The sequence below is a fragment of the Homo sapiens genome, chromosome 15 (assembly GCF_000001405.40).
Source record: "Homo sapiens chromosome 15, GRCh38.p14 Primary Assembly".
Classification (NCBI taxonomy): domain Eukaryota; kingdom Metazoa; phylum Chordata; class Mammalia; order Primates; family Hominidae; genus Homo; species Homo sapiens.
In genome coordinates this window covers 101,804,650-101,863,269 of record NC_000015.10, presented here as the reverse complement: position 1 = coordinate 101,863,269, position 58,620 = coordinate 101,804,650, and the positions used below count along the sequence as shown (strand labels likewise).

The following is a 58,620-nucleotide window of genomic DNA, read 5'->3' as shown; positions in this document are numbered from 1 at the left end:
CTCTTCTCACAGCTCCACTAGGCAGTACCCTAGTGGGGACTCTGTGTTGGGGGGCTTCAACCCCACATTTCCATTCCCCACCGCCTTAGCAGAGGTTCTCCATGAGGACCTCACCCCTGCAGCAAACTTCTGTCTGGAGATCCAGGCGTTGCCATACATTCTCTGAAATCTAGGTGGAGGTTCCCATACCTCGATTCTGGACTTCTGTAAATCCACAGGCTCAACACCACATGGAAGCTGCCAAAGCTTGAGGCTTGCACGGCTTGCACCCTCTGAAGCCATGGCCTGAGCTGTACCTTGATCCCTTTTAGCTGTGGCTGGAGCAGCTGGGACACAGAGCACCAAGTCCCTAGGCTGTACACAGGCAAACAGCAGGGAGGCCCTGGGCCCAGCCTATGAAACCGTTTTTTCCTCCTAGGCCTCTGGGTGTGTGATGGAAGGGGCTGCCACAAAGATCTCTGACATGGCCTGAAGACTTAGCGATTAACATTTGGCTCCTTGTTACTTATGCAAATTTCTGCAGCCAGCTTGAATTTCTCCTCAGAAAATGGATTTTTCTTTTCTATCACAGTGTCATGCTGCAAATTTTCTGAACGTTTATGCTGTTTTCCTGTTAAAACTGAGTGCTTTTAACACACCCAGGTCACGCTTGAATGCTTTGCTGCTTAGAAATTTCTTCTGCAAGATACCCTAACTCATCTCCCTCAAGTTCAAAGTTCCACAAATCTCTAGGGCGGGGACAAAATCCTGCCAGTCTCTCTCGATAGCAAGAGACACCTTTACTCCAGTTCCCAGTGAGTTCCTCATCTCCATCTGAGACCATCTCAGCATGGATTTCATTGTCTATATCATTATTTGACATTTTAGTCAAAGCCATTCAACAAGTCTCTAGGAAGTTCCAAACTTTCCCACATTTTCCTGTCGTTTTCTGAGCCCTCCAAACTGTTTCAACCCCTGCCTGTTACCCAGTTCCAAAGTCGCTTCCACATTTTTGGGTTATCTTTACAACAGCACCCCACTCTACCAGTACCAATGTACTGTATTAGTCTGTTTTCATGCTGCTGATAAAGACATACCTGAGACTGAGTGATTTATGAAGAAAAAGACACTTAATGGACTCACATTTCCAGGTGGATGGGGAGGCCTCACAATCATGGTGGAAGGCAAAAGGCACATCTCTACATGATGGCAGACAAGACAGAATGAGAGCTGAGTGAAAGGGGAACCCCCTTATAAAATCATCAGCTCTTGTGAGACTTATTCAAGACCACGAGAACAGTATGGGGGAAATACTCCTGTGATTCAGTTATCTCCCGTTGGATCCCTCCCACAAGACACGGAAATTATGGGAGCTACAATTCAAGATGAGATTTGGGTGGGGACACAGCCAAACCATATTGCTGCTGAATAGATCATGTAGACAGGCTCTCAAACTACACGGAGAGCAAGAGAGGCCCACCTTACCACAACATTTCATCCAATCCACTAATAAAACAGGCACATCACTGAAGCCACCTTCAACTCTCCAGACTACCCAGCTGCCAGCTGAATACCACAGATGGCTACAGTTAATACCACACGGAGCAGAATCACGTAGCTAAGCCCTGCTTGCGCTAATACAAGTCCACAATTTTTTTAAGTTTGTTGTTTTAAGCTGCTAAGTTCTGAGGTGGTTTGTGGTACGTGGAATAAGATGTCACTCTAATATAATATAAACTTAAACTATGTGGCATTGGCTTTGGAATCAGACAATGGATAGAAGCTAGAAGGATTTCACAAAGACTGTTAGTGAAAAGTGAACAGACTTCAAGGAAAATGACAGCAAAACCTGTAAAAGCATTCTGGGAACTGACAGTAAACACTGAATGGTCCTTAAGGAGACTGAAAACTTGAAAGAGCTTAAGAAGTCTACTGGAAAGGGCTTTAAGGATAATGAGAAAAAATCATCAGTGGAGGCTGAGGAAAACGCACCAAAGTCGTATTCTGATGGGAGAGTTAGAAAACCCTTGCCTGGAATGATATAAAATATAGGAAAAATACCGAAAACTTTGTGGATCTGGCTGGGGAGATTTTTGGTGTCAACTAAAGAAAAAAATTAAGCTTTTAAGAAATTAAAGTTAGATTTATTTAGGGGTCTGAGAACAAGAGACTGAGGATTACAGCCTAGGAGAAGTCTTTCAGAGAGGTTCTGTCAGACTGCTCTGGTGCAGGTCTTTAGCCCACAGTTTATATACAAGCTGTGAAGATCCAGTAAGTGCAGAATCATATTGGACTTGCTTAGAAGCTACATTAAAGCAGAATCACATCAATGTGTGGGTGTAGATATGTGGGGAAAAGCAAGAGAGATCAGATTGTCACTGTGTCTGTGTAGAAAGAAATAGACATGGGAGACTCCATTTTGTTATGTACTAAGAAAAATTCTTCTGCCTTGGGATGCTGTTGATCTATAACCTTACCCCCAACCCCGTGCTCTCTGAAACATGTGCTGGGTCAACTCAGAGTTAAATGGATTAAGGGCGGTGCAAGATGTGCTTTGTTAAACAGATGCTTGAAGGCAGCATGCTCCTTAAGAGTCATCACCACTCCCTAATCTCAAGTACCCAGGGACACAAAAACTGCGGAAGGCCGCAGGGACCTCTGCCTAGGAAAGCCAGGTATTGTCCAAGGTTTCTCCCCATGTGATAGTCTGAAATATGGCCTCGTGGGAAGGGAAAGACCTGACCGTCCCCCAGCCCGACACCCGTAAAGGGTCTGTGCTGAGGAGGATTAGTAAAAGAGGAAGGAATGCCTCTTGCAGTTGAGACAAGAGGAAGGCATCTGTCTCCTGCCTGTCCCTGGGCAATGGAATGTCTCGGTATAAAACCCGATTGTATGCTCCATCTACTGAGATAGGGAAAAACCGCCTTAGGGCTGGAGGTGGGACCTGCGGGCAGCAATACTGCTTTGTAAAGCATTGAGATGTTTATGTGTATGCATATCTAAAAGCACAGCACTTAATCCTTTACATTGTCTATGATGCAAAGACCTTTGTTCACGTGTTTGTCTGCTGACCCTCTCCCCACAATTGTCTTGTGACCCTGACACATCCCCCTCTTTGAGAAACACCCACGAATGATCAATAAATACTAAGGGAACTCAGAGGCTGGCGGGATCCTCCATATGCTGAACGCTGGTTCCCCGGGTCCCCTTACTTCTTTCTCTATACTTTGTCTCTGTGTCTTTTTCTTTCCTAAGTCTCTCGTTCCACCTTACGAGAAACACCCACAGGTGTGGAGGGGCAACCCACCCCTACATCGATACATCTGCTTACAGATTACACGGGCATAATCACGAACCCTGTCAGACATTATCTTTTGTGTAGAAAAGGGTCAGGATTAGGATCATTTATATTTTAAGGAATATAGAGGCTCAGACAAGAGACATGGGGAACATATATTCTATCCTGTTTTGTCTTCAAAGCGTTTTTTGGAGAGCTGCACTTCATCACGGAGTCAGGGAATGTGTGACATTATGCTGACAAGTATACACAGCAAACACGATTTCTTACATTTGCTGCTCTGTTTCATAAGTTCCCCCTTTTGGTCATAAATCAGTTGACATAAACCAGGTCTGACTGCATTTACAGGACCAACACTGATTGTCCCATGCAGCTAGGAAGACTCTTTCCTGGAAAAGTTGATATAGTCTTTATTTGTAGTTATGAAGACACGAGCATCAAGCTCAGCATGCACACTTGCCTATTTATTGGAAAACATGCTTTGATCACATCTATTTTTTTATTAGTATAATCTAGAATAACCATTGCTATAATAAGTACAGTAGCCATGATTAAAACTTAATCAAAGTTTTTCGTTGACAAGTAAATTTAGTTATTTTTATTACATCCAACATTTTAAGATAATGAGAATTATGACTGATAGTGCCATTTTGAGACCACAAAGCATTTATAAATTTTATATAATCTTTGGAATACTCAAATTAATAAAATATCTATACAAATATAATTTTAGGAAAAAATCAACAATCAAAATTCTAACTGATAACGTATTCAATTTCACATATATTATATTATATATATATACACACTATATATATATACACACTATATATATACACTATATATATACACACTATATATATATACACACTATATACACACTATATATATACACACTATATATACACACTATATATATACACACTATATATATATACACACACTATATATATATATATACACACACATAGATATATATATATATAGAGAGAGAGAGAGAGAGAGAATGTATATATATTAAAGTCTTGCTGTGTCAACCAGGCTGGACTGCAGTGGCATGATGATAGCTTACTGTAAACTCAAACTCCTGGGCTTAAGGGATCCTCTTGCCTCAGCCTCCCAAGTACCTAGGACTACAGGCACATGCCACCATGCTTAGCTACTTTGTTTTCTGTAGAGACAGAAAACATGTTGCTCAGGCTGGTCTCAAACTTCTGGCCTCGAGTGATTCTCCCACTTTGGCCTCCCAAAGCACTGGTATTATAAGTATGAGCTACTGTCCCCAGCCTTATGTAATTTTTGGAATATTTGTATCAATAACATACACATAAATCTAACTGAAAGAAGATCTATTATCATTTGTCATTTGACAATGCCTCTGATACAATTTACAAAAAAAGTATAATTATTTAGTTCAAAAAGACTTAATTTAGGATTTGAACCGTAAGGGAACTTATCACAGATGTCAAAAGTTTAAAACACTTGGTCTAACCAGAATCAAAGGTTATTGCAAAATAAAAGTTATTCATTTAACCAAGGTGATAATCAAAAGACCTCAAAAGCAGTATAGAAAGTCATATTGATGGGAAAAAAAAGAAAAAAAAAGTGAACATTTTAAAACTCAGTTTTCTAAGAAGTCAAAAATGTAATAAAGACAATGTGAAGGCCAGGTGTGGTGGCTCAAGCCGATAATCCCAGCACTTTGGGAAACTGAAGGGGGTGGATCACTTGAGCCCAGAGTTCAAAACCAGCCTAGGCAACATGGCAAAGCCCCAGCTCTACAAAAAAATACAAAAATTAGCCAGGTGTCCCAGCTATTCAGGAGGCTGAGGTGGGAGGATTGTTGAAGCCCCAGGAGGCAGAGGTTGCAATGAGCTGAGATAACACCACTGTACTCCAGCATGGGTGACTCTGTTTCCAAAAAAAGAAAAAGAAAAAGAAATTATCTTGGTAAAATGTAAAATCTGTGTTTTTTTCAGCCACCTATCAAATAAATAAATAAAAACCTACTGTTGTGTGATTTCTTCTCCTTATGCAAAGTCTATGTAGATAACCAGGAAGTCAACCCTGATAAAAAGAATGCTTATATTTAACCACACACAGGGAGAGTGTTTTCAGGATTATGAGAATACGTATGTTATAAAGGAATATAAACAATAAAACTAGTACCTTGAGCAGGGGAATACATGGCTCTTAGTAAAAACATGAGAAGTTTTCTGATTACATTGAACAATTCAGATACATCAAGAAATGCCTGGAGTACAGAATCAAGTTACACTGGAGGAACACATTGCTTCTTTAGACTTCAAGATAAACACTGCAGCATCAGGCCACAACAGCCATGTCTGAAATGAGGAAAGAAGTTATAAGTCAATGAAAAGGTTGAAGGACAGAGTTATCATCCCAGCCAAGCAAAAAGATATACCTATTCAAGAGAAGAAAGAACAGAAGGTGTATTAGTCCACTTTGCATTGCTGTAAAGGAATACCTGAGACTGGGCAATTTATAAAGAAAAGAGGTTTATTCGGCCCAGGGTTTCTGCAGGCTGTATGAGAAGCATTGCACCAGCATCTGCTTCTAGGGAGGCCTCAGGAAGCTTACAAATATGGCAGAAGGAAAAGGGGGAGCCACCATGTCATATAGTGACAGAGGGAGTAAGAGAGAAGGGAGAGATCCCAGACTCTTTTTAACAACCAGATCTCACAGTAACTCATCACCACAGGAAGAGCACCAACACATTCATGACCCAAACACTTCCCACCAGGTCCCACCTCTAACACTGGGAATTACATTCCAATATGAGATTTGTAGGGACAATCATCCAAACTCTATCAGGAGGTAATCACGTATGACTTACAAATCCCATGCAATAAGGTACAGCAAAAGTCTAACTTCTGATATACAAATCTGAGAAGTTTTAAAAAAATGGATTACAGAATTAAATATCAAAACTTCTTGCAATGTTAACAAGAGCAGATCAAGAGTTTAAAAACCTTGTTGTTTTAATATAGCAAATGAAAATTTCCAGTTTTATGTTAGTGTATTTTAATGTCAAAGTTCAATCTTTAGAAATAATTTTCTTTTAATTATAGCAAACTTAACTATACACAAAAAATTTTTATAACTTTCCTTTTCACAAAACTTATTACACAGAAGTTACACAAACTATTTGCAACATGCTTGAATTTCGACTTTATCCTATACTTTCTGTTCCTGAAATAACCAGTCATTTTACTTTATGACAAAAATTTACCATACAAGATTCCTTCTCATATAAAGTTATTTATATTTTTTAAACTTTCTTACCAGAAATATATCTTCATATCTATACCTTTTTTATATCTCTCTCTTCTACTTCCTATTTTCTATTTTGTTTTATATTTTATTCCTAAATCTATATTTTGAAAGAATCTTTTAAAAAAACTGAATTACACAAAATTATTCAAGCACACTTTATGCCTTTTTGATAATATTTGCACATTTTTTACACTGAGAATTAAAAATTTTAACTCTCAGTAACTTTAAATTTTATTGAAAACCTAGGAATCAAGAAATCTTAAATTGAGGCTAGGAGCAGTGGTTTACACCTTTAATTCCAGTCCATTGGAAGGCTAAGATAGGAGGATTACTCAAGGCCAGAAGTTTGAGAGTGTCCTAGGCATCATTGTGAAATGCTATCTCCACAAAAGTTTTTAAAAACATTATCTGGGCTTGGTGGAGCACACCTGTAGTCTGAGCTACTCAGGAGGTTGAGGCAGGAGGATCACTTGAGGACAGGAGTTCAGGTTACAGTGAGTTATGATCATGCCACTGCACCTCAGCCTTGGTTACTGAGTAAGATCCCATCCCTAAAAATAAGAATAAATTTTGAATTGTCTGTCATATATCACTATTTTATGGATGAAACCATTTTATAATTTTTAGAAACATGTTTTTGTATAACAGTTTAATGATTTTAATTCGAAATCATTCAGATATTTAATTAGTATCATTATGTCATTTAACATAACTTTAAGATTTCAAATTACATAAAATTTTTATTTATAGACATTTATTTTATTTACATTTACCTGGTTTATTTGTTTTTTAACAGTTTGCCTAGATTACTTATGAGAACTAAGATGTTAGAAAATGTTAGTCATTTTATTTCCCTGTAAACCATTTTATAATCTGTGAATAGCAGATGTTCACCTAAGAATCTCAAAATTAAATATATATTGTGCTGATAACTCAGAAGACACAGCTGTTTTTATTAAACCACCAGTATTAAATTTGTTTTGCTTACCAAAAAAAAACACATGAAGAAAGATCATCCTGTTTTAGGATAGGTTTATAATTTTGTAACCTTCATGTCAAACTCTGATATTTAAAAATATTTAGCAGAGAAAACTACAAAGCTGTTTTATCAGAAATTTAAGCAAAAATGAATGCTAACAACTTTGAAGACATTTCCATTTTTACCAATAATTTTAAACCATACTATTTATTAAAGATTTTCTTGTCATGTGAAATTGGAAATTATTTGGGCTTATTAATTTATGCATGCTCATTAATTTATAAGTCAATTTGGTACCCTGCCGCAGCCACAACATGTAACACATGTACATATACATCCATTTAAACACACACACACACACACACACACACACACACACACACACACAAATCTTACATTAATAGCTTTCAGTTTAGAATTTCTGTCATGAGATAGGAATACAGACTCACTGGCTTATAAAAGATGATTGGATACAAATTACATTTCTGACAAAATGAAGACATATTCACATGGCTGAACTTTATTTTCCCTGATGGGCAATCTAATGAAGACTATAGACAAAATTTTGAATAAAGTAGTTTGTGTGGTTTTTTGTTTTTAAAAACATTTTATTCCTCTTTTCACTTCAATTTCAAGTAAGTTTACGGTTAAATTTTCAATGTGTACAGTTTAGCTGGAACTGGCTGAATTGTATAAGAAAAAATCTCCAAGTAACCTTGAATTACTAATACCCAAAATAGTGAATTTTATCACACACCAGTAGAAAAGTCATCACATTCAAATTAGGTAGGGAAAAAACTAGAGAGTTAGAGAACTTAGAAGACTTTATGTGTTAACTCTATAGTTGCAGCAATATTGGCCATTTGAGTTCTGAATTTTAAGTAATTTGCTCACCAGTTTAAAAATTTGTACAAGAACAAGATACAATATGTAGCTTCCTAGAGTCCCAGAAAACCTGGCATGCCTTAATGTTTGAGAATAATAATTTTGGCCATTTTAGTATGAAATCTCCCTTAGTAACCCCTCCCATTTATGGAGATACTTGTAAGTATAGGCTACATACATAGGTAGGTATAACATACACCTACCTAAGTATGTATAGGTATAACATATATAAGTATAGTACATATGTTATACATGAAGCCTGCCAGAGTACCAACTAGAAGTTGGTGTGCAGTGCCTTTCTTGTTTCAGCTTTTGATAATTTATTTCTCACTGTGTGATCTCAGAAAAGCAGGAAACTATTTATTATCTTCAGCCAATTTCAGAAAAGATTCTGCAAAAAAAAATGTATATATGGTTTGAAGGTACAGATCTAGTCTAAATTTAGTAAATAAAGCATGAGTTCAAGGTAAAGGTCTCTAAAATATGACCATAAGATAATAGTAGGAGACTTAAGTACCCCACCTTCAACAATGGACAGATCATTTAGACAGAAAATAAATAAACTGTAGACTTGAACAACACTCCAGACTAAATGGATACAACAGACATATAGAGAATATTCCACCCAACAGCAGCACAATACACACTCTTTTCAAGTGCACATGAAACATTCTCTAGGATGGATCATATATTAGGCTATAAAACAAGCCTTCACAGATTTTTTAATTACAATCATGTGAAGTATCTTTTACAACCACTACAGTATGAATCTACTACTCAATGGGAGAAAAACCGGAAAATTCACAAATATGTAGAAATTACACATACCCCTGAGTAACTAATGGGTAAATGAAGAAATCAAAAGGTAAATTTAAAAATATTTTGAGACAATTAAACTGGAAACACAACATACCAAAACATATGGAAAGCAGCAAAAGCAGTTCTAAGAGTGAAATTTGTAGCAATAAATGCCTACATGAAAAAAGAGGAAAGATGTCAACTCAACAATCTAACATTACATATCAAGGAACCAGACAAAGAAGAACAAACTAGGTCTAAAGTTAGTAGAAAGAAGAAAGTAATAAAGATCAGAGCAGAAATAAAATAAAGATAAGAAAAACAGAAGAGATCTACAAAAACTTAAGAGATGGTGTTTTAAAAAGATAAACAAAACCGACTACTACGAACAATTATACACCAGCCAATTGGATAATCAAAAAGAACGAAATAAATTCCTAGGTATGTACATCCTGTCAAGATTAAATCACAAAGAAACAGAAAATCTAAACAGAATAAAAACCATTTAGAACATTGAATCAGTAATAAACAAAAAATGTCTCCCATCAGAGAAAATCTCAGGGCAAGACAAAATAGCTCCTCTAGTAAATTCTACCAAACATTTAAGAAAGAATTAATGGGCCGGGATCAGTGGCTCACGCCTGTAATTCCAGCACTTTGGGAGGCCGAGATGGATGGCTCACTTGAGGTCAGGATTTCAAGACCAGCCTGGCCAACATGGTGAAACCCCATCTCTACTTAAAATTAAAAAATCAGCCGGGCATGGTAGGCCCAGCTACTCAGGAGGCTGAGGCAGGAGAATTACTTGAACCTGGGAGGCAGAGGTTGCAGTGAGCTGAGATCGCACCATCACACTCCAGCCTGGGTGACAGAGCAAGCCTCTGTCTCAAAAAAATAATAATAAATAAAAAGAATTAATGCCAATCCCTCTCAGACTCTTCCAAAAAATTCAAGAGGAAAGAATGCTTCTAAACTCATTTCGTAAACCCAACATTACCCCGATACCAAATCCAAACAAGAGCATTACAAGAAAGGAAAATTACAAGTCAATATCCCTAATGAACATAGATGTGAAAATCCTCAAAAACAATACCAGCAAACCTAATTCAACACCACATTAAGAAAATTATTCACCACGATCAAGTTGGACTTGGTGACTTGGTGATCCAAGGATGGTCAACATACTCAAATCAAAAAATGTGATATGCCACATTAACAGAATATAATACAAAAACCATATGATCATCTAAATAGATGCAGAAAAAGCATTTGACAACATTCACATACTTTCATGACAAAAACTCACAACAATCTAGGTATAGAAATGTACTTCAACACAATAAAGGCAATATATGACAAACCAACTGCTGCCATCGTTCTTAAGGGTGAAAAGCTGAAAGCTTTTTCTCTGAGATCAGGAACAAGACTGATCTCATCTCTCTGTTCAATATAATACTGGAATTTCTAGCCAGAGCAATTATGCAATAAAATGAAATGGAAGGCATCCAAATTGGAAAAGGAGAAGTTATATTATTTGTTTGCAGATGGCATGATGTTATACATAGTAAATTCTAAAGACTCCACTGAAAAACTATTAGAACTGATTAACAAATTCAATTAAGTCTCAAAATATAATATTAACATACAAAATTCAGTAATGTTTCTATATACTACTGAACTGTGTGAAAAAGAAGTCAAGAAAAGAATCCCTTTTACAATTGATACAAAAACCAAAATACCTAGGAATAAATTTAACTAAGGAACTGAAAAATCTGCACACTGAAAACTATAAAACATTAATAAAAGAAATTGAAGAAGACATAAATAAGTGACAAAACATCCTGTGTCAATGGATTGAAGAATTCACTGTTGTTAAGATGTTCATACTACCCAAAGTGATCAACAGATTCAGTGTAATCCCTATCATAATTCCAATGACATTTTTAACAGAAATAGAGAACACAATTCTAAAATTCATGTGGAACAACAAAAGACCCCAGACAGCCAAAACAATCTTGAGCAAAAAGAACAAATCTAAAGGCATCATACTGTTTAACTTCAAAATATACTACAAAGCTATAGTAATCACAACAGCACAAAACTGGCATAAAAAACAGACACATAGACTGTAACGCAAAAAATATAATGCAAAAATAAAATGTATAGGCAAGTATGAGATGATAGTAAAAACCACCTATATTCTTCCCCTGGAGAAATACCACTATTAACATTTTGGTGTACATACACAAATTAATTTTAAAATAAACAAAATTTCAAATCTTGTTTTATTACCTCCCTTTTTACTTAATAATCTATCTTTAGCAACTCTGTTATTAAATATTATTATATAATAGCTAAACTGTATGTACATAATTCCACAGTGGTTTCATAAAATAATTCATTTAATTTAAAATTATTTTACCATCCACATGGAATTGATATAAATACAGGCAACAGAGAAAGGTATAGAATAATTGGCCTTACATGAAGAAATATCAGCTAAAATTCACCAGAGATCCATATTAAACCAATTTTATGAGAAGAAAAATCACACAACATTTAAGAAATTAGCCTCTGGAGCCATACTGTCTGTTTAAACCTAACTCTACCACTTACTAACATTAAACAAGTTACTTGACCCCTCTGTTTCTCCATCTCATCTCTCAAATTGTACAATGAGGCTGATAAAAGTGTCTATCTCAAGGACTACTGTGAGGATTAAATGAGTTAATTATGAGTGCCTAACATATAGTATGTACTCTGTAAATGTTAGCCTTTTTTTAACCAATGACCTAAAGAAGAAAGTAGTAAACTATTAAATCTTCAGTTCTACAGGTGACACAAAGCAATGAAAGTACACACCAGAATGCAATGAAAAGACAAGATCATGGAGATACATCACAAGATATTTTTGTGAGTGTATAGGACAGAAAGAATATAATATGGAAGGTAACTTTAATATGTGATGGATAAATTAGAAGATAAAATGGATTTTATTTGTAAGTTGATAGTCTGCAAGCAAATGGTTATAGTCCAGGAAAGAAAACCAGGCTAGCTTTTAAATTGATAAAGCCTTTTCAAATATCTGATTTAATCATCATCATAAACCTGTGAGTTCTATTTGCCACCTCTGAATTTTGGAAGTGTTAAATGATTTAAGTAAGATTACACAGTAAGTGAGTTGATGTTATTGAGATGAGAATTTATATATTTTAGCCACAAATTTTGTTCTGTACTATATTGTCTTTCATTTTATACTCTTGTTATAAGACAAACACTGTGATATTTGAGGAAATAGGCAAATCTGTATATTGGACAAAATTTACTTCTGGAGTTGGCAAACTATAGCCATTGGGTCAAATCCGGCCTGCCTCCTGTTTTTGTGAAGTTTTACTGGAACTCGGTGGACAAAATTTACTTCTGGAATTGGCAAACTATAGCCATTGGATCAAATCTGGCCTGCCTCTTGTTTTTGTAAAGTTTTATTGGAACTTGGCCATGCCTATTCATTTATGTGTTGTTTATGGCTATTTCCATCTTACAACAGAATTAAGTGGTTACAACAGAGGCCACATAGCCCACAGAGCAAAAACCATTTCTAATCTGGCCCTTTACAGAAAAGTTTGCCAACACCTGATCTACTTGACTGAAAATAAAGTAAAAAACATTCTTCAACATATGGAACAAAAAAACACAAAAGCAAGCTCTGTGGATTAAAATGTGTACATGACCACAAATCCTAAAGATGTTTACTACTGTTTACTCATAACCAAAAAACTGAGATAACAAGGCGGAACAAATAACCAAAAGACTGAGATAACAAGGCAGAACAAATAAAAATGGAGATATGAGATGTACACAGATAATAAAGCATGATGTTAACAAATATTCCAATTAGAGGGCAGGACAGCTTGAAAACAGCAATACAGTTATTCTGAGAAACAAACTTATTTACACCATTATTTAATCCATGTGAATATTATTAATGACATGATTCTTTGGGAACTAAAAAATAAGAATGAATATAATCTTTGATTTCTATATATTACATATAAAGTCTCTTTCTCTTCGAGGACAAATGTCATTCATTCTTCAGTGGGAACAAAATAGACCCTCCATATGGGCAATGAAGGTCTGTGAGAACTCAAAGTGATGCACAGTATAAAGTCTCTTCATATATATATATAAAATACTGTAAGTTCTAGGGTACATGTGCACAATGTGCAGCTTTGTTACATATGTACACATGTGCCATGTGGGTGTGCTGCACCCATTAACTCGTCATTTAACATTGGGTATATCTCCTAATGCTATCCCTCCCCCAACCCCATGACAGGCCTCAGTGTGTGATGTTCCCCTTCCTGTGTCCAAGTGTTCTCATTGCTATGAGGACTGCCTACTGTGGACTTTCAATAGTCACTTGGAAATTCTGTGTTTTAATAAAGCCACTTAAGTAGTTTTTCTAAAACCCATAAATTGACCGAACACTCTCCTTATTGCAATCTTCATTTCCCTGTTCCTGAATGTGTAGATGACTGGATTCAGAAAAGGAGTGAAAATGGCATCAAATATGGCTAGAAATTTATTCAGATGTGTTGGAGGAGAGGGCCATACATAGAAAAAAATCAGTGGACCAAAGAATAAAACCACAACAGTAATATGAGCTGACAGAGTAGAGACAGCCTTGGATGAGCCTCCTGAGGAGTGTTTCTGAAGAGTGGCCAGAATGAAGATGTAAGAGAGGATGAGCAAGAAGAAAGCACTCAAGGAAATGAACCCACTATTAGCAGTAACCATGAACTGCAGTTTATAGGTATTTGTGCAAGCAAGTTTGATGAGCTGAGGTATGTCACAGTAAAAGCTGTCCAACACATTAGGGCCACAGAAGGGCAAGTTTACTACAAAAGACAATTGGACCAATGAGTGAATGAGACCAATGGCCCAGGAAGCCACTAGAATCAAAATGCACATTCTTGGATGCATGATGGTCAGGTAGTGAAGGGGCTTACATACGGCAACATATCTGTCAAAGGCCATGGCTATGAGCAGCACCATCTCAGTGCCCCCAACAGCATGGCTAAAGAAGATCTGAGCTACACAGCCCCAAAAGGAAATGACTTTCTGTTTCCTGAAAATATCACAAATCATCTTGCGTGCTGCAATGGAGCAAAATGTGAGATCAATGACAGAGAGGTTGGCCAGCAAAATATACAAGGAGGAGTGCAAGTAAGGGTCAGAGGTTACAGTGACCACTACAATGAGGTTTGCCATCACACCGGACACATAGAAAAGACAAGAAAAGCAAAAAAGAAAAATCTTGAGTCTCCCAAGAATTTGAGAGTCCCAGCAACACGAATTCAGACACCACAGACTGGTTGTCCCTATTCATTTGATAAGTTCACTTTCACGTTACCTAAAGAGAAAAAAAAATGAGAAATTTCTAATTAATAGTATTATATTAATAGCCTCTATGAAAAAGTATATAACCATGAAAGTCAAATATTACCTGAGCACCTCATGAATAACAAATGACATTCTTTTGGCCACTACTGCTGCAGTTACATGTGACAGTAACGAAGCTGCCACATGAGCTTGCTAATTTAAGGGATGGTGAAATAGTCTGGTAGATTGGTACCTGTGTTTACCTGTGGAAATCACAAAGAAAGTGCATTTGATGTCAAATTGCTGTATCAGTAAAATCAATATTCACCACCCTCTCCCTGGAGGAGTAATAACTAATGATGATACGAGACAGACAAAGAGGGCTATTCTGTGACATAGACTTTTAAGATCTTGTGACTCAGATTTCTTTGTTCAAGCCACAAATTTTCTTTCCCTATTTTACACTTCTCAAAATATAATTTGTTCTTTAATATCCAGATCAAATAGCACCTCATTTATCAAACCTTCCTTAGGACCCACCAATATACCCAAATGCTTGTTGGTCACATGTCTATTCCCCTATAGAATTATAAACTGCTCAAGGTTATAAATCATCACTCCTTTAATTTTTTATTTCAATAGTTTGCCCATACAATGTGTTGCAAATACTAGGTGACAAAAAAAAGGTTTTTGAGTAAATAAATGATTAGGCTGAAGTAGTTCTTACCTAATAATTTCTTGTATTATGAGCCAGGAACTAAGCACTAGGAATATAGCCAAGAACAAAATAGGTAAAAGTCCCTGTCCTCACAGATTTACATTTTGACAGAAAGAGTCAGACAATTAAATAAATAAATAAAGATATACACAGTGTCAGACAATTATTTCACTGTGGATAACAATTAAGCAAGGAAGAAGAATAGGGCACTAAGGGGAGTGCTATTATAAAACAGGATTAACAATAACATTCTTGCTGATGAGTTGACTGAGCAGAAATCTAAGAAGATGGATGAACAAGTCATGAGGGTGTTTGGGGAAAGAGTACTTCAGGCAGAAATAACAGCAAGAGCAAAAGCTCTGAAATGTAAACTCACTTGACATCTGCAAAGAACTACAAGGAGGTCCAAAAGGCTGAACCTGAGTGTGCAAGGAGGGTAGAGTAGATGAGGTTTGAGAGGTAACAGGTGCACAGATCATGTAGGTCCTTATAAGCCATTGTAAGTACTTTTATCATTACTCTGAATGAGATAACAAGCAACTAGGTTTTGAACAGAGAAACAACAAAATATAGCTTACATTGTTAAAGGGTTACTCTGTCTGTTGCATTGTGAATATGCTTCAGAGTCTCAAGGATAGAAGCAGAGAGATTGGCTAGAAACACATTTTTATCACTAGCAAAAATCCAAGAGATAATGTTGGCTTAGATCAGGGTGGTAGAAGTCGAGCCAATGAGAGGTACTAGATTCTGGAGACACTGAAATGATACATGGTGAAATTTTCAGGCTATAGATAACCCTGACCTTTTGGAGACTATAAAACACTGCATCTTATTAGAGAGTTTTCATACGAAAATACATGAGATCTCAAATCTGTAAAAACACAAACAGTTCTGGTAAACATATATTTGGTCACCAAATCTAATAAGGACTCTAGAATAAGGAAACATTTGGAGTTTTGAGAAGGGAGTCTGAGGCAAACAAAAGGTATAATTCCTTCATATCCACAGGTTCTGCACCTGCAGATTTAATCAGCTTCAGATCAACAATATTTGGGAAAAATAAAGTAAAATGAAAAATAACAAAAAGTAGAAATATGTACCTACTATGTAGCCACAATTTTTTTATTTAAAAAATAAGAAAACAATACAGTATAACAACTACATGCATAGCATTTACATTGTATTAGATATTATAAGTAACCTAGAGATTAAAGTATAAAGAAGAATATGTTCAGGTTATATGTAAACACTATGCCATTTTATGTAGGGAACTTGTGCATCCAAGGATTTTGTTATCCAAGGGCGGCGGGTGGGAGGTCCTGGAATAAATTCCCCACAGATACTGAGGGTCAACTGTAATCTCTTTCAAAGCAAGTAGAAAGCTACGAAACTCAATACCACAAGCAATTATATAGGCTGAAAATGTTGTTATAACCAAGTAGGAATTTTTAAGTGAAAAAAACAAAATATTCTCTATTTACTCTGCCATATTCTCTAAATGAGAATTTAAATGCGCCATTTCTCCTTTTAAATAACTGTTTTGGTTTTCAGACCAATTACACTGAACTCTTTGAACTTGTTTTCCTAAGTAAGGCTGTTTCTGAAACCAAGAAAGCAAGAATAATCTTTCCTTTTGTCACTTAAGCTCCACATTATCAGGACTTTTTTAAGGGCTATCACATCGACTTCTCTATAAGACAGGATGAAATCATCAGCGCAAAAAAACATCTAAGATGCAAATAAACAGAAAAATACTAGATTAATAGAAAGATGAGGTTCTACTTCTAGCCAGGAAAATCTGTTCAGGATAATAATGTCATATCCAGTTAGATTTCATGTAATATCATTTAACTATTGTCAACCATTTTTGTGTGAGACATATACCATTAAAAGTCTGTGCTTAAAACACTACTAATACAGAAGTAATCAACTTCAATTAAATGTGATAAAATATATGTTTTAAAAAACAGAAATATGGGCAAACAGAAAAGAAAAATTCATTTTACTGAGTTGATCACAAATTCCAGTTCTCATCCTGTTCTATATAGTGGCACATTTTCAATAATTTGGCATTTAATGAAAACTTTTTATGAAGAGCATTTCTATTAAATATCCTCTGAAAGTTACTTCAACAGAGACTGCATGGAAGAAAAAACAGTGATAAAGTTTGTTTAGCTATTTAGATGAATTTACATGAAAGCTATCACGTAGAATAACTAAAGTTGCTGCAGAGCAAAACAATTAAACTGTGAATAATTTCCTCAAACATAAGTTCTTCTTTCATGATTAAACTAAGAACTACTTTACAGAAGTATGTTAGTAACGATCAGAGGTGGGGAGTACAGATATAATATATCCAGAATATATCTCCAATGTGCATATTTATTGTAGGAAATACCACAATACAGAGAAATTATGTCAGTCTTATTAATCCAGTGGTTCTCATCCAGGGCATTTTACCTCCCAGGGGACATTTAGCAATGTCTGAAAACGTTTTTAGTTTCCCCAATGAGGGATAATGGGGGGAAGAATACTACTGGCATCTGGTGTGTATAAACCAGGGATACTACTAAATATCCTACACTGCACAGGATAGACCCCACAGCAAAAACTGACCAGCCCCAAATGTCAATGGCGCCAAAGTAGAAAACCCCTGCATTAAACTATGAGCTTCTCTATGTAAAATTCAGTTTTTATATCAATTTATTCCTCACCATCATTCCCGTCACATGGTGTGCTCTAATGAGTGTTTGGTGCGGCAGTGAATGAGTAAGTGGATGAGTAGCTGGATGGGAGAATGGATGCATTGAGGGAAGGAAGGATGATGAAAGATGAATAGATGAATAGACAGTCAAAAGGGAAGCTTAAATGCAACTCAAAAGAAGAAAGGTCTCTAAACAACGCAGACTAGTTATTGCTAGGGACACCGGAAGTCTATAATGACAACACTTTACAAAAAATGAAAGAATGCATCATCGTTAAACAAAAAAACTTGGCTATATACCTAATGTATCCCACGATTTGATAGATAAAATCAGAATTTTTCTAGATGCACAAGCAATAAATCTGAGAAATATGTACTAATGTCCCAAAGGTTCAGATAATAAGAAATAACAAGTCTTTCATAGTTTTGTGTAGATTATTTTTTCTGATCTCCTTCTGGAAGCAGCAGCAGGTATTTAAGCAAATGGAGTTTGGAGAGAAAAAACACAAGTTTAGAATATCTGATATTATCCAAATGTAATGAGCCTGAATGTGATACAAATGATGGAGAAATTGGACAAGGAAACAGGAAAAAATGAATTTTAGAAATGGGCCAGATAGCCTAAAACTGGAAAAGAAGCAAAGCAAATAATTGTATATCACAAGATATTTACAGTGTATTTAACTTGTGTCTTCAGAGTCTCAAAGGCAAAAGTTGCTCCTGGTGGAATACACAAGGCTAGAGAAAGGTATCCCACTGCCCCCTGAAGGGTGTTCAGTGCTCTCTGAGCCATTCTTTGCTCTCAGTAAACTGAGCTTGTTCTAAAAGAATACTTTCAATCTTTGGTTCTCCAGGACTTTCCTCCACCATGCTTTTTTTTTCTTTTTTATTAATTCAAGACTATAAAAGTTACAAATCATAACTTTTTAATATTTGCTCTCCAAACAACATCATTTGATTTGCATATTTATATGAATTTGGTCAGTCTCCCAGAAGAAATTCTTAGCCATGTTAAAATTTATAGTTGAAGAAAATAGATAAAATTAGTATCCTACTAATAAAGGCATAGAAATAAAGCATTGAGGGAGAATTTCTGTCCAGTCCAGTCCACATCAGTGGCATTTCTAAATTATCTAAGTCATACTACTTAAGAATTCAATATTTCTCTTTTTTGGCCATTCCTGTGCTTTATCATTTCAACAGCCCAAAACTTCTTCCCTGCTCCCAGCTGAACTTTCTGGTTATTTGTTTTAAGCCTATGTTCACTTGTCTGTTTCTTTTTAAAAGTAAAAATACAGGTGTCCTTATATCCTCTCATATAAATCATTACCATGCTTGAATTAAGTAATCAAACTAAATTACTCCTTCCTTTCATCTTTCCTCTTACGGTCAATTTTCATGTCCCTGGATTCCTGGATTCCAAAAATTTGTTATTTTACCTGAAATGTATCTACCTCTATTTTACATTGTAATGGCCAAAACTAGAGAGGAAGAAGAAAAAAACAACTAAACGTCCAACGAACTATCATAGCAGAATAATTTATTCCTCCATTAGTACCATTATAACAGTTTTTCTTCTTCACAGTTGAAAATGATATTAAGTGTGTAGTAAGGCATGCAGGTAAGGGCAGGTGGGCTCTCAGAAAGACAGTTTACCGGTCAATTCTTCTCCAAATTCTGTTTATTTCATTTAATTTGGTCCCAAGAAGTGCCACAGAACATGAGTCTCTAGCAGACTTCCTTTTTAAACTTTTCTGCAAAGACAGAGATAGAGCAAGTGGTCTTCACTTTTAACTTCTATAGGTTATTAATTTCCCTTCACGCCTATCAAACAGGTTAAGAAGATTTTTAAATAATAAATCATTTTCTAAGTCACCATTTGAACTCCCAAATCTCTTGCCTCTGCTAAAGACACTGCATTGTGCTGAGTCCAACTCTCCTTCATAGCCTTCCTTTTACTGTGGATACCCATGATACATTTCTACTACCAGGTAAAAGTGAAAGTCAGTTATTTGCCTTTCTTCATGATCTGTAGCCCCTTATGTATGCCCTAATGTGATCTGTTCCTTCTTCCCTACGTTATAACCTACTTGACCACACCAAAATCTTATTTGATAAATGCAAAGAGAGATTCTGCCACTACACTATTTTGCTGAAACTAAATTTCATAAATCAATTTAAATTTTTTTCCTGCTGTTATCTTGACTTTCCATCTTTCCACTTACCTGTTCCCAGACCACATGATCTTCAGGTAATTAGAATACAGGTAACTGAGCTTCTGCTTGTGCCACTTCTATTATATAAAAAGCTAAGAGAATCACAAAAAGTAGTGAATTAACAGCACTGAAGAATACTGACTAGCTGCTTTTGCAGAAACCTGGATTTGCCAGCTTTGTTCATGTGGCCAGGGGAATTGTCCCTGGAACCTGATTGGCTTGGTAAGAACCACCAAAAGAAAAGTCTTGTAATGAGTCCTGGAGAGGAAACAAAACTGAGACTGGATATTTTAAGACCCTCACCCTTGGAGATTTTATCTGCTAAGTCCAACTTGCTCATTGGTGGTTTAAAATTAGGAAGAGGGGGAGGGGCAGAATGGCTGAATAGAAGTCTCCACCGATCACCACCCCTGCCACACACACACACACAAGAACACCACGTCTGACAACTATCTACACAAAAGGAGTAGCTTCATAGGAACCAAAGATCAGGTAAGCACTCGTAGTGCCTGTTTTTGACTTAATATCACTAAAAGAGGCACTGAAGAGGATAGAAGATGTCTTTTCTATCCTCTTGAAATATTGAATTCAGTCTTGAGTTGTGACGCCACCGCTCCCCCCGACCACCCACAGCACTGGGTGGTGGAGATAGGCATAGCACAGCAACTGTGAGGCTTTGCATGGAACTCAGTGCTGCCCTGTCCCACAGAAAGCAGAACAGAGCTGAACTCAGCTGACACTCACCACGGAGGGTGCGTTTAAAAACTGAACCATGAGAACACTTGGACACAGGAAGGGGAACATCACACACTGGGGCCTGTTGTGGGGCTGGGGTTGGGGGCAGGGATAGCATTAGAAGATATACCTAATGTAAATGACGAGTTAATGGGTGCAGCACACCAGCATGGCACAGGTACCCTAGAACTTAAAGTATAATATATATATATACATAAAATTAAAAAAAAAAACAACCAGCACTAACTAGCCAGAGGACATCACCCATCCCTTCAGTGGGAGGATGAGTTCCAGCCAGCCTCACCACCCAGGGCTGGAGGGCTGTGGGGCCCCATATTAACTTGAAAGGCAGTATAGGACGCAAAGACTGCAATTCCTAGGCAAGTCCTAGTCCTGAGCTGGGCTCAGAGCCAGCCGACTGAGGAGGTGGGGGGCACGTGACCTTTGAGACACCAGCTGGGGCAGCTGAGGGAGTGCTTACATTATCCCTTCCCCAACCACAGGCAGAACAATGCACCTCTCCAAAAGAGACCTTTTCCTTATGTTTGATGAGAGGAGAGAAGGGTGAAGAGGACTTTTCTCTTGCATCTTAAATACCAGCTCAGCCATAGTAGGATAGGACACAACGGTCAGCGTCATCTGGCCCTAACTCTCGAACAACATTTCTAGACATACCTTGGGCCAGAAAGGAACCCACTGCCTTGAAGGGAAGAACCCAGTCCCAGCAGGATCCACAACCTACTGCTTAAAAAGCCCTTCGGCCCGGAAGCAGCAGCAGCCATATCCAGGTAGTATGCTGCAGGCCTTGGGTGAGACTCAGAGATGTGCTGGCTTCAGGTGTGAACTGGCACATTCCCAGCTGTGGTGGCTATGGAGAGAGATTCTTCTGCTTGAGAAAAGTACAGGAAAAAGTAAAGGGGACTTTGTCTTGCACCTCAGCTATCAGCTCAGCCACAGAGGGGTAAAACACCAAGCGGACTTTTGGGGTCCTCAGTTCCAGGCCTTGGCTCTGGGATGGCATTTCCGGACTTACTCTGGGCCAGAGGGGAGCCCACTGTCCTGAAGGGTGAGTCCCAGGCCTCATTCACCACAGGCTGACTGAAGAGCCCTGGGACCCTTAAGGAACATGGGCCATAGCCAGGAAGTGGGTATAGCAGACCTTGAGTGAGACCCAGTGCTGTACTAGCTTCACGTCTGACTACTTCAAGGCATTTAATAAGCAAACTCCCAGAGGTAAAGGATAAAGAAAGGATCCTAAAATCAGCAAGAGAAATGAGAAAATAAACAATGGAGATCCAATATGTTTGGCAGCAGACTTTTCAGTGGAGACCTTACAGGCCAGGAGAAAGTGGCATGACATATTTAAAGTGCTGAAAGAAAAACTTGTACCCTAGAATAGTACATCTGGTGAAATTATCCTTCAAACATGAAGGAGAAATAAAGGCTTTCCCAGACAAACAAAAGGTGAGACCTGTCCCACAAGAAATGACAAAGGGAGCACTCAATCAGAAAGAAAAGGATGTTAATAAGCAATAAAAAATCCTCTGAAGGTACAAAATTCACCGATAATAGTATTACTTTAAAATTATTTAAAATATTTCTGAAACACAGAATATTATAACACTATGTAGTGTGTAAACTACTCTTAAGTAGGAAAACTAAAAGATGAACCAATCAAAAATAACAACTACAACAACTCTTCAAGACATAGACTGTACAATAAGACATAAATAGAAACAGGCCAGGTGCCGTGGCTCACACCTGTAATCCCAGCACTTTCAGAGGTCAAAGCAGATGGATCACTTGAGGTCAGGAGTTCAAGTCCAACCTGGCCAACATGGCAAAACCCTGTATTTACTTTAAAGAGAGAGATATATATAAATAGCAACAACAAAAAGTTAAAAACTGGGAGGATGATGTTCAGAGCTTTTATTAGTTTTCTTTTTGCGTGTTAGTTTGTGTGTTTGTTTATACAAGCAGTTTTAAGTTGTTATCAACTTAAAACAATGGATTATTATAAGATAGGGTTTACTGTCTGATGGAAATCTCAAATCAAAAAACATACAACAGATACATAAAAAATAAAAAGCAATAAATTAAATCATACCACCAGAGAAAATGACCTTCACCAAAAGGAAGATGGAAAGAAGAAAGGATGGAAGGATGGAAGGAAGGCCACAAAACAACCAGAACACAAATTTTAAAAGGGCAGCGGTAAATCCTTACTTATCAATAATAACATTAAATTTAAATGGACTAAAAAAGCCTGGGACCCAATGGCTTCATTTCCAAATTCTACCAAACATTTAAAGAATAACTAATACCAATCCTACTCAAACTACAAACTATTGCAAGGACAAAAAACCAAATACCGCATGTTCTCACTCATAGGTCGGAATTGAACAATGAGAACACTTGGACACAGGAAGGGGAACATCACACTCTGGGGACTGCTGTGGGGTGGGGGGAGGGGGGAGGGATAGCATTGGGAGACATACCTAATGCTAGATGACGAGTTAGTGGGTGCAGCACACCAGCATGGCACATGTATACGTATGTAACTAACCTGCACAATGTGCACATGTACCCTAAAACTTAAAGTATAATAATAAAAAAATAAATAAATAAATAGAATAACCAGTACCAATCCTACTCAAACTACAAACTGTCGCAAGGCAAAAAACCAGACACCGCATGTTCTCACTTATAGGTGGGAATTGAACAATGAGAACACATGGACACAGGAAGGGAAACAACATACTCTGGGGACTGTTGTGGGGTGGGGGGAGGGGGAGGGATAGCGTTAGGAGATATACCTAATGTAAATGACAAGTTAATGGGTGCAGCACACCAACATGGCACATGTATACATATGTAACAAACCTGCACATTGTGCACATGTACCCTAGAACTTAAAGTATAATAAAAAAATAATAAATTTAAAAAATGGAGAAAGAGGGAATACTTCCAAACTCCTTCTACAAGGCCAGTATTACCCTGATAACAAAGCCAGAGAAAGACACAGCAAGAACAGAAAACTAGAGCCCAATATTGCTGATGAATATTGATGAAAAATCCTTTAAAAATACTAGCAATTGAAAGAATTAATATTGTTAAAATGTTTATACTACCAAAAGCAATCTACAGATTCAGTGCAATCCAGGTCAAAATATCAATGACATTCTTCACAGAAATAGAAACAAAAATCTTAAAATGTATATGGAACTATAAAAGACCCAGAAAAGTCAAAGTTATCCTAAGCAAAAAGAACAAAACTGGAGGAATTACATTACCTGACTTCAAATTATACTGCAGAGCTATAGTAAACCAAACTGTACAGTACTGGCATAAAAACAGACACATAGACCAGTGGAACAGAATAGAGAACCCAAAAATAAATCTATACATCTACAGTGAACTCATTTTTGACAAAGGTGCCAAGAACATACATTGGGAAAAGGACAGTTTCTTCAATAAGTGGTGCTGCGATAATTGGATATTCATATGCAGAAAAGTGAGTGTAAACCCCTATCTCTCACCACATACAAAAATCAAATCAAAATGAACTAAAAACTTAAATCTAAGACCTCAAACTATGAAACTGCTGAAAAAAAAAAAAACATTGGGTAAGCTCTCCAGGACATTGAAGTAGGCAAAGATTTCTTGAGCTAGACCTCAAAAGCACAGACAGCCAAAGCAAAAATGGACAAATGGGAACATATCAAGCTAAAAAGCTTCTGTGCAGTGAAGGAAAGAGTCAACAAAGAGACAACTCACAGAATGGGAGAAAATACTTGCAAACTACCCATCTGACGAGAGATTAATAACCAGAACATATAAAGAGCTCAAAAACAATAGGAAAAAAAAACTAAATCTAATAATTCAATTAAAAAATGGCTAAAACTTCTGCACAGTACAGGAAAAAGTCAACAAAGTGCAGAGACAATCCACAGAATCAGAGAAAATATTTGCAAACTACCCATCTGACAAGTGATTAATAACCAGAATATGTAGGGAGCTCAAATAATTCAATAGCAAAAAAAAAACTGATTAAAAAATGGGTAAAAGATTTCAATAGACATTTCTCAGAAGACACAAATGGGAAACAAGTATATGAAAAATGCTCAACGTTACTAATTATCAGAGAAATGTAAAATAAAACTACAATGAGACATACTCTCACCCCAGTTAAAATGGCTCTTATCCAAAAGACGGGCAATAATGGATGCTGGTGAGGATATGGAGAAAGGGGAACCCGCATACACTGTTGGAGGGAATGTAAATTAATACAATCACTATGGATAACAATATAGAGGCTTCTCAAAAACCTAAAAGTAAAATTACCATATGATCCAGCAGTCCCACTGCTGGACGTATATTTAAAAGAAAAGAAAAAGCCGCATATTGAAGATAGTCTGCATTCTCATGTTTATTGCAGCACTACTCACAATAGCCAGGATGTAGAATCAACCTAAGTGCCCATCAATGGATAAATAAAGAAAATGTGTTACATATACACAATGGAATATTATTTGGCCACAAAAAAGTAAAATCCTGTCCTTTGAAACAACATGGATGGACCTGGAGGACATTAAGTGAAATAAGCCAGGTGAAAAAAGACAAAGATCACAGGTTCTCATTCATCGATGGAAGCTAAAATTGTAGATCTCATGGAGCTAGAGAGTGGAATCATGATTACTGTAGGCTGAGAATGGTAGTGGTATGCAGGAGAGAAAGTGAGGATGGTTAATGAGTACAAAAATACGGTTACATGGAGGATTAAGATCTAGTTTTGGTAGCACAATAGGGTGACTATAATTAATAATTTGTTATAAATTTCAAAATAACTAGAAGAGTGGAATTAGAATGTTCCTACCACAAAGAAATGATAAATATTGAAGGAGATGGATTGACTACTCTGATTTGATCATTACACACTGTATGCTTGTATCGCAATACCACATGAACCCCACAAATATGTTCAATTATGTATCTATAATTTAAAAAAATTAAAAATTAAAAAAATTAATTCTTTACATTTTTAAAAAAAACACAGAAGAAAACTAGAAAGGAAAATAGAGTCTTAATTGTAAAATAATAATAGGAATAATGTATCCAACCAAACCAATTGAATCAAACTCTCTGGGAGGTCAGCCAAGAGTCTCATTATTTTTTAAAAGTGTCTCAGGTAATTCTGATGTACAACTGTTGTTGAAAACACTGCTGCACCCTCTGCTCCTCTTTGTACTCCCATACCATCTTATGCATAACTCTATCACTGTACTTACCTGGTGACATTGAAACTATTTCTCTATGTCCTGCAGAATGGAAGCTAGCCAGGATGTCTAGCTTATTTTTCTCTGTCTCTATAATGCCTTTTACATTTTCTGGCACATATTAGGAACTCTATAAATATTGGTTTAACTGAACAAAACTAAAATCTAAAGAATAAAATTAGGCCAAATCAAAAATGTAAAAAAAAAAAAAAGAGAAAAAATAGTTTCAAAATAGAATTATAGGCAATGACTAAAAGGGAACATAAATAAGGGTAGAATGGCTCAATGATCATGAATTTCAGAGCTAAGAAGTTAAAAATTAGTTTGAAATACAGGCAAATAACTGAATTCTTAAGACTAACTTCTAGGTTGAAACTGCCTCCCAAGACAGACTCTCTTCAGAGCAGCAAAGCCAGGAAAAAGCAAACCACTTGAACATTTCTCTGACAGTCATTCATATCTATGGCCCACAGACTCCCTTGCAAGTGCCCATAAAGTCCAAAAGAATATGTTTTATAGAACAGGCCTATAATCAGGCGGCTCAGGGGTACATTATCCTTAACCCCCAGAGTAGTCTGAAATGGAAATTTCAAACAATGTAATTATCTGTTTTGTTTTAGTTGGAAAAATATATATCTAATATATTAGAGTTCATTAAATCTTAATTTAATTATAAGCAAATGATACTCTGAAAATTTGAAATCCAGTTTAAAGTATCACAGAACGACTTGATATCAGCAAAGATCTTCAACTGATACTTTAAATTTTTAATAATTTGTAATTGCATACAGAGTACATGAATTTGTTCTCATTTTAAAAACTAGACCATCACAAATAAAGACAAAGACCTTTTAATGACCCTTAATCCAAGGCTCCTGCCCTCCTCTCTAGAGTAACTATCATGTAGTATGTATTCTTCCAGACCCTTTTTATGCTTGACAGTTACGTGCATTTACTTCTGTAAATCCATATTGCTCTACTTTCTTTCTCAGTTTTACAGATATTGTAGAAAATAATCAAGGTCAAGATAAGAAAATATATCACACTAAAATGCGTGATTGAAAATAATCGATTGAAGGAATTATATACAAGAATTTGGGCAAGGGTTATAAGAACCAGGAAGAAATGGAAAGGAACCCAGGGCTGGCAAGGGCAGTGAGCTCTTATAATCCCTAGGGCTATGGGGGTCTAATGAGGGAGGGGTTTCAAGAATCACAAATAAAAGCCAAGGCTGCAGAAGAGCATGAGGAACAGGAGCTGTGACCAGTAGTACAGCCTGCTTTAGTAGCTCATCATAGGCTTCTCCTGCATCCTGTAGGAGAGCACCTCGTCATCACAAAATGTGGTTCCCAACTGGCATTGTAACTACACCTTAGCAGAAGCAGGCATTCCACCAATTTATCAAATCAGATGCTTGTAAGTGATGGCGCATGTCAGTAGACTAGTGAGTTCCATGTGTGTGAGCTTATCATTATACTTCATTTGCTGTAAAATATATCATTTGCTGTAAAATATATTCATTTGCTGTAAAATATACCTGGTCAGATGCAATATTGTGTCAATATCATGGTGATCAATAAGGTATTCTATAGGCCCATAAATGATTGGGTTGTTGTGATCTGTTGAGAGTGTATCACTCAGGGGTTGATCAGAGAAGTAGAACCACTATAACTGATATAGAGTAAGAAATTTCTTATAGGCATTAGACCTTACGCAATTGTGGAAGCCATTAAGCGATCTATGTATGTCTGTTTCCATTGAATCTCATGCTGGGCCTAAAGCCAGTAGAGCCAGTACTATGGAAGGGAAAATGGACACGAAGTAGAGGAGGCCAAGGACAAATTAGAACAGTGTCTCCTTGAGTGCTTCCAACTCTGATGTACTTGCACCTGGTTCAGGACTCGGAGGATCTAAGGGAGAGACATCAGCAAGGTGAGCCAGCATACCAGTGACAGTATGTGTGAGCTGCAGCAGTACCTTCTCTCCACCAACTTCACATCAAAAGTAACTACTGCTTCACTTCCACCTTCCAAATCTTACACAAACTTTTCTTATGGTAAGCCCTAACATGGAAACATACATGGAGGGGAATTCTGGGAATCATAGTTCTGGTTTAGCTATGTTGAAAAAGTATACAGATAAGAGTCCAATTTAATTATTTTGCATGTAGAGTTCCAGTTTTCCTGTGCCATCTATTGAAAAGACTTTCATTTCCCCATTGGGTCTTCTCAGTGTCCATGTTAAAAATTAGATAATCATATATGCTTGGGTTTATCTTTTGGATTTCTATTCTATTCCATTGGTCTATATATCTGTTTTCATGTCAATACCATACAGTTTTGATTAATATAACTTTGCACTATAATTTGAAATCAGGTAGTGTGATGCCTCCAACTTTATTTTTTTTTTCTTAAGATTGCTTTGGCTATTTGGGGTCTTTTGTGGTTCCATACAAAATTGAGAATTTTAAATTTCTGTTTAAAATGCCATGGGAATGTTGACAGAGATTGCATTGAATCTGCTGTTAGTGTGTAGAAATGCTATCAATTTTTGTATGTTGATTTTATACATGCAACTTTACTGAATTGGTTTATTAGTCATTCTGTCTTTTTATTGCCAAACTTTGACTATTAACATCTAAAGTAATTACCAATAAATAAGAATTTACTATTTACAGTTACTTAATGGTTTTATGGCTGTTTGTGGAGCCTTTGTTCCTTTATTTGTCCCTTGCTGCCTTCCTTTGTGATCTGATGCTTTTCTGTAGTGGTATGTTTTGATTCCTTTTTTTTTTTTCTTTTTTTAGATGGAGTCTGGCTCTGTTGCCCAGGCTGGAGTGCATTGGCACGATCTCTGCTCTCTGCAAGCTCTGCCTCCCAGGTTCACGCCATTCTCCTGCCTCAGCCTCCCGAGTAGGTGGGACTACAGGCACCTGCCACCATGCTCGGCTAATTTTTTGTATTTTTTTAGTAGAGAAGGGGTTTCTCCGTGTGAGTCAGGATGGTCTCGATCTCCTGACCTCGTGATCCACCCGCCTCGGCCTCCCAAAGTGCTGGGATTGCAGGCGTGAGCCACCACACCCAGCCCCTCCTTTCTCTTTATCTTTTGCAAATCAACTATAGGTTCTGCTTTGTGTTTATCATAAAGTTATACTAGTCTATTTTAAGCTGATAACTTAACTTTAATCACATGCCTCAGGTTTGCTGGATGATTTCTAATCCATATGACATTTAAGTGCCTCCTCCAAAATGGATGACCTTTGATGGACATTTATACTGGAACATCTTCACTGAGTACAGGATTGCATTAACCAACCTAGCAGGCTGTTAGCACTTATCCAGGTGCTCAAATCAATTATTAATGCCTAAATCTCAGGTGATATACCATATTGATTTCTGTCTGATTTTTGTCTCATTAGTCTTTTTCAGCCTAACCATTGACTTCACTCATATGTCTTTTCCTCAGACCCCAGCAAATATTTAGAAAATCCTATAACTCTTTTAAACTATATTTTTCAGAGCAGGCTTTGTACTTCTCTATATAAGTTGTAGTGGGACCTAATTCTTGTTGTAGTCCTATGGGCAACTGGTCCAGATAAAGCCAATCAAAAATAAATTTTTTTAATGCAAGGAAAGGCTGGTTTATTCAGACTTGGATGAAAGAGTAGCTCTACCAGCAAAAAGGGTAAGGGATTGGGAGATCAAGTGGCTGTGACATTTAGTTGTAATGGAGATTATAGTGCCTTGCCTTGACCTGCATTTCATTCTATACAAACACAAGTGAAAACTTGAATAATAAGTCTATCTTTATTCTACATACAAGGAGGACTTCCAAAAGTATGTGGAAAAAATGGAATTAAAAGATAAAAATATAAATATAAACTTTTATTTCTCACCATAAGCTCCATCAAGTTCAAGACACTTTTGTGAGCAATGATATCAGCCATTTAGTGTATGTCTACAGAACTGAGGGTCCTAGGAAATTGAACCATGTCAATGCAGATTTTTACACTATTAAATGAAGAAGAAGTCTCATTTAGGGATTTTTTTTTAAGATTAGGAAACAAAAAGAAGTCAGAAGAAGCCAAATGAGGACTTCAGTGTAGATGCCTAATGATTTCCCATCAAAACTCTCACAAAATTGCCCTTGTTTGATGAGAGAAATAAGCAGGAGGAGCTTTGCTTTGGTGGAGAAGAACTCTCTGGTAAAGCTTTCCTGGATGTTTTTCTGCTAAAGCTTTGGCTAACTTTCTCAAAACACTCTCATAATAAGCAAATGTTATTGTCCTTTGGCCCTTTAGAAAGTCAAAAAGCAAAATTCCTTGAGAATCCTCAAAGAAATTGTGGTCATTATCTTTGCTCTTACTGGCCCACTTTTGCTTTGACTGGACCACTTCCACTTCTTGGTAGCCATTGCTTTGATTGTGCTTTGTTTTCAGGATCATACTGGTAAAGCCATGCTTCATGTCCTATTACAATTCTTCAAAGAAATGTTTGAGGATAGCTCCCACTTGTTTTAAATTTCCACGGAAAGCTCTGCTCTTCTCTGCTGTTGATCTAGATGCAACAGTTTTGGCACCTGTCGAGTAAAAAGTTTGCTCACCTTTTTCAGTAAGAATTGTGTAAGCTAAACCAATTAAAATGTATATGGAGTTGGCTATTGTTTGTGCTGTTAATCAGTGGTCCTCTTCAATTAGGGTATAAACAAGATTAATTTTTTTCCTCAAAAATTTATGTGAATGCCCTGCTGTTGCAAGCTTTATCTTCAACATAGAACATAGTCTTATCCCTTTTTAAAATGAGTTATACAATTTTAAACTGATAATTTCTTTGGAGAATTGTCTCCACAAACTTTCTGTAAAGCATCAATGATTTCACCACTTTTCTGCCCAAGCTTCACCATAAATTTGATGTTTGTTCTTGCTTCAATTTTAGAAGAAATCATGTTGCTCTGATATGAGCTCTTTTCAAACTGATGTCCTGTCCTTCCTAGTGCCTCAAACTAGATTCCTTTTAGACATGTTATCACAAGTTAGTATGAGTTTATTTTGGTGCAAAAAGAGTTTGAAACCCATGCATAGTTTTTTTCATAATAAGCACTTTCCATGAACTTGTAGAAGAACCCCTGTGTGATCAAAGTCTAGTACTCCTGAGATAAGGAAGTTATACAGGTACTCCTTAAATATGTGAGCCAGCTAATCCCAGAAATCATTTTGAGGTGCTCTTTCCTGGGGCTTTTCTGTGCACAAATACGTATATCAGGGTCACACCAAGAAAAAGTACAATATTCAAATGGAGTAAACGAGGAAATTTAATTTCCGACAGTGCAAGCGATATTAAAGAAAACCAACAAGGAATGGTTAAGTATCCAGGACTAGCTACAGCAGGAAGCCATTACTGTTTCTAATGCTAAGGGGCAGTGGTCATGGAGAATGTTGTGTGTGTGTGTGTGTGTGTGTGTGTGATGCGTTTGTGTCACTTTATTCATACCTTTATAGAGTGTTCAAATCATCTTAGTAAATGTTTTCTTTTTTCCTACTTTAAGAAAAACATTTACTTCCTTTAAGAAGATGTAAATAGAATAATTGTGGTGGTAAATGGTTATATTTTGAGTGCTCATGAGCTTTACTGGTTACTAAAGTAATTGTGTATGTCAGACAATACTCAATTTTCCATCTTTGAGTTGACAAAGACTCTCCCCTTGACCAAAATTTAGTCAGACTCTTCTTATCCCACTTCCCGAATAAGCCTCAACCTTGGCCCGCTTCTCTACTGAACCTGCATAGCCCAGTTTTAGCAAGAATTCTGCTAAGACAGTTTAGAGAGAATCTTCCAGCCTTGATATCTGGTTATACCTTGATATCTGATCTAATTCCTCCTCTCCATCCTTGATATGTTCTTGCCTCCCTGCAGCCAGAATCCTATTAGGTCAGTTTAGCAAGAATTCTCCCTACCTTTGATGTCACTTTTTAAAATTTTCCACCCACAGAAACTACAACCTGCTCCATAGCCATAAATTCCCACTTGTTTTTGTTGTACTAGGAACTGAGCCCAAACTTTTACCAAGGTCTCTTTTCTACTATTATAATAATTCCTCAATACATGGTTCCTCAAAAATCAATTAATGTTTTTACCACATTAAATATTATCAGGTTTTAGTTTCCTTTAGCAAATACTCTCTATGAAATAAAAGTCAGTTTCTTTGGTTAAAGTCATAATTACTATGAGTGATTGAAACTAGAAGTAATAATAACCAAAAAATACGACAGGCTATGCAATGTAATAGGATCTGGTTTTGTTTATCAAGAGGGACAAAGGGGTAGATTCATTCTAAGATAAAATGTCTAGTTATTTCAATATGTGAAGAACAATAGTGAAAGACAAAACCCAAAGGATACAGAAAGCTGTAGAAGTGTGAGGAAGTAAATTCTGTTTTGTTACATATATGTAACTACAAATAATGCTGCTGAATAGAAGCAATGATACATGTTAAAATTTTGGCAAAGTTTTTCACAGCTCAGCTTTCATGGATCTATTTTTTTTAATCTCAAGAATGCTTTATTGCCAAATATTACATTAAAGTAAGACTAGAATTTGGCTTTCGCTCTGTTTGACATAACAAATGTATTCTTTCTTCTTTTTTTAAAAAAAAACAGTAAATGTTATTCTTTGCCTTCTTTGTAAACGTCCTTGCCAGTAGATAAAAATTCTGTAGTACATAGGAATCACTTTTTGTGCTTTTTGCTGACTTTACCTGCTCCGTTGTTTTAAAAAACATAGTTGATTGCCTATGAAAGAGCAAAAGTTACTTCTACTAACTTTGTTTTAAAAATAGCTTTACTCTGATACATAGGTAACTATATTCTAATCATTTCTATTCACATGTATCTGTACTACCTATACTACGGTTGTGGTTTGATTTGTGTTCACCAAATAGACATGTTAAAGTTCTAACACTGAGTACTGTCAATGTGCCCTTCTTTGCAAATGTTTGTCTTTGCAGATATAGTCAATTTAAGGTCATACTGAATTACAGTGGATGAAGGAGATATTTCTCCCTTTTCAGAAGGCCTTCAGATAGCCTTCCGATTTACATATGTCTAATAATTACCCTTAGGAATTAAGCTCAAAAGTATAATATTTGGTTTCTAAATAATTTATATGTAACTCTTTTCTCTTTTCAGAAGCAAATTTCCCTCCCTCCTAAATGACAAACAAAATAGACCCAATATCCATGTGGATGATCAAATTAAGGTAGGACAAAGAGAAGCTTCAGCAATAAACTTCAATAGTTAATGAAGACACTCACAAAACAAGCCATGACTTAGGAGATCTTCCTGTGATTTACTAGTTGTCGGCATACTTTTCTCATTGCCACCTTCATTTCTCAATTCCTGAATGTGTAGATGATAGGATTTAAAACAGGAGTGAGAACTGCATCAAAGATGGCCAGAAACTTATCCAGGTGTGTGGAGGGAGATGGCCACGTATAGACAAAAATCAAAGGACCAAAGAACAAAACTACCACACTGACGTGAGCTGAAAGGGTGGACAGAGCCTTGGATAAACCAGCTGAAGAGTGTTTCAGAACAGTGAGAATGATGACCACATAGGAAATGATCAGTATGAAGAAGGAGCCCAGAGAGATGAATCCACTGTTGGCTGTAACCATGAACTCCAGTCGGTAGCTGTCTGTGCAGGCAAGTTTGATGAACCGAGGAAGGTCACAGTAAAAGCTGTCCGATACATTAGGACCACAGAAGGGCAAGTTTACTACAAAAACCAATTGAACTACAGAGTGGATAAGGCCGGTCACCCAGGCAGCCACTAAGAAGAACATGCACATTCTTGGGCTCATAATGGTCAGGTACTGGAGGGGCTTACATATGGCCACATATCTGTCAAAGGCCATGGCTATGAGCAGCACCATCTCCACACCGCCAATGACGTGGATGAAGAAGATTTGAGCGATGCAGCCTCCAAAGGAGATGACTTCGTGCTTTCTGAACAGGTCATAAATCATTTTGGGAGAAGTGACAGAGGAAACACCCAGGTCAATGAAGGAGAGGTTGGCTAACAGAAAATACATGGGGGAGTGCAAGTGAGGGTCAGAAGTCACAGTGAGCAAAATGAGAGAGTTTCCCATCATACTGGCCATGTAAAACATGGAGGAGAACACAAGGAGGAGAAGTCGGATCTCCCAGGAATTGGTGAGTCCCAGGAACACAAACTCTGACACCACGGAGTGATTTGCCCCAACCATTGGCTTTGTTAGCAGTGATAGCTAGAGAACAACAGCCAAAAATGTAAATTATAATCATATTAATGAACGAGAAGGAAAGAAGTCAAAGTTATAAAAGTCTATTTCCACTTTAGCGTTAAAACTAACCTAATGACCAACAGGTATATAAAAATCTTATCACTAATCATTAAGGATATAGATTAAAATGACAATGAGACCTTATCTCAGGCCTGTCAGAATAGCTATTACCAAAAAGACAACAGGTAACAAGTCTTGACAAGGCTGTGAAGTGAAGGAACTCTTGTACACTGTTGTTGGGAATGTAATTTGTTTAGCCATTATGAAACACACTATGGAGTTTCCAAAAAAAAAGAACTACCATATAATCTAGAAATCTTATTCTAGGTGTATATTCAAAGGAATTGAAATACATACCTCAAGGAAATATCTGTACACCTATGTTCATCACAGCATTATTCACAATAGCTAAGATGCAGTGTTCATTGAGACATAAGTGGATGGAGAAAATGTGTGTTTGTGTGTGTGTGTGTGTACCTATACAATCGAATACTCTTCCGCCTTACCAAAAAAAAAAGGGAAATTCTGTCATTTGCAACAACATGGATGAACCTGGAGGACATTATGCTAATTGAAGTAAGACAGACACAGAATTACAAATACTGTAAAATCTCACTTATATGTGGAATCTACATAAGTCAAACTCATAGAACTAGAGATTAGAATTAGCAGCTGACAAGGGTTGATGAAGCGGGTAGAGAATGACATGTTACGCACCAGTACCGTGTTTCAGTTAAACAAGACAAATAAATTCTGGAGGCTTCTTGTGAAGCGTGGTAACTACAGTTGATAATAATGTACTTCATACTTACAATTTCTAGGAGAATAGATCTTCAATGTTTTTACCACAAAGAAATAAGTGTAGGAGATGAATGTTAATTAGCTTGATTTATTTCATACATATACATGTATCAAAGTATCACATTGTTCACCATATATATAATTTTTATTTGTTAACTACACTTTAATAAAACTTGCAGAGAGTTGAGAGAAGAATCTAATATCCTGATAGGTTCTGAAATTGTGTTAACACGGTGTGACAACCAAGTGTGAAGGAGAAAACCTTCTCTGCTTTAATATCCCTCTGCTTCTCCCAGAGTAGTGGCCGTGATGTTCCTCGTGAAATACAAGACTGGTCAACATGGGTAACAGGAATTTGACTCCAAATTCTTTTAATTTTTGCTTCAAGACTAATATAGCCTGGCTCTAGTCACACAGAACTATTTACGTTTTCTCAACCATTACATCCATTTCCAAGACCACAGCCATATTCTGGCAGAAACGTTCCTCACTCGCCACATCTGGAAAGTATTTCAAGGTTTAAGAAATGTTTACCATAGCTGTGAGGTCTTGCTTTATATCACAAGTACTCATTTTACTATCCCTTATGTTGTAGTAAACTGGGTACAAGTCTAACTCACCAAGTTGACATGTCTGAAAGGCAGGGATTAGTACTTATTCACATTGGGATTCTCTGAAGCAACAAAAAAGTGGTCTACAGAGAAGAGCAGGTCCACAAACGGTTACTGGTTTGTATTATGTTAGATACTGAAATTCAGAGTGTTTAGAAATGTCTCTAATAATTTAACATTACAGCAAAATCCAAGTGTTTGATTTTGTATTCTACCAAAGTAGAAGTCCAAGAAGCACTGCGGGAAAAAATATGTAACTAAAATAATTTGAGAAGATAATTGGAGAATCACTGCCCTAGTAGCACATGATCTAAAAAGCTTAAACTACAAAGAGCATTTTGGTACAGTGGGAAGCATTTTGTTCAAACCTCTATACAAAGATTTATCACATTTTATTGTAATTTCAGTTTTATTTAGAGAAGCAACCTAGCATGTTGGAAAGAATATGGGCTTCAGAAACAAAGATTTATATAATTTTTCAGCTTCTTACAAGTTGGTATTGGGCAAGTTGTTTAAATTTCTGAGTCTCGGTCTACCAAATTGCAATTAATGATACTAACTTTACAAGGTAAATTGTGAGGATCAAATAAAGTTTTATAACCATGTGTCCAGTCAAATTAACTTTCATATACATAAATGCAACAAAGTTAGCCCCTATCTTTCTGTTTCCAAGATTCAACAAACTCAATACCTTTTATATTTACACTTAGAATGTTTTCTCACAGTGATTCCTAAAAAATTTTTATTTATAAGCATTCTCTAAATCCTTCTTCATTCTACCTACAGTTCAAAGACATAAGTAATACAAACACTGTAATTCTAAATCATATAAGAGACCAGTAAAACAAAATCAAGCTCCTGGTGGTTTATGTATTATTTTATTTTTAAACTTTTCACATCACATTTTTAAATGACATTACATTGGAAATTATTTACTAAGCTTTGGGTCTTTTGGTCTCCATGTCTTTCATTTCTAATAAAGTGTCTATGAGACTCTTCCATCTTGCAAACTTGACAAATTCTCAAGAAATTTGCTTCCCTTGTTATGGAAGAGGATCAGTTTATACCCATCTCTTTTGAAAAGAAAATTGAGAGAAAAATATAATAACCTATGTTTTTCTATCTTCATGTGTCAATTTTTCTTGCCTATTTATCACATGACAAAGGATGAGAATCATTCCTATAATCACAGAGAGTGATTAATTGCAACCTATGCTGAATTTAAAATATTGCAAAATCAGACTTTTTCTAATGTCTTTCACCTTTCCTTAGGCACAGTGTAATCCTAGCTCAAAAGCCAATGCCAATTAACTTCTAAAATGTCAATAAACTTTTCACAATTATTCTCTCATTTTAGTCAATTCCTTATCCTGGACCCTATCTACTTTGCTTTAGAATATGACTTGTGTGCATAGCAATTCCCACAACAGAACCTTATCTAAAACTAAAGCCAATATCCCATTGTTAAATTTATTTGCATCCTTCCACTTTACCTGTATAGAGAGAACAACATGTTCAGGTACTCTGGGAGTTTCCTGTGTTCTCTAACGTGAAGTGCCATATAATACCCTACCACAGGAAACAGAAGGCTAATTACATATACCTCAAGAGGACAGTGACCAAGTGATACTGCAAAAACATGATAGTTTAAAGGAGCTTATGGGTCATGGGCTTTGCCACTAGAGAACTATTTGCTTTGATCAGTGCAACCAAAAGATACAAAAGTTCATAATAAGACACTAGAGAAAAAGAGGGAAACAAAAGTGGAATATTTTTGTTTAGTATATTTGTGCTGTTTTGTTGGCAATAGTGATAACTACTCATTATAACTAATCCCTGAAAATAAGTAAATGTTAACTCAAAAATTAACTCTAATCATTTTATCATCTCTAGAAAAGCCACTGTGCCAAATTTTTATTACAGTTTAAATGGTAGAAGAATGTATACAACACTTCATTTTTACATAGTCATATGCTGTGTAGTTATGGATATGTACCAAGATTTAGCTGTACAGAAATTCATTCCGGTGTTTAGAGCTTAATAGAAAATGAAACAACTAAAACATCCAGCAGTTGATGATAAATTTAAAAGAGTATTCTACATCCATACAATCGAATTCTCTAAAGCCACTGTAAAGCAAGTTTGATATCTATACAGTTAAAGACAACCACGACACACCATTGAGTGAAACAGTGGATACCAATGCAGCACACACTATGCCGCTGTGCATACAAATCGGAACAAGTAGACAATAAACTTTTTGCAATAAGCACTTTTGACAGTGAGATTGTTGTGCAAGAAAACAAGGTATTTTTACTTTCAATTTTGTACACTTGTGTCAGTCAGGATCCTGCCAGGACAAGAGACGCGACACTCAAGTTAGGTAACTGAAGAAGAGCTTAATAAAGGCACAAAACTGGGTGGAGAAGGGTCAAGAGTGACACTGGAGAGACAAATGGAAACTGGGCTATTGTTGTCTGAACCCACTCATTTTTTATCCGGGGGACAAACAGGGCAGGACAAATAACATCAGGGCAGAAGAAAGTTGGCAACATAGAAGAAATAAGCTGTTATATCTTTGCAGAGTAATCTAAACCCAAAATGGCAGCCTCCGCCAGTGTATTTCACATGAATCACTTAGCGGGAATGGAGGGGAAGAAAAAGGTGATTAACATGAAACATGGCTGTTGAAATCCTCTTTCCTGTAGCTCACCATGAGGACTATTTTGATAACAGCCATTTCATTGCTTCATTAGATGAGCAGATTCTGGGTGGTGCAGTATGTGAAGAGGCCAGTAGATCTAATGGTCATGTCCTAACTCTCATACCTCCATATCTTTAATGTGGTATAATATGACATCTTGTGGAACTACATGTCATGTGTTAATTACTCTGTAATCTTTAGAAAAATGATTGCTTAAGCCCCTGAAGCTTTGTGTTGTAATTATCCAACTGGTGCTTGCTATGAAACTCATTTTTTCTCTTTTCACCACCAATTTTTCTAATACCTGGGTATGCCAGGTAGTATGGCCAAAGAAGTAAGGCTATCTGCACAAAGTCTAGATCTTTTACAGCAAAATCTTTTTCATATTTGCGCCCTGCTCAAAGCTGACAGACTTTCATGGCTTTCAGCATATGGGTTGTGGTAGTATTCCTGATTATAGCCTATGCTTCCTCCAGAAATGGAAGAAATCTACCAGGTATAGTTCTTTCTTATTAGTGACAGAAGGTGCAAGATGCAATAATTTTCCTTTGATTAAAAGAACAAACCTGGAGGCATCACATTACCAGACTTCAAATTATACTACAAGGCGATAGTTACCAAAACAGTATGGTGCTTATATACAAGTAGGCATGTCGACCAATGGAACTGAATAAAGAACCCAGAAATAAAGTCAAATATGTACAGCCAACTGATCTTTGACAAAGCATACAAAAACATAAATTAGGGAATGGACAACCTATTCAATAAATGGTTCTGAGAAAACTGGTAAGCCATGTGTAGATGAATGAAACTGGATCTGTGTCTCTCACCTTATAAAAAATCAACTCAAGGTAAATCAAAGACTAAAATATAAGACCTGAAACTATAAAAATTCTAGAAGACAACATCAGAAAAACTTTTCTAGACATCAGCCTAGACAAAGAATTCATGACTCAGACTTCAAAATCTAATGCGACAAGAACAAAAATAAATAGGACCTAGTTAAACTAAAAAGCTTCTACACAGCAAAAGAAATAATAATCAGAGTAAATAGACAACCTACAGAATGGGAGAAAATATTTGCAACCTATGCATCTGACAAAGGACTAGTATCCACAATCTACAAGAAACTCAAGTCAGCAGAAACTAAAATAATCCCATCAAAAAATGGGCAAAGCACATGAATAGATATTTCTCAAAAAAAGATATACAAATGGCCAACAAATACATGAAAAATGCTCAACATTACTAATCATCAGGGAAATGAAAATCAAAACCACGAGACACCACCTTACTCTTGCAAGAATGGCCATTATTAAAAAGTCAAAAAACAATAGATGTTGGCACGGTTGTGGGGGAAAGGGAAGACTTATACACTGCTGGTGAGAATGTAAATCAGTACAACCTCTATGGAAAACAGTAAGGAAATTCCTTAAAATGCTAAAAGTAGATCTAACATTTGATCCAGCAATCGCATTACTGGGTATCTACCCAAAGGAAAATAAGTCATTATATGAAAAAGATACTTGCACATGTATATTGATAGCAGCAGAATTCGTAATTGCAAAGATGTGGAAAACCAACCTAAGCCCCCATCGACTCATGAGTGGATAAAAAATATATATACCACGGAATACTACTCCGCCATTAAAAGGAATGAAGTAATGTCTTTTGCGGCAACTTGGATGAAGCTAGAGGCCATTATTCTAAGTGAAGTAACACAGGAGTGGAAAACCAAATCTTTATGTTCTCACTTATAAGTTGTAGCTAAGCTATGAGTAAACAAAGTCAGACAGGGTGATATAATAGACTTTAGAAAATCAGAAGTGGGAGTGTGGGAGGGAGGCTAGGGGTAAAAATCTACACGTCAGGTACAATGCACACTACTCAGGTGATGGGTGCACAAAGATATCAGAATTCACCACTATATAATTCATCCATATAACAAAAAAAAACCCCTTGTACCCCAAAACTTACTTGAAATAAAAAAAATTTTAAAGAAGGAAAAAACATTTTCCTTTGCTTTGAAAAGGACCTCCTAGCATGGACTGGGCCATCAAACTCAAAATTTTAATGATGTGACAATTTCACAGTTCTCTATAGAGTTTATTCCTTCTCTTGAGAGCATATGTGTACTACTAAAGTATCTAATACTTGCCACTCCTTCATCTGGTTTGACAGCATAGTGTTATTAATATAATCGACCATTAAGACAATCTATAAAATATCCAAATGGTTCAAGTCTCTTCAGGCTATTTTATGGTACAGTAAGACAGCAAACGTATATGTTGTCCATTCCAAGTGAATGCTGTTTCTAATTCTACTTTGTGAAAGAGATGGAAGAGAAAATTTACCAGATCAATGATCACATATTATATACCCAGGTCTATGTTAATCTGCTCTAGCAAAGGTACCACCTTTGGCACAGTAGCTGCAATTTAGATTACTACTGGGATAAGTTTACAATAGTCCATTGGCATTCTCCAGGAAGTGACTAGCTTTCATAGGTGACACACTGGTGAATTAAATGGAGATAGAATGGGAACTATTTCTGTATCTCTGGGATATTTTTACCCCTTCATAATGAAGTATAATTTTTGAAATACTATTTTAGGCTGGGCATGGCAGCTCACACCTGTAATCCCAGCATGTTGGGAGGCCAAGGCATGTGGATGACTTGAGGTCAGGGGTTCAAGACCAGCCTCATCAGCATGGCGAAAACCTGTCTCTAATAAGAATACAAAAATTAGTTGGGTGTGGCGGCATGCGCCTGTAATTCCAGCTACTTGGGAGGCTGAGCCAGGAGAATCGCTTGAACCCAGGAGGTGGAGGCTGCAGGTCGTGCCCCTGCACTCCAGCCTAGGCAACAGAGCGAGACCCTGTCTCAAAAAAAGAAAAAAAAGAAAAATACTATTTTATACTGGGGGATAGGACAGTTTTGGTGACTTCCCTACCATAATAACTGTAACCCACAGGACAAGGAAGAAGTGTGGAGTTGTACAAACTACCAAGTATATCTTTTCCAATTATACATTGAGGAAATGATGTAAGGATCACTGGGAGGTTGTCATTTGGTGAACCCAACATGCACCTGATCTGAACTAGGACTCTACATACTACCAAATGTGTCCACTCAAAACAGCAGTGATGACCCTTCAGGAATCTGGGAGTAAATGTCAACTCTGAGTCCAACAGTCCTTTAAATATTGTGATATTCCTTATTTTTCCTGGTGTTTAATTCTACAAATAAATGGTCATAGGTAAGTTTGAGCAAAGTACTGGTAGATCATTACTATGTGTATGTGTACTTAGAGTTGTTGCACAGTCCTTCCTTCTACCATTTATTAAATCAGCCATGGTGATGCTATGTCCTCCCACCCCCTCCAAGAAAGGTAGAGTTAGGAATTATTTAATATCTTCTGGAGACTTTAGACATTTTCCTCTATATCGGAGAAATTCTGGCATTTCAACTTCCCTGATTGTAGTGACAGCCTACAACAAAACGGCTGAATGGGTATACATATACAAAAAATTTTTGTAAATTAATTGACCCCATAAATGCTGGGTTTGGTGGTAATGACGTCACCCAGTAGAGGGCCCACAAATAGGGACTGCTTTTAAGTAAAGGAGCTATCCTGATACGTTTTATTGCCAGAGATGCACTGTAGTGCACGGGTTTTGAGAACCAACTCTGAATTCAAACTAGCAGACTTTGCGTCCACACTTACTACTTCATAACCTTGATGATATTTAGCAACTCTGTGCCCCAGACACCTCCTCTCTAAAATGGGGATAGTGAGATAATGAATCTGCATCATAAGATTCAAATAAAGCACCTAGAACAGTACCTAGACAATTAGAAGCACTGGATGGGTAACATCAATTATTATCTCCCCTAGGACACAAACGATGAGAGATGATCAGAGCTTCATTACCTCACGATGGAAACCTCAATTAATAGGTTTGTTTCTATATTTTAGTAACCATGTTAGATTAAAAGCCACAGAATTTTGGGAAACAGAATTTTCACACATCTTTTATAAATCTTTCAATTTTTTGCTAAAATATTTGAAATTTATCCTTCTGAGAAAGAGGCATAAATATCTTAGTGTAACTTATGTAATTCACCAATCACATTTTTGTTTCCCAAGAGAAGAAACATCATCCGCTGTAAGTAATGGAATGAACTTCAAACCTATAAAATAGAATTGAATCAAGGGTCTCTGTGAATACTACCATAGACAAAAGAACACTGTTTAATAATAAAGTTCAAGAATTGTTTTCATAATTAAAGGAATGATTTAAAATTCAGCTTTGGTAGGACTTGAACAAGAAATATGTGGTGGTGGTAGAAGTAGGGAAGGATTCAGAAATGATAAAGATGGAAGAGTGGAATATGAACATCAAATCAAAAACAAAATTGATCTGAAAGTGAAAGGGCACTGACCTAGCAATCAGAGTCATGGTTTCTGGTGCCTGGCTCTCTTTGATGGTTTCCAGCTATGTGCCTTTGGGCAAACTAGTCACTGCTCAATTCTTGGATTTTAGTACGTGTAATTTGAGGGGATTGGAACAGATGGTGTTGGTAATCCACTCTAACTTTAAATTTGAATATTCTAAATATAGGACTAACAATTTTGTAGATGGCCAAAGAAGCCTGATAAGGTGGCAAAAATATGTAGAGACTGGAGCAATAGAAAGCAAACACTTTAGGAACAAAAAGAATTAAAATCAAGAGAGCTAGATACTAAACAGGCCAGGCGCGGTGGCTCATGCCTATAATCCCAGCACTTTGGGAGGCCGAGGCAGGTGGATCACTAGAGGTCAGGGGTTCCAGACCAGCCTGGCCAACATGGTGAAACTCCATCTCTACTAAAAATACAAAAATTAGCCAGGGGTTGTGATGGGCGCCTGTAATCCCAGCCCTCAGGAGGCTGAGGCAGGAGAATTACTCGAACCCTTGAACCGGAGAGGCAGAGGTTGCAGTGAGCTGAAATCATGCCATTGCACTCTAGCCTGGGTGACAGAGCGAGACTCCAACTCAAATAAGTAACTAACTAACTAAATAAATAAATAAATAGGAGTTAGGTGGTAAACAGATTGAATGTGTAGTTTGTCTATCAATAGAATAATCTGTCCAGTAGAAAAAATAAAAGACATAGTATTGTTATTTGTTCAATTACATGGCACTCACCTAGAACAAGGTCTTTCAAAGTGGTAGGTTACAAAAGACATTAAGATTTAATATTTAGCACTTTGATGCACACTGTGCCAAAGGATAACATCACTTCTAATTTAATGGTGAAATTGTTACCATGATTTCATAAATTTTCAGGCATATAGTATGGCCTGAGTCTTCAGTATTTCTCTGAAATTGCAGTTTCTTTTATGCAATCAGCATGAGGAGTAATCCATAGTTACACATCTTGACAGCCAAGCCATTTACAAAATCTTTGTAAAATGCGCAAGACGACTGCACAGTCTCCTCATTGCCACTTTCATGTCTTTGTTCCTGAATGTGTAGATAACTGGATTCAGAAAAGGAGTAATAAATGCATCAAAAATAGCAAGATATTTATCCAGGTGTGATGTGGGAGAAGGCCATGTGTAGAAAAACATCAGTGGCCCAAAGAACAAGATGACCACAGTGACATGAGCTGACAGGGTAGAGAGGGCCTTGGCTAGACCACCAGAAGAATGTTTCCAAACAGTGAACAGAATGAAGATGTAGGAAATTACCAGCAAGACAAAGGAGCCCACAGAAATGAGTCCACTATTGACAGTGACCATGAACTCCAGTTCTTGGGTGTTGGTACAGGCAAGTCTGAGGAGCCGAGGGAGATCACAGTAAAAACTGTCAAAGATATTAGGACCACAAAAAGGTAAATCTACCACAAAAACTAATTGGACCAATGAGTGGATAAGGCCAATGATAGAGGAAGTGGCTAAAAAGTATAGACACATTCTTGGGCTCATGATGGTCAGGTAGTGGAGAGGTTTACATATGGCCATGTATCTGTCAAAGGCCATGGCTATGAGCAGCACCATCTCAGTGCCCCCAAGAGCATGGCTAAAGAAGATCTGAGTAATACATCCCCGAAAGGAGATGGCCTTGTGCTTCTTGAAAATATCACAAATCATCTTAGGGGCTGTAATTGAGCAAAATGCCATATCAATGATTGAGAGGTTAGCCAGGAGGAAATACATGGGGGAGTGCAGATGAGCATCCATGGTTACAGTGAATACAATGACAAGGTTTCCCATCATGCTCGCAAAGTAGAACAACAAAGAGAAAACAAAAAGTAGAAGCTGAATCTCCCGTGAGTTGGTGAGTCCCATGAATACAAATTCTGATACCACAGAGTGATTCATTCCATTCATTGCCTCAGACTCCAAGATCAGTTTTCATGTTACTTACCTGAAGGAAGAAAGAAAATGAGAAAGAATTACCTAGGCAAGTATTCATGTTCAAGAAAGAAAGCCTCCAGCCATGAAAATAACTATCATATTAACATCTTACACAGCCAAATAACCCTCATCACATGCACCCTGGACTTCCACTTAGAGGGGTCAGCTGGCTGCTATTTGGCATTATGGTTTTCAAAACTACTACTACTAAATTAATTCCATCCTTAGACCTAGCTCTCCTCTGCTTTTGTGTTACATGAATATTTCCTATTTGATCCTTCCCAGGATGTTCTATTTGGGTGAGATATAAGGTCATCTTTAAATACTTTTCACTATGATTTCTTATCAATGGATATGATTTCAGCCAGTCACATGAGCCACCTAACAATTACTCATGCACAGCATACAGCTTTCAAAGTCTCTATTCTATTATTTATATTGCTTGATTAGACTTTAGAAGTTTCCCTTCCTTTTTTAAATTTCAAAATTTCTTTTATTCTATTCTCCAGTTCACAAAATCTAATTCTCAAAATCCCAGCCAAATTCTCGCTTATGTGTGAAATCTTCCCAATGTGCCCCAGACTCTGTATTCTCATCGCACCATTAGCATTTATTTTACTCTGCTTCTCACAGTTATATAAATGTCCATTTCTCCAATTAAAATGTAGACTCTTGGGTATAGAAGCCGTAACTGATCCACAACGGTAGCTCCCACCATCATCACAATCACCACTTGTGACCAACACAATCAGTCACATAATAAGTGTTTCACACTTGTTGAATGAAGGCGTAAATTAATGAGACTGAAGAATGACACTGGAGTCAAGAGAGTACCTCATAATTCAGTAAGGTTTATATTAATAGTATATTAACAGCATGCCAGTCAGGAATTATCACAGTATCCCTATTTCAATCCTGTACTTATTTAACCACTCAAAGAAACATTTGCATAAGATGTCATAAAAATAAATATGGGGTCTTATTATTCATTTTAAATAGTCAATAAAAGGCTTCTAATATGGTTCAAAATGGAAGAAACCACTTCATTTTATAAATGATTTTCAATCTCAATTTTTATATAAAATATGTAATGAGCTGAAACAAATAATCTCCTCTAATGTAGATAATACACCCCTAGAGGATACCATAAGATAAAAACCATGTCACATAAAGGCAGTCTCTCTTTTTTATCAAAATACATTTGGAGCGAATAAAAGGGACAGAAATAAAATATGGACCGAAAAGAACCAGACAGTGTCTGTATCTGCACTCTGGAAGAAGATGATGATTGAGTAATGGAGATTAAGTCCAGAAAATAAACTAAAGAATGGTGGCCAGGTCCCAGCATGGGGAGGTGTGACAATATTATGATTCTTTAAGGATGAAGAACAACTGCCCGAAATAAACCATTAGAGTTTCATTGTTCAATGAAGTGTTCCTGATTTAGTCCAACATTTATGTTTTATAAATAATTCATAAAGAAAGAAATATAGGAAGCAATCTACTCAGCCTCACAAAGGTAATTGGTGGGAAAATTTATACTGGGACCAAGAACTTTTTACTCCCATTCAAAGTTCTTTACAGTAAATACTTGTTACATTAGTTTACTATTGCTGTTGTAACAAGCTACTACAAATCTAGTGGCTTACCACACACACACACACACACACACGTTATATTCTTACTGTTCTAAAGTAAAGAAGCCTAAGATGAGTTTTCAGAGCTAAAATCAATAAAATGAGTTTTCAGAGCTAAAATCAAGGTGTCAACAGAGCTGCATTCCTCCTGGAGCTTCTAGAAAAGAATCCGTTTCTTGCCTTTTCCAGCTTCTAGAGGATGCCTCCATCCCTTGCTTGGCTCATGACATTCTGCCTCTTAAAAGTTCATCACTCCAACCTCAACTTCTGTCATCGCATCTCCTCTGACTCTTCCTCTTATAAGGACCCTTGTAATTCATTGGGAAGTTCCAGATAATCCAAGTAAATCAAGATTCTTAAATTATTCATATCTGTACCTTTTTGCCAGATCCAGGAATTAGGACATGAACATTTTTGAAGGCCATTATTCTATACAGCACAGCTTTCTTACTGTGAACAGGTGTTTTAGGGGGAAAAGGAAAATCTTAAAGTAATGAATCTGACAGAGGGATTTCAAGTAGCCTGTCAGGAAGGTGGAAGAGATATTGAGGGAATGGGGACAGATGGTGCATCCTGACTTTTGCTCTGTAACTACACATTAGTGACTTCTGACTCCAGTTACATGTAGGACCAAGCATGGCCACTAATGACTATCAATAAGGAAACAATGATCATTAGTCAACCAACATGTTCTTTAAAAAATAGTTATTCTAGGTATATAATTATCTCCTGAGTGGTTCTCCGAATGATTTTTGTTCATTAATTCAAAAAATATCTTCAGTGCCCAGGATTCCAGATACAATTCCAGAGGTTGGGCATATAGCATTGACAAGAATTCTTGCTTTTGTGGAATCCATATTCACCACAGCAAATGCAATTTTTGTGTCACATACAGATTTTCATTCTACAGAAAGGGTAAGAACATTTGAAGAAAGTCTATAATTTATCAACTACCTGGGGAGTCTCACTCTAATTTCTACTTTCAGGAGATCTGTTTTCTGACTTCTTCCTTTATCTGAATTCTTACCACTATAACTTCTATTACACTATTTTCCAGTGGGTTTTATCCAATAAATACGATTGGTTTTATCTCCCCACATATATATATATATAAAACTGGTGGGGTCATGTTTCACATACCATGATTCTTTGTATTGACTGTAAAGCAACTCAAAAACAATGCTGGGGAGATTTGTTGGCTTATTCACTCATTCATTCGACAAGTATTTATGCTGTATCTATCAAGTGCCTAACAATGCACTAAACCTTAGAGATGATATAAAGGTGAAAATATATACATTATGTTTAATAAGAAATTGAACATAGATAAAATGAGAATCTAAGGTTATCAGAGCAATTTTAAGTAAGAGTTGTGCAAACCATTCTGTGATTTACATCTAAATCCTCATGACCTGAACTATAAACTGACAAACACTTGTCTAGAAATGGGTAACAAAGACAAAAATAAATCCTTCTGATCACTAAGAGAAAAAACAGCCTTCTAGCAAAGATGCTATTAAGGCTTCCATGAAGTAGGAATAATAAAAATATGCTGTGAAGTAGAAATATATGTGGTGCTTCCTCCAAACTGAAATTTGAATAGCAAAAACTGACAACTCAGAATAACAAAAGAAATAGTGGTAAACTTCACTTTTAATGAATTTACAAGGAAAAGACAAAACTAAAAGAGGGTTATTAGGTCATTCAAAAAATATGAGATTCTGTGTAAAGTTTACTCAAAGACAGAGCCTACACAGAGGGCAAGGTGGATTTTTTTAAGTTAAATACATTTTTTAAATCAGAAAGGAAAGAGATGAGAAAAAAAGAAAAGGGGAAATTGAATTATTGAATTCAACAGGAGACTAAGATGGTTCATTAAGTGGAAAATTGTGATAAAGGGGAAGAAATAGCAAAGTAGGAGTTTGTGTAGATGTGCAATATTAAAAGCTCCAGTGCCCCAAAATATTTCCTTTAACATTAGAGCTGCTTTCTTTTAGGTTAAAAAACTGCAGCATTAGAGTTGTTTTCCTTTAGGTTAAGATACTAAAGTCCCTTGTTTTGCTTACATTGCTACAGGAAGGATACTCCATTGAGCATTGCAGACAAAAAAAATAACAGCTGGCTTTCCTTAGTGGAGATCGCATGCATGCAAGACATGAGACTCTTAATGATGAAGAAATAAGTGATCCATTTTTAAGCTGAGTCATTACCCAAGAAGGATTATCAAGGGCTGGTTGCTTCAGGAGACAGAGTAATAGCTGAAGGGCTGGGTAGGAGAATAAGAGTCGCAGGAATGAAGCCAGAACTGAGTAAAAGAATAAATTGAGCTAAACACAAAATTTACCTACTTCACAATCCCTCATAAAGCAAAGATGAGAAAATAATACAAAGAGCAAATGGCAGCAGATCTAAAAATTTACTCAGCTTTTGTCCTCTTGTCTTCACATTTCTTAAGTATTAAGTATTCATCTTTGGGTCGCTGAATGGCTTCCAGGATGACACATTGGGTTATAAGTGTTTGATTATTTTGATGCATCCCAAACCCTCCATGGAAAGAATGTGTTCTCTCCTAAGGCCATTGCCATTAGGAGATATCCTGCTTTGAGTTCCCTAGTTCTGGCCTGGCTATTGCTCTCAATAATTACAATGACATGAATTATAGTTATCATCTATTTACACTAAACAATTGTGATAGTGTGACAAATACAGATAGTCTAGCATTTGATGGAATCATTTAAATTTAAATTCACCTAACTGGAATTGCATGGGATCGGAATTGGGCAACTTCTTAGAATAGATTTATGATCACTACATTTTAAAATTTTCTTAAAAAGATGTTCATTATTCTCAATCAATAAACTCAATGAGCTGGAAAAGATCTGAGACTACGTTCTGAACCAGTTCCTTTATTTACCCATCCAGGAAATGTCAGTTTTTCCCTCAGTTTTCAAGGTTCAAAAATATATTTCTTAGCTATTATGAACAGGTATCATGCATTTTTTTTTTTTTTTTTTGAGACAGATTCTCACTCTGTCACCCAGGCTGGATTGCCATGGCACAATCTCGGTTCACTGCAACCTCCACCTCCTAGGTTTAAGCGATTCTGTAGCCTCAGCCTCCCGAGTAGCTGGATTTACATTCATGCACCACCACATCTGGCTAATTTTTGTATTTTTAATAGAGATGAGGTTTCACCATGTTGGCCAGGCTGGTCTCGAACTCCTGCACTCAACTGATCTGTCCACCTCGGCCTCCCAAAGTGCTGGGATTACAGGTGATGAGCCACCGTGCCCGGCTGTGTCCTGCTTCTCATTAACATAAAAGTCCAAATGTTCTCTTACAAAAAGGAAATCTCCATCCTTTCAACTAAGCTGATATCCACTTAATTCATCCCCTGTGGATATAAAGAAGTTGTCAGGTACTCTGTCAGATAAGTGCTTAATATCCTTGATGTTGGTAAAAGCAAATAAAGATCACTCATCTGTACCCTCTAGTTTTATTCACCTCAATTTGCTTTAGCCTTCCTCAAAGGATCCATCTTCTACCTCTTTATCTTGTCACTTTTGTCTAATCACTCCATTTCACTACCTAAACTTCTCATTATATAGACCTAAAAATTTATCATAAATGTTTTGAAAACATGAACAAGTATAGGAGGATTTATTGCAGGTTGTTAAACATTACACATTTAGTTTCCTACTTTTTTTTCCTCCATTCTTCAATCAACTAATTTTAACAGACACTACATTTTTTTAGTTCAGGGTGAGTTAAAAACCCAGATGTTTTTCTTCCAAATGTTTTCAATTATTCCTTCTCCATCTTGAGTCCATGAAACTGGAATTTCATCTTTTAAAGCTTCACTTATGACTAGTATCTGATGAACTTTCTCCTTTTTATATCTTGGGTCTTCTCTAGAAATAGAAGTAAACAACAAGCTTGTTAGGAAGACAACAAGCATGTTTGTCTTCATTTTCAGGGCTAATAGATTTCCCCAAAAGTCTCTGGATACCACAAACAACTTTACATGCATCCTAGTCCTGCCCTGAACCAAGCCACAGTGCAGACTCCAGACTCTGTAGTGTACTCCTTTGCACCTTTGGATCTCCAAGTCATTTCTAAGTTTTAGTTAAAAACTAAGGTTAATTCTTGTTCTCCCTTTCCAGGTAATTCATATTTATGCCTTTCCTGTGATCACCATTTCCCCACCACAACCACCTGTTTCTTTCTGCCCCAGGCTAACAAACTGTTACCTGAGTCTTTCTTGCAGCTGAAGTTTATCTAGTTTATCATGCTCCCATTGTGAACTTCATGCCATCCTTACCTTGTAGCTATTTACAGACTATCATCTCAAGCACACAGAGGTATTTAAAATCTTTATATAAATGGAAAAATAGCTAATTAACTGCACTGGAGGATAGTGACCTAATAAAGCTATAATGACCTGGGACTGCAACTCTAAAGTCAATGAGCCAAGAAATTGTCTCCTAGAAATACATGCAAAGCAACAAAGAAGAAATGTTGATAATGAGTCACAGGAGAAAGGAATGACTCTAGAATCTCTAAGAAAAATCAATCTCCACCACTTTATATTTTTCTGGATTATTTTTCTTTTTCACTTTTATTTTAAGGTCAGGGGTACATGTGCAGGTTTGTTACATAGGTAAAGGTGTGTCATGTGGGTTTATTGTGCAGATTAATCACTCAGGTATTAGGCTTAGTACCCATTAGTTATTTTTCCTGATCCTCTCCCTCCTCCCAACCTCCAATAGGCCCTAGTTTGTGTTGCTTCCCTCTATGTGTCCATGTGTTCTCATCATTTAGCTCCCACTTATAAGTGAGAACATGTGGTTTTTGGTTTTCTATTCCTGAGTTAGTATGCTAAAGATAATGGCCTCCAGCGCCATCCATGTCCCTGCAAAGGACACAATCTTTAACAATTTAAATCCTATCATGATAAATGAAAGTGTCTCTAGATAATCTAATAATATCCACTTCCCAAGATATTCATAAAAATCATATGGAATCCTTTTAAATTTTATCTATAATGAATAAAGTAGGCAAGTAAAAGAGTAAGCTATAAAAAATTTTAGTATCTTATAATGTGACTTTTATAAGTTATAAATGTAGCATATTGTACCAAGCACTTTGAAGATATAGGCTTTATCTAATTCACATTCATTTTTTCCAAAGCAACTTGCAGTTTCCTGTAATCAAAGAAGACTATATTCATTGAATTTAATAAAAGAATCCAGCTGTTGAAGTAATTCCATTATCTTTTACTGTGTCTGTCATCAGGAAGCAGGAATAATATGAATAAGGATTGATTTCAAAATATTAAGAGGAAGCAACGGGACTTGTGTGGTTTTCTAACCTTAGGTGTAATCATGTGTCTCTGTCCATGGTGCTTAATGATCATTGGTTTACAACAAGCATTGATCAATTGATCAACAAGCAATGATCACTGGGTTACAACAAGCACTCTTGTTTTTCTTGTTTATCCCCTTTAATTTCCGTTCTCAATCCCTTTCTCTCAAAGACAGTCATTCTGGTGTTTTTAAGTGTGTCTTGCTTTTGTGTTATCGTGAAACATGTAGTATTGTTTGTATGCATATACATAGAAAATGGTATTCTATATCTCATTCTGATTCTTTTTTTCCACTTGTCTCATGTTGCTATATGTACATCTAGTATATCACTTCTAAATACTGCAGAGCACTCCATGGTGGGTATGCACCACATTCTGCCTTTCTGAGTACTCAGATCACCCCCAAGTTTTTCAGGGTCACTGATTGGATTAAGCAAGTATTGGACCTTGCTTCTAACTTCAACCCTCACATACCAACAATGTTAATATTTAGCTAGAAGACACCAATGTAATAATACCAGTTGTAAAAAATTAAAATACTTGCACACTGGTTAGAATATAGCCACTGTCACAAGCCTCTTAAGGTTCCAACCGCTTCCAAGTTGCTTCCTCAGAACTCCTTATGAATCAGCTACTAAAAGTTAATGCCTGGAACAGCAGGAGTCTCCAGGATCTTGCTCCAACTCTGGGACCAGCATCTGTTCTGATCAATGCAGTTGTTTAATATTTTGAAGATCATATCTTCCCTATACCAAAACCAACACTGCCGTGGACACCTTCGACATTGTCTCCCTAGAGATCAGCAATGACAAGGATCATGTCTTTTAAAGCATTATGAGGCATTGATCTTTTGAAGTAGTGAGAATTATTTTATTAACCACTGTTTTGTGGTATGGGAAAAACTGCAAATAAAGCCAATGACTGATCTAAATTAATGAATAGTTCCAACCCCAGAAATTATATCAAAGTGGGGGCACAAATATCATGTTCTTCTCCATAGTCCTGACCCTAGACTTAGGGTTTTAAAGAGCAGTCATTAATTCATCCATGTTGCTGTGCTAGCAATTACACATCAGAAATTCATGACAAAATATTCAAATGCCCACTCATACAGAATTAGGCCAGAGGGTGAAATATAGAGGCACTAGGAACCGGCTAAGATGGTTATACTGCCAAAGATTCTCCAGTGAGAACTCCTAGGGAAAACTAAGCATAAATAGACAAAGATTTGAAATACAAACATCAGTTCTGAAGTCATAAGACTAGGAAACTCAAAAAGAGAGAGGCCAAGAGTTCCATCTGTATAGAAGCAAAACGTAACTGAATCAAAGAAGGAGCAAGAGAAGAGGACGTAGAACAATCATGTACACAGCTTGCCTTTACAATCCTACCGTGGTGGGATGGAGTTGAAATGAACCCCAAGAAAAATCTATATGCCAAGAAAATCTCTACCCCAGTCATACCCCCAAGAAAAATCTGTTACATACTCAAATTACAACAAACCATCATCTATCCCATAGATAACTTGGGGGAGCTTAATTAGGAAGAAAGAATGCAGATGCCATATGTAACATCTAAGAAGTCACTTCTCTTGTATCAAGATCAAATAATAAACCAATTAAGCAAATTTAACATCACCAGCGATGCTGTGTGGATATTATGTACTCCCTGTTATCACGTGATTAGAAGATCTTTTCATCTTTTGGGTATTCTTTTAAAAAATCCAGAACCCATGTATAACTATAATAAAAAATGTCAGACAAACTCAAATTGAGGGACATTCTACAAAATATCTGACCAATATTCCTCTAAGATGTGACACCATGAAAAGCAAGGTAAGACTGAGAAATTGTCACAAACCTCAGAGGAGATTAAAGAGACCTAATAGCTAAATGTAATGTGATATTCAGATTGGATTCTGAAACATAAAAAGACATTAATGGAAAAAATTGGTGAAATTTGAATAAAGTCTAGAGTTTAGTTTACAGTAATGTATTATACCAGTGATGATTTCTCAGTTTTGGAAAATGTACCATGGAAATATAAGGTGATAACATTAGGGGAACCTGAAACTTGGTAAGGGGCATATGGGCACCCTCTGGACTATCTCTGTAACTTTTCTGTACATCTAAAATTATTCCAAAATAAAAGCTTCATTTTAAAACTATCCAAAGAATCAGAAAAAGAAATGTAAAATAGGACTGAATAGATTAAGTGAAAATCATGCTTGAACATCTGTTGAAACTCTGCTATTTGACAGTCACTCAAGATACAAGGTGAATCATATCTTATGTAAGTAAAAAAATTAACAGTCCAGTGGGAACACCAGATTTATCAACTATGCAAATATGTTCTAAAATGATAGAAGACAGCAGAAGACCAGGAGTCTGTCAGTCTGGGTTCTAGGATCTGGATTTGGATCTTCCATACACTACTTTTATCATCTTGAACTAATTACTTTCTTTTCTAGTAGTCGAGAGTTTCCAAAATGAGGAAGGACTGAAATTATTTATAATTTACTTTAAAATTCAAAAACTCTATGATCCTACTAAGTAACCACATGTACTTTCAGTGCCAACATGTCTGTCTACACTCTGTATGATGCAGGAGCTGGGGCTCTGCCAACTTTCTCTTTTTTCTTTTCAGCTTCTCCTTGCTTGGATTCACCATTAGGGATACTAGAGGGAAGTTGCAAGGCTGGAGATAGAAAAAGGGACTTTCTTCTTCCTGTTTGCCTCCTCTCTGCCTGCTGTGCCTGTCAGCATCACCCAACCACACTCATCACCTCAGCAACCTTGGTTGTTTTCCAAAGCAGCAGCTGAATCCAGTTAGTTTTTCCGATGCTAGAGGAGCTCTGCTCTTCACACCCTCCTCAGGAACACCTGCACCAGCCAGCGGTGCCTCTTCCTCAGGGGTGTTATGACACAGAGGGCCTCCTCTAAGCTCAGAGACACTAGCACCAGCCAGGCAGCAACCGCCTCTGCTGAGATATTTGAGTTTCACCTCCACAGGTTCTTCCTCCAAGCTTTAAGAGTTTGGGGTGTTTTATTTATTTAAGTCCTAGTAGTTCTAACCTCTTTCCTTTATCTCCCCCTTTCTAGGGGTGAAAGCTACTTCCTACAAATGCTACATTTTTATATTAAAGTTCACTTTTTTCAAATAACTAGTTAACAACTGTCAAAATTATGAAGTTACAATTTTAAAGATCAATTGGCTTTTATTAGTGATTCTAGAATTGGGCAATACCTCGTTCTATCAAATAGAATAAACGTTCTCAATGAGCTGAGCAGAAGAGCTTGGCTTTGTAGGCAGAAAAAGGCTGAAGACAGCAGAATCAGAGACAAAAAATGGATTGGCCTTTTCAAAGATACTTTAAACAGAAGGGACTTTTGTATTATAGTGACTCAGCCTGACTGTAATGTGGGTTTTTTTTGGGGGGGGGGGGTTGGGGGGTGGTTGAAAATGGCTAATTTTGAAGTTCAGTCTGATTACGTGGCACCTAGCACAAATGACTCTGTTCTGGTTTGCCTGCTGTATTAGTTCATTCTACACTGCTATAAAGAAATACCCATGACTTGGTAATTTATAACGGAAAGAGATTTAATTGACTCACAGTTCTGCATGGCTGGAGAGGCCTCAGGAAACTTATAAACACGGTAGAAGGCAAAGAGGAGCAGGCATCTTCTTCATAAGGCGGCGGGAAGGAGTGAGTGCAAGCAGGGGAAATGCCAGTAGCTTATAAAACCATCAGATCTCGTGAGACTCACTCACTATCACGAGAACAACGGGGGGAAACCATGTTGTTCCCATAACCCAATCACCTCCCCTCAGGTTCTTCCCTTGACACATGAGTATTATAATTCAAGATGAGATTTGGGTGGGGACACAGAGCCAAACTATATCACCTGGTTGGCTGGGGCCTAATACAGGAGGCTAGCCCAAAACAGTAGCTCCCACAAAATTTATTTAACACAATTTAATACTTAGTTAATTCTTTATACCAAAATTCCTCTTTAAAAAAAAAAGTGTAGTTTCTCTTTATGGACTTTGAAAAAAGATAAACAAATAAATAGCTAACAGATAATGAGCTGAAAAAATAAAAAAAAAACTTAGCTACATAGTAAGACAAATCAGTAAGTCTAGTAAAAATTAACCTTTATCTTTAAAGCAAGATAATCTACCTTAAATGGAAAAAATAGAAAATGGGCAATAAACCACACACCGACATTCAAAATGGATTGTTTAACATTTAGAGTAATTCTATTTGACATTATATATAGGTAATAATGTTGGTGAAATAAAGTAGCCACACTGTTTAATCTTTAAATCTCCTATATAAGCAAGAGATTGATACCACAATTCAATTTGGGAAGAAAAAAAAGACAACACAATACATACTAGTAGAAAGTGATATTCTGGTTAAATTTAACATAGCTTACTTAACACATATCTGTCTGAAATTCTAGTATAATTTGCCTTTTTGTATATTCTCAATATATTTAAAAGATTTTACTGTAATTCACAAACTGAGAGCATCGTCTTCTCATTGCCACCATCATCTCTTTATTTCTAAAAGTATAGATGACTGGATTCAAAACGGGAGTGATAACTGCATCAAAGATGGCAAGGAATTTATCAAGATGTGATGTGGGAAATGGAAAAATATAGAAAAAGATTAATGGCCCAAAGACCAAAACCACCACAATGACATGAGCTGACAGCATAGAGAAAGCCTTGAATATACCACCTGAAGATTTTTTCTGAACAGTCACCAAAATAAAGATGTAAGAGATTATGAGAATTAAAAAAGAAGCCAGAGAAATAAATCCACTATTGGCAGTAACCATGAATCCCAATGTGTAGGTCTCTATGCAAGCCAGTTTGATAAATCGAGGAAGATCACAAAAGAAACTATCTAATTCATTAGGGCCACAGAACAGCAGGTCTACAACAAAAGCCAACTGAATCACTGAGTGAATAATACCTATAATCCAGGAAATGACTAAAAACAAAATGCACCTTTGTGGGTTCATGATGGTCAGGTAGTGGAGAGGCTTACATATGGCCACATATCGGTCAAAAGCCATGGCTATGAGCAGCACCATCTCAGTTCCCCCAACTGCATGGATAAAGAAGATCTGAACTACACAGCCCCCAAAAGAGATGGTCTTGTGCTTCCTGAAAAGGTCATAAATCATCTTGGGAGCTGTGGAGGAACAAAATACCAAATTGATGATGGAAAGGTTGGCCAGCAGGAAGTACATGGGGGACTGTAAACGAGGGTCAGAGGTCACAGTTAGCACAATGAGGAGATTTCCCATCAGGCTTGACACATAGAACACTGAGAAAAAGAGGAAGAGGAGGAGCTGGATCTTCCGCGAGTCAGAGAGTCCCAGGAACACAAACTCAGAGACCACAGAGTGATTGGCTTCATCCATTGCCTCTGTCGGCTGTGACAACTCTCATGCTAACTGAAAGAGGAGAGTAAGGAGAAACTTTGATTTAGGACAAAAAGCATTGATGTTGGCAAAATCATGAGCAATTCATATGTTGTCAGAAAACTAGACAAGGGCTAATATATGCCTTTAGAGACAATTTCAGTCACAAAGCAACTCATATTCCTCTATTGTAAATTTTGTCACCAGAAAATACGTTGCACAGAATAAGAACTCCTTTACTTACTTGAATGGATACCTTTGTTTTATACACACACACAGACACACACACACACTTCAGCTCATGTCTTCACTCCACATTCTTCACTCAGCCTACATGCCTTTGTCATCATTACATCTCTCTAATTCTTCCCATTTTCTTCAGTACCCACTCTGTCTAATTCCTTTCTCCATGAAGTCCTCTTTGATACCCTTACCTTTATATACACTAAGTGGAAATAAATCTTGTTTATACTGTGGTAACCAAACCAAAAACCTTTATACTAATAGTGTTAATAGTGTTCTAAGAGTGATCTAACAAAGAACACTATTGAATTTCTGGTCATTGTAAATCATGTTTCTTCAACATGTCTTCAAATTATCCTTTTTAGACTTTTGCATGATAATAGTATAAATGGCATTTACATTCATAAAGGGCAACTCAGCTTGGAATAACTTAAGTTCCTTTCACACTGATTATCATCAGCAACCTTCCTACTGAAGCAATTTATTTAAGTGAATGATTAAATTCTAAATTGCTCCCTAGAAGCTGAAAGTTACTCTATCAATGTCTCCAATTTCCACTTACTCCTAAAACTGTTTTAATTTTTACACAAGACTTTTGTTTTATCTTTAAAATAACACTTTATTTTTATATATAAGGTTAGCAAAGATTTATATTAGATTATTCCTAGTGTTGCTAAAAATTTGGAAAACAGGTTTGTCCACTCATTGTTGGTACTACTGCCTTCCAGCCAGTCTTTCATGTTCTATCTCTATTTAAAACTTAAGGTCTTTATGTACCACACTTTGTATTAGTCCCCACTGAACACTTTTTTAAGCAGGGCAGAATA

At 36.7% G+C, this 58,620-nt stretch overlaps 2 protein-coding genes and 2 pseudogenes across 3 annotated transcripts in view, besides 1 other annotated feature; all 4 read right to left on the bottom strand.

The window, feature by feature from the left end:
- Positions 1–12,945: 12,945 nt before the first annotated feature.
- OR4F13P (olfactory receptor family 4 subfamily F member 13 pseudogene) lies at positions 12,946–21,151 on the bottom strand (annotated as a pseudogene). Its single transcript, NR_046417.1, has 5 exons — positions 21,122–21,151; positions 20,266–20,348; positions 19,697–19,794; positions 14,743–14,881; positions 12,946–14,649 (listed from the first exon to the last, which is right to left on the bottom strand). The product of NR_046417.1 is annotated as an olfactory receptor family 4 subfamily F member 13 pseudogene (transcript).
- Positions 33,275–34,474: an enhancer, noted in NCBI's record as "BRD4-independent group 4 enhancer chr15:102368999-102370198 (GRCh37/hg19 assembly coordinates)". NCBI's record gives its function as "activates an origin of replication core promoter dependent on BRD2, P300/CBP, MED14 and CDK7 cofactors, and independent of BRD4, by STARR-seq in HCT116 cells {active_cell/tissue: HCT116}" and the evidence as "EXISTENCE:reporter gene assay evidence [ECO:0000049][PMID:35650434]".
- OR4F14P (olfactory receptor family 4 subfamily F member 14 pseudogene) lies at positions 33,594–34,529 on the bottom strand (annotated as a pseudogene).
- On the bottom strand, positions 43,073–51,068 carry OR4F15 (olfactory receptor family 4 subfamily F member 15). The gene is made up of 2 exons (NM_001001674.2): positions 50,998–51,068; positions 43,073–45,120 (listed from the first exon to the last, which is right to left on the bottom strand). Exon 2 carries the CDS (start codon positions 45,081–45,083, stop codon positions 44,145–44,147), a length of 939 nt encoding a protein of 312 aa, NP_001001674.1. The 5' UTR covers positions 45,084–45,120; positions 50,998–51,068; the 3' UTR covers positions 43,073–44,144.
- Positions 51,069–56,382: 5,314 nt separating this feature from the next.
- Positions 56,383–58,620, bottom strand: part of OR4F6 (olfactory receptor family 4 subfamily F member 6) — a 3,379-nt gene continuing 1,141 nt past the window's right edge. The window contains exon 2 of the mRNA NM_001005326.2: positions 56,383–57,583. Within this exon, the coding sequence (NP_001005326.1) occupies positions 56,612–57,550 (939 nt within the window). The 5' untranslated portion in view covers positions 57,551–57,583 and the 3' untranslated portion in view covers positions 56,383–56,611. The remainder of the gene's footprint in view (positions 57,584–58,620) is intronic.

Excerpts from the sequence above, each read along its gene's own strand:
- OR4F15 (NM_001001674.2), bottom strand. The coding sequence starts at position 45,083 with ATGAATGGAATGAATCACTCTGTGGTATCAGAATTTGTATTCATGGGA.